Below are 72,089 nucleotides of genomic sequence, written 5' to 3'. Positions count from 1 at the left end.
TCATATGCCTCATAACTCAGCCATGTATCCCTAAGTGATTTTTCAATCACCCTCTTAACGGGGGAATATAAAAAATATCATTAATTTTTACATTTAAATTTAAATTCCTTTTGTTTAAATTCCTTTTGAGAAGAATTTTAGGTAAAGAAGATGCTACTTCCCTGAATCCAGAAACTGAACTGTTGGAGAAGCCTCCAGACCACAAGCTGCACAAAAATGAACTTTGGGTGTGGTTGATTGAACATTTATTTGTATGTATACTTTCATGCCAAAGGGGACTGCCCCCTAACTGGCTTTTTGTCAATGCGTCCAGCAGTTATTGGTTTTGTTCTTTTTTTTTTCTCTTATCCTCAAATTGTTGTAATGTTTAAATTGATTATGTTTTTATTATCCTTTGGGGAAGTCCTCCCCATATGATCACATGGCAGAATGTAAAAATGGATTTGAACTCTGGACTTCAATCCCCAGAAGCCCTTGCTCCACTTCCCCAAAATGCTTTGTAATCTCACTGAATTCTCACGTGGGCCGAGATCGAGAAGGTATTTAACCTGATTACAATGGCTTTTGGGTCTCTTTACTTCCTGCCTCCACTGGCAAACAGAGACGTCTCATGATATGAGTAAAATTTTGGGTGGGTCTCATGGCCCACCTGGCATGTGCCTTTTCTTACTTGTATATTCTTACATCCTTAACCTTTAATAAACCTCTAAAATATAATACTCCTTGCAGAGAGAAACTAATTTCTACCTGCCTCAGTTTCCCTAAATTTTAATCTTTACAGGAGTTGCTCTTTTGCCTTGTGGCTTTCTACTTTTATTTTACTTAAGCATTCTTTATCTGAAACCCAATTGCTGTTGGCTTTCGTTTTAGTTCTTTCAAGCTTCCAGTTATTCTTAGGAAGTTAATTTTCCCATGGTCAAATGTATCCCATGTTGGCCAACAATGTTGGGGATTTTCTTCAGTTAGATTATGCCAATTTTTGAGAAATTTGCCATAATCCTATCCATAGACTAAGCATACATGCCTTAGCAGCTTGGCCTTAGATATTATGTTTTTCATTTTTCAATTAAAAAGGAAAACAACTAAAAGATATCTGAAGGCAAGAGGCCTCATGCCCAAAATATGGGACAAAATCTTTCTTTTAGAAGGGACAGGGTCCAAAGGTCCTCCCTTCTGTTGGGACAACCAGAATCTTGAAACCTTCAATAGGAACAGGGGATCTCAGCTGAAAGAGACAGGAACTCAGGAATTGAAGAGAGGGGGAAAACATTCAACAGGTAATAGGCACACAATTCAAGAGGGGCACAATGGTTCTCTGTAGGTACTTGTACCTTGAGTTGAACTCTGAATGGTGGGTTTTCTTACCTAGCCTTGTAATCCCTCTTCTGATACCAAATGCTGAAGATCACCTACTCAAATGATACCTGAGAAGAATCCAAAGTACTCAAAGCAAGTGTCTAAAAGAAATCAAAATTTATTCTGTTGAAGGGAAGAAGATAATCCACAGCCAAGCCCAAAGCAATGAGTTGAAGTTTTGATATGTAGTTGTGACAAGATGAACAACAAGTCAGAACAGTAGTAAAGTTTCCTTAGTGTCAAGACAGTTCGCTTACAATCAAAGAGTCTATTCTTATCAGGGCTTCATGACTTGGGTTTGGTTCCTACAGGTGGAAATTTGAGTTAGCCCAACCTCAAGGACCATGTGGCCTGGCTGGTTTGAGCTGGTTCAGTGGTTTTGACATTCAAAGATCAACAGGAGCAGAACTCAAGTGAATGAGTACAAAGGACTGCCAAGTTTACAGTACATCTTGATTAGGTGAGATATGCTTAGCTGCTTAGCCTTGAACTGGGGATGCTAAGTTTGGACCTGGAGAGCATGACAACAGAGAAAAATGAGAGGCATTAACAAGATGTTAATTTAGGGCCTTTTAGTCCTGTTTTTAAAGTGACTATTGTTAAGGGTAAAATTAGGGGTTACTGACTAAATATATCATACTAGTGGTCACCAGGGATTAATTCAATCCCAATAAAATATTCAAGTCAGTTTGGGATTTTTATGGTGGTTTTAATTACAATAGAATGAAGAAATTAAGAAGAAGAGAGAGAGAAAAGGGAATTGGACTGTTCCAGCATGGGCTGAGCCAGGCAGGAGTTCAGAGGCCTTGGCCAAGGGGTCTTCTCAATCTAGATTAGCTACCAGCGATGAGACCTCCTCTGAGATGAGGGGTTTCCTAGAAGGATAGAATTTTAGGAGGTAAAGGAAAAAGAAATCAGACTAAACCACTCACCAAGCATGCTAAGAACTTCTCACAGTCATCTCACCAGCAAGCCACAAATGCCAAACCCCAACAAGAGCTGCAAGCATGCCAAACACTACCCATCACTCCCCACACTGCCTACAGAGCCCAATGTCTCCATGAGTGAGAGGGAGAGCAAGAGAGGAACATCTCAGCAAGAGAGACTGGAGAGAGGAAGCGATGTGAAATATATAGACCATTATTTACATCACTTCCTGCCTCTCACATGTACCAATGATAGATTAAGCTTGATTTAGGACAGCCCAGGGGGTCTGTCAGTTATTTCTTATTTGTCACTTGCTATCATATGCCTATTATAGGTCATCTTCCTCAAAACTTAATCCTTAAGTAGGGGTGTTTACATTCCTGGTTGCTAGAATTTTAAAGACTAATCAAGGTAGAAAAATCTAAAATTCACATTATCCTATGGAATTTGCAAATGGGTCATGATTAAAGACATAGCAACCTTGTGAATTTGGTGAAAGAAAATCAGACAAGGAGAGTGTCCCCATCTAACCACTTGGAATCACTGGCTTTCCTCAATACTCAGACCAAATGCTGTCTTCTGCAGGAGGAGTTTCTCCATCTTCTTTTTTTAAGGTTAATTTCCATCCATCCTGTATGTATCTTTGAATTATCTATTTAGAGGTTGGGTTTCTCATTAAAGTCAGCTCCGTAAGGGTATCAGCTCTTTGGGTCATGCTTTTCATGTTATCTGGCATATATTAAGAATTGATAAATTAATAAATAAATAAGAAATAATAATGATAAAAATATAAAAATAATAATAAAACTAAATAAAAATAAAATTAATTTATTGATTGACAAACTATCATTTGTTAAGACTTTACTGTGTAAAGCATGGAGGATACCAATATTAGGTCAATTTCAGTCCTACTTCTCACTGAATTGACAATATGGGTGCAGAGAAGAAAGAGCTAAATAAATAAAAATAATGCTTTGCAGAATAAAAGAATAGTATAGATAAAATAGTATCCCTATGTGAAGACAGAAAGAAAAACAGATGATCTCTTTCCCAAGAAGATCTGTAAACCTCAAAATTTCTCAGACTTATGAATGTTAGGGGTTTCCCCCATTGGGGAATCTTCTACTTAAAAAATTCCCTAGCAGATGGTGAGAACTCTACTTTAGTGTGGGGGCTCCTTGCCTTGGGAATATCCCTACTCCACCCTACTTAGGACTGCTTTAGGACAGAGAGCTCCTTGAGAACAATGAAAAGTACTTTTATCCATGCTTATGGAAGGGACAGGAAGTTCTTTGAGTCATGACTGTTTTAGAATTGATACCATGGGATACTAAGTACCTATAAAGGTGGGGCAACTTGTAAACTACTTAAACCTAAAAGGGTGATAACTTATTCAGAGCGTTTTTCTAATGAAATTACAGCAGCATTGTTTTCCTGACTTACTGAAGAGATTAATACTACTCAGCTGTGAATTCAAAATGGGTGGTCCTTTAGAAACATCTACAGTGATTGGTAGATGTAAGGACTTAGGGGAGGTGACAGAGAAGATTTTGCCCTTAAAAATAAGAGCTCAGGGAAGAGCTGGGAAGTCATTCTGAAACATTCAGATTGGAGAGACTCATTCTGAGGAGACTGATTCTGAAACATTCAGATGGAGGAGGGAGCTGGTGAAAGCAGCTGAGATGCTGCTGGCCTGGTGTCATTAGAAATCCTTACTTAGACAGATCTTATGGTGAGTTATAAAAAACTGACTGATTTGTCTCTTAAGACTCAGGTCTAGGCCATATTGGCTTGAGGCCCTTCATACTTATTCCTTTCTTACTCTCTCTATCTCTTTCTTTGATTACTCATTGTATTGTTAATTAAAATCTCTATAAAACCCAATTGACTTGGGTATTTGAATAATTGGGAATATTTCCCTGGCGACCACCTTATATTTGATTTTAAACCCAAGACACTGTAGTGAAACATATTTCTGCGGTCAAACTTACTCACCCTCTCTTATATCTATCACAATTTATATCTTCCACTATCTTAACCACTACAGTTTAAGACCTCAACCATTTTAAATCTCACAGATCTCTCCCTAGTGATCTAAAGCTTACATGCCATATTTTCTCTGCTCACTGATAACTATTTGAAGGGATGGATATATTTTTTTTAAAAACTGATTTCCTTGGGATGAGGGAACAGTCAAAAATGTCTTCACAGGCTAAGAAAAAAGCAGAAAATAAGTCTCAATTTTTTGTAGTGAAAGGAAGGTATAAAGCCCCTGAACTCCACATTTCAGAGTGCTGTCTAAGGCTTGGCAAGAAAAAATGATGATAATGATTATTATTTCTAAACCTTCTTAGATTTTTGGTGTAAGCTTTGGATGGGTAAATAATAAACTAACAAGAAAATTGAAGATGAAACACTATTCCCATCAGCCCAGAGTTCAATTAAAGAGGGATGGCACAAACATTTTGTTAAAAATCAATATGTCAGGTATTGTGCCAAACACATTAGAAATATCATCTCATTTGATCCTGAAAACAGCTTTGAAAAGTAGGTGGTATTATTCTCCATATTTTATAGTTAAGGAAACTGAGGCAGAAATAAATTAAGTCAATTTGGCTAGGGCCACATAGCTAATAAGTTTCTGAGGCCCAAATTGAACTCAGGTTTTCTCATTCTAGATCTAGTGTGCCATCCATTGTGCCACCAATGTGCAAGTCATGGATGTTGTACTGTAGGGATATAAAGGGAATAAGGAGGATGGAGGGAGAGAGGGAAGGGGATGAGATTGTTCTTCCCCCTCTTCATTTTTTTGGGGAAGATAGCCAAGTCCTGTTTCCTTGACAAAGGGAGTATGTCTCCTCAGAGAATGATTCTGGGAGATGGAGGACAAGAACTAGAAGGGGAATTCCTAGTAAGATGACACAATGACTCCCTTAAGGTTCAATCTCTTCTTGAGAGGCAATATGAATTCTTCTGCCTCTGGAATCTTCAGTTTTTTCTTCTTGCTCTTCCCCTACTCTCTCTGCAGCTGTCTGTCAGAGACTGCTCTCTGCTCAAAGTGGACTATCTCTCTTCCTATCTTATATGTATATATCTTATATTTAAATTGTTTTTAAGGCTTCAAAATGGTTCTACCTTTGAAATAAAAAAGAATACTAAGCAAGAAAGTAAACACTACTTTCAGTCAAGGACTCAAAAGAGGGATTTTGGTATTCGATCAGGCTAAAGTGAGAACACCAATGGGATAGGGATAGCTAGAAGAGAGAGCCATGAGTTAAGTTTGGTCAGTAAAAGTAGGATGATGTTAAAAATTGGGACAGATAAGGACTTGAGGCTAATACACTGGGTACTATATAAAGATGCCAATGAAAATAAAAATAGTATTATAATTTCAGGTTTGCAAAGCACTAACATATATTTTACCTCATTAAATGTTCCCAACTCCATGAGGCAGATGCCATTTTTATTTTTATTTTGCAGCTGAGGAAAGTAAGGCTGAGAAACTTGAAGTGACTCCCTCAGGTTCATATCTTATATGTATATATATATATATGTATATGTATATGTATACGATATGATATGATATGCTATCCTATGCTAGCCTATCCTGTCATGTCATGCCATGTCATGTCATGTCATATCATTATATTATATTATATTATATTATATTATATTATATTATATTATATTATATTATATTATATTATATTATATTATATTATATTATATTATATTATATTATATTATATTATATTATATTATATTATATTATATTATATTATATTATATTATATTATATTATATTATATTATATTATATTATATTATATTATATTATATTATATTATATTATATTATATTATATTATATTATATTATTATATTATATTATATTATATCATATCATATCATATCATATCATATCATATCACATCACATCATATCATATCATATCACATCACATCACATCACATCACATCACATCACATCACATCATATCATATTATTACATTACGTTACGTTACGTTACGTTATGTTACGTTACATTATATTATATACACTTATAAGTATCAGAGGTACAATTTGAACTCAGATCTTCCTGATTGCATATCCATTACCCTTTTTACTATATCTCTGCTAAATTCCAATTTAGGAGCAGAGGCTATAGAATTGGAGAGATCTAGATGTCAATAGAAACACATAGCTTTATTTAATCCAAATAATAAGGTACAGAAGTGACAAACACTCAGCAAGCAAAACACTCTGGAGTGATTTAAATCATATTAACATGGAGATGGAGATCATAAAGTGGATATCTGATATTCTGTCAAAAAAAGGGCAAGAAGGAGGAGCCATGGGAAACAAGAACTGAAAGTGGAAACAAGAAAATATTCAGGGGGGACCTTCATGTCATCCAACACAGTAATCATTACAAGGTCTCACTAAGGAGAAGAGGATGTGATGTTTCCTAGTACAGTGGCACCTTGACACATGACTAATTTGTTCCATGGCCAACCAAGCTCATAACTCAATTTGCTCATGTGTCAAATCAAATTTCCCCATTTAAATGAATGGAAATGTAATTAATCCATTCCAGTCCCAAAACACCACAATTTTTTTGTTTCATATGCTTTTAAAACTGAAAATGTACTTTATAAATAACAAATAAACATATTCATAGATAATAAGAAAGAATGTAAGGAAATAAACTTGCTCATGAAATGTTATTTACCTTCAAGATCAGGCATAGGTGCTGGCAGAGGTTTTCATTTTGTGCCCTATCTCTTAACATAACTTACTCTCTACACAGGTAAAGCTACATTTAAATATAAAATTGACTTTACACATTACTTATGATATGTAACGTTATTGCTAGACTCAATTGTTATTTTTTCCTTTAATTAATTTTCATTATTTTCTTCATTAGATTTTGGCTTTTTGGTCACATGTTCCTCAATTTCACTTAGAGGCTGTTTGAACAAAATCCTTTCCATGGAAGTTTGTTTCTTCATCCCCTTCAGAAAGTTTTGATAGTGTCTGAAACAAGTGTTGTCCCACGGCTCCAACACACAACCTGTTAAACGTTTTCTGGGTGTGTCGTTTCAATAAACTGTTTAATTTTTCATGAAATCCTCTACATTTCCTTAATCTTGCATGTAATGTAGCTCATCCTCCTTCCCACTAATCCCCTGCAGAATCTCGGTATGCTGCTGCTGCTGCTGCTGTAACTCCTTCAATTTCTCTGTGGTCTGGTCCCAGGATTAAAAATTAAGAAATTTGCCCCCAAAGCTGATAATAAATACAAAAATAAAGAAAGCAAAAGCAATTCATTACAGATGTTTGTATGGCCAGATAAAAACGGAACTAAAAGGGACAGCCTAGTGCAAATTGTGAAACCAAACATTCAGCAGACTATCTAGTGGCGGGTGGTGGAAGCTCAGGATTCAAATATCTGCTTGTGACTTAAAGCAAAAAATCCCAATCAGGGCTGCTTGTTTCTCAAATTTCTTGTAAACAAAGGTTTGCATGTATCAAGGCCCTCTAGGAGATGAAATTATATATCATTTTCTAGTGTAATAATTAAAATTAGATAACATTTCTTGCTACCCAGAGGTATATATTTTATAGAGTTTATTGTGAAGGGTAGACAATCATTCCTAAGTAACTTGGCTGCATGGAGCCTAGCCTGCCAGTTCCTTTCTCATTTCCCCTCACACCTCCTTCACTGTCTCTTCTCCTCATGCTTCTCCCACCATCTTCTTGGTCTTCTCTTTGGTCTCTCCCTTTCTCTCGTCGGTCTCCCTCTTTCTGCCCCCAACTTGAAATTTTATTGACATACAGAACGTATGCCAATGCAAGCTGATGCAAACCTGGCACAACTGTGGTATGTTGGGAATGTTTGATGGACGGGTAAAGTTACTCAGGAAGGGGGAGGGGACGAGTTTCCTTGAAACGCTAGGAAAGATTTTGAGAAGAGGGCCATGTGGGAAGCTCAGTGGATGGAGAGCCAGGCACAAAAACAGGAGGTCCTGGGTTCAAATCTGGCCTCAGATCCTTCCTATCTGGGTGACCCTGAGCAAGTCACTTAACTCCCATTACCTCACTTTTACTACTCTTCTGCCTTGGAACCAATACACAGTATTGATTCTAAGAGGGAAGGGAAGGATAAAAAAGATTTAGGTGAGAGAGGTAACTACACAATTAATAAGGCAGAGCAACTCATCTATGAAACTGAAATGTTGGGGCTCGTGCTCATAATATAGGTGGCATGGAATGGCTTCTTCAGCCCTCCCAGGCCTGCTCGATTGTTCCTCTAGGTCTGTACTTTGGGGGAAAAATATCATCCCTCATACGATGTACACCGGGGATGACCATCTGATTCCTACCTAAGACTTCATGACTTTGGAGTTACGTGAGGTTGTTGTTGTTTTTAAAGCTGACACTAAAAGAGTGTACTTTGCAATTGTATTACATAGGAATACAAATGTCAAGGAAGCATGAATGGAAAACAGTAAGCAAGTTGAAGCTTTGTTTGCTGGTTATTTCAGTATATTATTGAGAGAGGAAGCACATGTAGTATTTGAAAAATAATAATATTCTCATTGTCCCAAAATGTATTTCAGGTAACCTGAAATCAAGCACTTTGAACTGCTATGCCTTTTCCCAAATTCATTGGCTAAACATGAAAACACAAAACACAAACGAAAAGAGAACTGAAGGTAAACTTTGAGGCTTCCTTTTTCAGTCCTATCTTCAATATTTTCTAGCTGTGTGCAAGGATTCTTCTTCCTAAGTTAGAATATGGCCTCCCCTAAAGGGAAAATGTATTTGTATTGGTCCTTGGAATGTGTGAGTATCTAGGTGGTGAAGTCAATAGAGTGTCAGGACCATTCATCTTCCTGAATTAAAATCCAGCCTCAGACAATCACTAGCTATGTGACTCTGAGCGAGTCACTTTACTCTATTTGTATTCATTTCTGCCTCAGAGACATGAGCTAGAGAAGGAAAAAGCAAACCACAGCACTATATTGGCCCAATAAAATCCCAAATGGGAGCATGAAGAGTTGGACAGAACTGAAAAACAAAAAGTAACTATCCACATATTAGCCCTTTCTGTCAGCAGATTCAGTGGATTCCCACTACAGAATGCATTGGGGTATCATGACTTCACCTTACCATTTGATTTTCTCCCTCTCCCATTAGATTGTAAGCCCCTTGCAGGTAGGGAGTGTCTCTTCTCATTTTTTTCTACCTCAGTACAGTGCTTGGCATATTTTTCAATCATGTCTGACTCTTTGTAGACATGCTAAACCAGAGCATGGCCATATTGATCATGAGGTTTTCTTGGCAAAGATACTGCCATGCTTTACCATGTCTTCTCCTGTGCCTGGAATGTAGTAGCTGCTGAATAAATATTGATTACATTGACTTGAAGGATAGGATAGCTCAGTAGAATCCTCAGGGCACATGTAAAGGGGGCCCTTACCTATTGCCTCTCTAGAATTCCCAGTGTCACCTCTCTAAGACACTTATTCATGCTTATTTTATCCTCCCCTCTCATGAGGTACAGGAAAAGTTTCTGTTCCTGTTGCTCAGTGGTACATCTATGAAAATTACAATTAATTGACTGTTATTGTTGATGAGGATTTGCACCTGAGACCAGAGTTTGCTGATTTTTCAGAAGCATCCCGGATTCCCCATGCAGAAAGTGTCACTGCTCGTATAATGAAGATGACATGAAAATAAGAGGTCTTGGAGGAGATGAATTCAGACATATCCTTCCCTATATAAGGAGTCTCCTTCCTGCCCCCTCTCCTATGACACATATTAATTTTTACAGCTCTATCCATTCTCCTTATAGCAGAAGCAAACTAGGTGAGTAACTACTGCTGAGCCTCAGAAATTGAGATTGATAAGAAGAGAGCCTTTTTTAGGAGAAGATGATATCCCTGAGTGATTGCTCAAGAGAAGGCAGGGATCTTGTGGAAGATGTCAGTGTAGGTATAATATTATCCTTGGGTTTAAGAAGGAACATACTGTCTGCCCTATGCTGTGGTAATTGAATTAACTCTGTCTTTTGTCTCTGTCTCTGTCTTTCTTACCCTCTCCATCCCTCCCCCCCCTCCCACTCTCTCTCCTCTTTCTCTCCTCCTGCCTCCTCCCCCTTTAGGCTTAAACACTGTGCCAGGTAAGAAGGTATAGGCTTAAATGCTCAGCTCCCATTGGAATATGTAATGTAGTGTATGTGTTCTTTATATGGCTGGACTTAATCCTGTTCTCACCCCAAGAGCTCTATGAATAGAACCAAAGGGGCTACCATTTTGCTCAAGGCCCTTAGATTACAGTTAAGTATACTGATCTTAAGGGAAAAGATATATTCACGGATAAAGAGATAATAAATGGCATCCAGGACTTAGAACTCAAGTACTTTGATGTCAACTTTAGCTTCATTTCTTTTGTACTAGGCTTTCTGCCTCCTCCCCTGGCTCAACATTTCATAATGTGGTTGCTTGTTGTCAATGTAACATTGATATGCCAACTACCAGGTGGCCGTTACAGTAGTACCTCTTAGCTATCATTCCAATCTCCATTCCTTCTTCTTTTTGCTCAGTCCCTGCCCAGGATCCATTCTGCTCCCATTTATTTGATGCCTGTTATCCAGTATGATTTATTGACTTCTTGCATTACAAATTGTACTTTGTACAAAGGGATTCCTAGCCCAATTGTCAGACTTGGTGTGTAGAGGCTATTCATGAAGCATCATGTAACATTTCAAAATAGCATTTAAGTTGGAGACTGAAGCTTAAAGACTTGCTCAACTACCTACTAATCATGTATTTCTGGGAACATTTCCCTTTTGCAGCATGTTCCACCTGATTAGAAAAGAGAAGAGTTGGGCAAGAGAATCTCCAAGGTCATTCCTGCTCCTCATCTTATGACTTTGCATCTTCCTCAGAGAGAAGGTACTTTAGTATTTTGCCTTCTTTTTCCATTGCCAACAGACACATTAAGACCAATTCTTGCCACCATCTTCCTTGCTCCCCACTCTTTTATTGAGACCAGTTTTATTATGGCAAATCAACACTGATAGTCCTGGGGGGGGAAGTAAGGTGATCAACATATATATATTATATATATATATTGTAAATGTATATTATGTATATAAATATGTGTGTGTGTGTGTGTGTGTGTGTGCATCCAAATATATGTTTGAAAATATCAACATGTTCTCCATTATGTATTTTAAAATTTGGCTAGAGCCTGCTTAGGTATCATCTCCCTAACTTTTCATGCTATTTCTTAAATTATCATTCTATGGATTTTACATTTGCAAACGAACAATGAGTAAGTTCTAGAGATCTTTCATCCTTGGGGAAATGAATAATACATTGAAACTTACCTAAGATCCTGGATAGCACTTTAATCAATCAATCAGTCAATCAATCAGTCAATCAATATTCATTAAGTACCTGCTAAGTTTCAGGCACTGTTCTAAGCATTGAAGACACACATATGAAAAAAGAAAGACATTTTCTGACCCCAAGTTGCTTAAAATCATGTGGAGGAAGACAAAACACAAATGGAATCTGAAATTAAGTTGGAGAAGGAGAGGGATAAAATACCTCATGCCAAGCCATAATGGAGAAGTTAGATAGAAATTTCACTGGAGTGCACCTAAGTGAAAAATGGGGACATTTCTGAGCTATGTTCTCTCTTTAAATGATGATCTGATGTTCATAGCCCTACCCTCCAATCAGTGAGGCAAAGGGTAGTGATGATGTAGGTTGCAAGACTGATAAGACCATTAACCATGCACACCTTTTGGAATCTCTGGTAAAAGCCACCTGCTATAGGAAGCCTTCCCTCATTGCTCCAACTGTTGACATCTTACTTTTAAAATTACCTTCCATTTAAATCTAAATATATCTTTTATCTGTTTGTTTACATGATATACTTCATGTTGGAATGGACATGGATAGTTTTTTGCTTCTCTTTTGTGACCTACTTAGCACACTGCTTGGTATATATTAGAGAGATATTTATAGATATAAAACATTTGGGGGAATATATATGTGTGTATATGGATACATACATACATATATACATGTGTGTGTTCAGTGGCAACTTGGAGCTCATCATTAATTCATTCCAAATGACAGGTTGAGTACCAAAAGGGTTGACTTAACTTGACCTGCATTGAGAGTAGTTCATTGCCTTAAGTTATGGTGGGGAGGAGAAATGTTATCATTTGGAAGAGGAATCCCCTTCTGTAATATCTAAGGGGAAACTTTAGTTCTTTCACTGTTCTGTCCCTTTTCACCACTGAACCCTGGTTGACATTCACTAGTTGTAAACTTAATGAGAACTGTATCTAATGTTGTTATTGTCTGTGTTTCAAAATTCCTCTAAAGTGGAAAATTATCCAGTCATTAACGGATTTCCAATTCTGCTTGTTAAAGCTTTCTCAGGGTGATATTTTTCAAGAAATTTTTCAGTTACACCCATTTTTCACACATTTCCTTCACTGATTAAATGGGGACATCCTCATTTGCCCCCTTCTTCCCTTAGGAAAACTCCCCCACCATGAGATTTTCCTCCTTCCTTTGAAGTAATCTTGATTGGATGAAGGAGATGAAGGGCATAATTAGAATGGCAAGTTGGAATTCTCTCAAAAAAGAGCAAGTAGGAAGAGCCATGAGAAACAATTACTGGAGATGGAAATGATGAGATATTCCATAGTTGCTTTTATGTTATACAGAACAGAAATCATGATAGGACATTGAAAGGATACTGATTGTTCAGATCTTTTGACTATTTATTAATAGGGGAATTTTTTGTATTTTTATAAATTTGATTCATTCATATATTTGGCAAATGATATCTTCATTAGAGAAACTTGAAATTTTTTTGACATTATGATTACTGCATATTACCCTTCATTCACCTGTTTTTCCTTGAACTGGAAGTTCTGGAATTTGGCTACGATATTTCTGTGAATTTTTCATCTTAACATCTCTTTTAGGAGGTGACTGGTGAATTTTTTCAAATTATATTTTACCTTCTGTTTCTAGGATATCAAGACACTTTCATTTGAGTATTTCTTGAAAGGAGATATTTAGGCTTTATAGCACCATGACTTTCAGGTAATACAAATACTTTACAAATTATCTCTCATAGATATATTTTCCAGGTCAGTTATTTTTCCAAACAGATATTTCTTTTTATTTTGTCATTCTTTTGTCTTGATTTGTTTTTTCATGTCCCATGAAGTCATTAGATTTCACTTAAAAAATTCTAATTTTCAAGACATTTTTCTTCAGTGAGCTTCTGGGTTTCCTTTTCTATTTGGCTAATTCTACTTTTTGAGGAGTTCTTTTCCTCAGATAATATTTGTAAATCTTTTTCTATGTGTCTAATCCTGTTTTATTGTTTTCTTTAATGAATTTTTATACTTCTGTTACCATTAACCCATCGTACTTTTAAGGTATTAATTTTACAATGTTTGTGTGCTTCTTTTACCAAACTATCAATAGATTCTCCCTCTCCCTTTTTTGTTTAATGATGAAACCATTTTCTTCTACCTCTCTTACTTGATTTTAAAAATTCTTTTTGAGCTACTTTGATAATTCTTTTTGGATTTGAGACCCATTCATATTTTATTTGAGGCTGGATGTAGTGATATTGAGTTTCTGATCTTTTTATAAGTTTGTGTTTTAGTCATTTCCATAACCAAATTTTTTATATTTATTTTGGTTTGTTTTCTTATTTAATAATTTTTCAGACTTCTTTACTTTTAACTTTTTAAAAGTTAATATTGGGCCATGATCTTCTGTTGGAAAAGGTACTGAGCCAAGTTTTAAAATGGCTTTGTGAACCTGCTTTCAGAGCTAGCTCAAGAGATCTATAATTTTTTAGTTCTTCCAGGGTGTTATGATTAACACTTTCTAAATCTGTGCTCTGATTCTGTGAGTAAACAAAAGCACTATTTTCTGCCATGGAATTGTGACCAGGACTCCTTGCTCTCTCATAGCCAAAAATGCTTTCTTGTCAGTACTTCTCTTCACCCTGGTATTATTCTCCATGACTGTTGACTGAATCTTTATGAGTATTGAAAGTGAATCCTTCAATTAAAGTCAGATAAGGAGCCCCTGTAATCTCCATCTGACCAGTTATCAATCCCATTAGTGTTTGAGGGCTGGGAGTTCTGGAAAGCCTTTGCTGTTGATTCAGATGCCCCCTGGACTGTGCTGATTTGCCAAGGTGAGGCCTGCCTTGGTTTATTGTTCTGTACTCCACTCACACTCTTTTTTATTTGTACAAATCAACACTGATAGTCCTGGGGAAAGGTGAGGTGATACATATATGTATATGTATGTGTGTGTGTATGTGTGTGTGTTTGCAAATATCGACAATGCAATGGACATTTTGTGCCAATCTTCTAAGTTGTAATGGGTAAAAGATTATTTCATCCCATATTTTTGTCAGTTCTTTGACTCCAGAATTTGTTGTTAGGTATTATGTCAATGTTATTCAGATGTAACTTGTTAGGAGTCAGATCACTGTTTCTTCTCAGCTCTCTTAGCTTCACCTCAAGGAAAACGATTTTAAGGGAACTTTTGTACAGCTTGCCTGGGAAGAATCTTTGCTTCTTATTGGGAAGGTGAGGGAATTATGAATTCCCATCAGGAAACTGAGGCTGAGATATTTAGAATCCCATTGTTTTTCTCCTTAGGTCACTTTGGATTGAAGGGAAGTTCTATTAACCAAATCATCTAAGAAATGTTTTCTATTGGTGAAATCCTGGGGATTGCCTACCTGTTGCAGACTATAATTGGAGTTCTAGGAAACTTTTATCTCATTTATCATTACTGTTTTCATTTTGAAATTCAGAAAAGTCCCAGACGCATACACCTAATATTCATACAACTCTCTTTTGCCAATGCCATGTTTCTTCTCTGTAGGGGGATACCCATGACAATATTTTCTTGGGGATGGAAATTTTTTCTAAATGATGTTGTGTGTAAAATCATAACTTATCTGCAGAGAGTATTCCGTGGCCTTTCCATTTGCAGTACCTCCCTATTAAGTGTCTTCCAGGCTGTGGTCATAAGCCCAAGCAGCACCAAGTGGGCAATTCTGAAAGTCAAATTGCATAAGAGCATGGCTCCCTGCTGTATTCTCTGCTGGATCCTAAATCTCTTAATAGATGCTGCTCTTCCTATTTATGTCAGTGGTCCTAGGAATATCACAAAGAGCAAATGGAAGAACAAAATAAGATATTGTTTTATGGACACATATAACATGGATCGATTAAAACTTCAGTACTTGAATGCTTTTTATGATTTTATTATTGTGGCTGCCATGACTGTTAGTAGTGCATACATGGTGTTTGTCCTGTACCAACATCGGCAGCAAGTCCAACATATTCATAGCACCAAAGTCTACTCCAAAGCCTCCCCTGAGATCAGGGCCATAAAAGTCATCTTGTTGCTGGTAAGCATTTTCTTCTTCTTTAACTCAGCATGTGCTATCATTGCTATTTATACAGATTATTTTAAGGCATATGCACCTTGGCAATTCTATGTTCCTATGTTTCTGTCTATGTCTTTTCAAGCAATCTGTCCTTTTGTGCTGATAGGAAGTGAAACCTGGTCCCTTTGGAAATTCTGTTGCTCAATCCAAAGAATAAAATGTTCATGTGTTATACCACTATCCATAGTATCACGTCAAATACATATGGAGCCCCCAAAATGAAGATTTTAGAAGTAGGGAGGAAAATGGAAGACCACCTAGCCCAATCCCTTGGGGTTGATGGAGCCCGGGATCAATATTATTTCACATAACAAGAATTTATTTTTCAACAACTTCAATACACAAAACATATTAGGCTAGCATGTGTGTTAACCTTAGAAAATCAATAATATTGTATACACATTAAGAAGTGTCTACTCTTTAATGTTAACAATAGATGTTATTATATATTATGTTACATTACATTATATTATATTATGTATATAATATATTATATATGTTCAAAGTCATACATTTATTCTATTTCTTCTAAAGTATCTTTTTAGCCAGAATGCACACAGTTGCCCATCAAGAGTGAGTATTCCATTAAGATAATTAGTATTAATTATCATGCTACATGAAGCCCCCATTTTACATTTTTAAATTTAGTCTCCTACATGATATTTATCCCTTATGAATCACATGGTAAAGGGACTTGTATAGTTCAGTGAAACTCTGAGCTATGCCAGGCATGTTTATTTAGAACAGATAGGCCAACATTTGCTAGATTAAGGGTAAATCAATGGAGTTCCAGGATGTAAAACAAAACATCTATTTATGCTTCTTTGACTACACTAAAGCCTTTGACTGTGTCAATCACAACAAAATGTGACAAGTCATCAAAGAGATGGGAGAATCAGATCATCTTACTTGTCCCCTGAGGATCTTTTATGAGTTCAAGAAGCATCAGAATGAAACATAAAACAACTAACTGGTTGAACTGTTCTCCACTCTCATTCTTTTTTATTAGTACAAATCAATACTGATAGTCCTGGGGTAAGGTGGGGTGATCTATAAATGTATATGTATGTATATGTGTGTGTGTGTGTGTGTTTGAAAATATTGACAATGCAATGACCATTTTGTGCCAATCTTCTAAGTTGTAATGGGTAAAAAAAATATATTTTATCCCATCTTTTTGTCAGTTCTCTGACTCCAGAATTTGTTGTTAGGTATTATGTCAATGTTTTTCAGATGTGACTTGTGAGAAATCAGATCACTCTTTCTTCTCAACTCTTTTAGATTCACCTCAACGAAAGCAATTTTTAAGGTAACTTTTGTACATCTTGCCTAGGAAGAATCTTTGCTTCTTATTGGGAAGGTGAGGGAATTATGAATTCCCATCAGGAAACTGAGGCTGAGATATTTAGAATCCCATTGTTTTTCTCCTTAGGTCACTTTGGATTGAAGGGAAGTTCTATTAACCAAATCATCTAAGAAATGTTTTCTATTGGTGAAATCCTGGGGATTGCCTACCTGTTGCAGACTATAATTGGAGTTCTAGGAAACTTTTACCTCATTTATCATTACTGTTTTCATTTTGAAATTCAGAAAAGTCCCAGACGCATACACCTAATTTTCATACAACTCTCTTTTGCCAATGCCATGTTTCTTCTCTGTAGGGGGATACCCATGACAATATTTTCTTGGGGATGGAAATTTTTTCTAAATGATGTTGTATGCAAAATCATAACTTATCTGCAGAGAGTATTCCGTGGCCTTTCCATTTGCAGTACCTCCCTATTAAGTGTCTTCCAGGCTGTGGTCATAAGCCCAAGCAGCACCAAGTGGGCAATTCTGAAAGTCAAATTGCATAAGAGCATGGCTCCCTGCTGTATTCTCTGCTGGATCCTAAATCTCTTAATAGATGCTGCTCTTCCTATTTATGTCAGTGGTCCTGGGAATATCACAAAGAACAAATGGAAGAACAAAGTTAGATATTGCTTTATGGACACATATAACATGGATCGATTAAAATTTCAATACTTGATTGCTTTTTATGATTTTATTATTGTGGCTGTCATGACTGTTAGTAGTGCATACATGGTGTTTGTCCTGTACCAACATCGGCAGCAAGTCCAGCATATTCATAGCACCAAAGTCAACCTCAGAGCCTCCCCTGAGATCAGGGCCACTAAAGACATTCTTTTGCTGGTAAGCATCTTCTTCTTCTTCTTCAACTCAGCATGTGCTATCATTGCTATTTATATAGATTATTTTAAGATATCTGCATCTTGGCAACTCTATGTTCCTATGTTTCTGTCTATGTCTTTTCAAGCAATCAGTCCTTTTGTACTGATAAGAAGTGAAACCTGGTCCCTTTGGAAATTCTGTTGCTCAATCCAAGGAATAAAACATTCATGTGCTATACCCTTATCCATGGTATCATGCCAAAGACATGCAGAGCCCCCAAAATGAAGATTTTAGAAATAGGGAGGAAAATGGAAGACCACCTAGCCCAATCCCTTGGGGTTGATGGAGCCCGGGATCAATATTATTTCACATAACAAGAATTTATTTTTCAACAACTTCAATACACAAAACCCATTCAGACTAGCATCTGTGTTAAACTTCAAAAATAAATATTATTGAGTACAGGCTAAGAGGTGTTTACTCTTTAATATTGATAATTTGGAACCCTTATATATGTTCAAAGTCATAAATTTATTCTTTTTCTCCTAGAGTATCCTTTTAACCAGAATGCACATAGCTGCCCACCAAGAGTGAGTATTCTCTTAAGATAATTAGTAATGGTTATCATTCTGCATAAAGTCCCTATTTTAAACTTTTAAATTTAGTCTCCTAGATGATATTTACCACTTCTGAGTCTCATGGCAAAGGGACTTGCATAGTTCAGAGAAACTCTGAGCTATGCCAGGCATGTTTATTTAGGACAGATAGGTCAACATTTGCTAGATTAAGGGTAAATCAATGGAGTTCCAGGATGAAAAACACCCCATCTACTTCTGCTTCTTTGACTACGCTAAAGTTTTGACTGTGTAGATCACAATGAAATGTGAGAAGTCATCAAAGAGATGGGAGAATCAGATCATCTTACTTGTCCCCTAAGGGCCTTTTATGCAGTTCAAGAAGCAACAGAACCAAACATAAAACAGCTAACTGGTTTAAGATTTGAAAAGGAATGCTACAAGGGTATATACTATCACCTTCTTGACAACTTATATTTAGAGAATATCATGTGAAATATAATACTGAAAAAATAAAAAAATGGAATTAAGGTCATCATGAAAATATCAACAATTTCAGATATGCAGATAATACCACTCTGATGGTAGAATGTGGAGAGAAATTTAGAAGCCTCCAGCTAAGTAAAAAAAAAAAAGAGTGTAAATGCTGGCTGGAAGTTTAACATTAAGAACAGTCCCTAAGATAGTGACTATTTTTCAGTCATTTCCTAAAAAGAAGAGGAAGAAGAAAAGGAAATAATGTGAGATTTTACTTTCTTGGGATCAAATATTAATGGAGATGGTCACTGCAGCCACGGAACTAAAAGACACTTGCTCTTTGAAAGGAAAGATATGGCCAACTTTGATAGTGCTTTAAAAATATCAGAGACATCACCTGGCAAAGAAAGATTAATACAGTAAAATTTATTTTTCCCAGTAGTAAAGTATGACTGTGAGAGCTGGACTATGAGAAAAGCTGAGTGCTGCAGAATCAACACTTTCAAAGTGTTGGTAATGGAGAAGAGTGAAGAAAGTACTGTGGACAGCAAGAAAATTAAATCAATCAACATTTCAATTAATTCAGTCTGTTCGTTGGAAGGACAAATAACCAAACAGATGATTAAATACTTGAACCACATAATGAGAAGAGAGGACCCCTTGAAAAAGACCCTAACGTTGCAAAAGATTAAAGGCAGAAGGAGAGGGGGACAGCAGAGGATAAGATGGATAGACAGTGTCATGGAATCAATGAACATAAGCTTAGACTTTAGGAGATGGTGGAGAAGGAAAGGGCCTGGTGTCCTATGATCCACGGGGTCACAAACACTTGGACACAACTGAATGACTGAATATTAACAAAAAGGTGAACTTAGACACTGAGAAATTCAACTCTGTACCTGTGATGAGATGATTCTCTTGAGAGTACCCCAAAATGTTAAATAAATGATATTCAAATTTAGTAGTGTCTTCTTGAGTTTCCTGTGAATGTGTTGGTTGGAAGCTGATTCTATTGGGAAAGATAAAACTGAGCTCTTCATTATAAAAATCTTAAATGCATAAAAGACCAGATGGTTCTTCCACATGATACCATTATGAGAGTCACAGTCTAAATAGACTTCTTTATTAATCTTTATGTAGAGATATTTTTAAAGATTTATTTTTCTATGAATAAAATCCTCACATATTAAAATATAATAATATGTAGAATTACTCATACCTTAGAGAAACGGGATATATTGCATCTAAAATTATTTTCTTCAGATTAGTCCTATAGTAAATCAAAATCCTAAACCAGGAAGGAGAAACTTTTATTTCTAGGCTTTTATCTAATGCCTAATTTGAGACTGTGTCAAGAAATCTTACCATTCAAAAATTAATTTCACTTATCTTTATAATCTGAAAATAATACCTCCTTTATCTTCTTCTTAAGTTCTAACAATAATTACAAAATCTCAGAGAAAGCAGGCTCCTAGAAGCCCCTAAGTTCTAAATCATAACAGGTTTGGAATCCCTCCTACACCAACCTAGAATGACCATTTTTTTCTGGAGAAAAAGCCATAACTTGGCAAAAAGCAGAATGGCAATCTCATATGTAAGAGGAATGAGTGAAGCAATTGCCATAGAGAAAAATAAGAAGGGGTGGAGGGCTGAGGGTTGTAGAATACAGTTAGAAGAGTAAAAATATTCTTAACATACAGAAAAAGAGGTGGGAAGGAGATTGGGATAAGGGAACATCTCAGAATCCCTTTGGGGGACTGAGGGGGTCAGATTAGAAGGTGGGTTAAAAGAAAGGTGGATGAGAGGTTCATTAAAAGAAGGAAAGGGAAGAATACCTGGAGGGGAGTATATATCAAGAAGTATGTGGGGGTAAGCTTAGGGGATAAAGAAATAAAGAAAAGTGAGGGAACAATTTGGAACTAGGTGGGAAAAGGGAAATGATACGAGAGGATTTGGGGGAAAGTATGTGAATAAGAGAGGATTTGGGGGAAAGTATGTGAATAGGATAGTGACTGCTCAAAGGAAATTGGACATCTGAGTATGGATGCAGCACACAGAATTGAAAAGGGGAATAAACAGTGAGGAGGAACAGAGTTGGAAATAAACAAATAGTAAATATGACATTGAGTGTGAATAGGATGAATTCACACATGAGATGAAAAGGATAAAAAATAAAAAAGAGGACCCGGCAATTTGTTGTTTACAAAAAGCATTCTGACAATGAGAGACAAACATAAAGTTAAGATGAGGGCCTAGATCAGCCTTCACTGATAAAAAGAAGTCATAATCTCTGACAGAACTGGGGTTAACATGTATATAATTGGAAGTGATGAACAGGGTAATTATGCTATTGTTGGGGGGGGTTGGTTACTATCAGTAATGAAACATTATCATATCATATTAGCATTTAGTGCATATTATATATACACCAAGCTTTATACCACCTAGGTTTTTAAGGAAAGCCAGATCTTCCTTGTTATGGGGTGAAGATGTGTACCCCTGGGGTTGGGGAAGGGTACCTTCTGCAAGAATGCAAGACTCCAAAACTTAGCTTAAAAACAAAAAGAGAGATTTATTCATTTAGAGAGTAATGTTGAGAATGGCCAGGAGGATAGCAAGGTGGGGAGCAGTTCCTGGGAGGACAGCATGGATGGAAAGGCTGTCCTCCAGACGATATCAGTTCTGGGGATTTTATACTCTTTACAACAGATGCTATGTCAAGGTGTGGACATGACTCTAGAGTGGTAAACCCTCAGGCATTTGGTGTGGTGGGGTGGTCATCTGACTGGGGTCTTCCTGAAGGCATAAAGATTCCTTGGTTTTAGGGAACAAACAGATGTCTGAGATGTAGCCTGATAGGATCAAGGTGTAGCCTGGAGATGCCTCTCTCTGTCCATCTTAAAATCTAGAGGATGATCAAAGGAGGACAATCATCTCAGATTCCTAGAGGGATCATTGGATGTTTTTAGGCTCAGAGTCCTGAGGATGTAAGGGAGCAAGTGTTAAGTTAAAATTTTAGGGGTTGAGACTGAATATAATAATTATAGTTCTCCAAGGATTTTACTTATAAAATCCTAAAATGAAACACTCAAGTCAGAATGGAGTTTTATGGTGATTTAATTACAAGAGGAGGAAGAAATTAAAAGAAGGAGAGAGAGAGAGGGAGAGAAGGAAAGGGAGTTAGCTTAACTGCTCTGGCTCAGGCTGAACTGGAGGCAGGAGCTCAAGGGTTTGGCCTGGGATCCAATGGGAAAAGTGGAGTCAGTCCTTATCAGTCACCCACGTGACTGATTGAAGGAAAGCTGTCTGAAGGGCTCCTCCAAGCTCAAGTTCCAGGAACGAACTGGCGTCTAGCAGTCTCCTCAGGAAGTGACAAGAACTCCAGTGGCTGTTCTGTACCTCACTTCCTGCTCACATGTGCCAATGGTGGCTCAAGCTTGGCTTAGGACAGCCCGGGGGGGGGGGCAGTTAGTTGTTTCTGATTTGTCATTAGCTAGCACATGCCCATGTAGTGTAGATGTGCACATTTCTGGGTGCTAGACCAAGCAAGACGGAGAAAATTTAAAAATCACACAAGGGAATTTCCCTGATAATAATTTGCCTGAGTTTCTGGGGGTACAATGCCCATGTCATTCCTGATTCCAGATTTGCTGCTCTATTTACTCACTGCACAACTAGCTCTTTTTAAAAAGAAATATATCTTTTTGAATTTATTTATTTATTTAGAACATTTTTTCATGGTTCCATGATTTTCCCCACCCTTCTTCCCTCCTCCCTCTGGGAGCTGACAAGCAAATCCACTGGGTTATACACATATCATTGTTCAAAACCTACATCTGTATTATTCATATTTTCAGTAGATTGATCTGTTAAAACTCAAAACCCCAATCATATCCCTATTAAACTAGGTGATCCGTTATATGTTTTTCTTCTGCATTTCTACTCCTACAGTTCTTTCTCTTAATGTGAAGAGCTTGCTTTTTCAAAGTTCCTCTGGATTGCTCTGTATCATTGAATTGCTACTAAGAAGAAAAAGTCTGTTACATTTGATTGTGCCACAATGTTTCAATTTCTGTGTACAATATTCTCCTGGTTCTGCTTATTTCTCTTTGTATTAATTCCTGGAGATATTTCCAGTTCATATACAAATCCTCCAGTTTATTGTTCCTTTCAGTACAAATGTATTCCATCACTATCAGATACCAAAATTTTTAGTCATTCCCCAATTGAGGAACACCAACTCATTTTCCAGTTTTTGCCACTATAAAAAGTACAGCTGTAAATATTTTATACAAATATTTTTATTATTATCTCTTTGGGGTAAAAACCCAGCAGTGGTATATGTAGATCAAAGGGGAATCATTTTGTAAAAGCCTTTAGGGCATAATTCCAAAATGTCTTCTAGAATGGTTGGGCCAATTCACAATTCCACCAGCAGTACATTAAGGTCCCAATTTTGCCACATCCCCTACATTTGCTAATAAGAAGAGATTTAGAACATTTTTTCCATGTACTTATTGATAGTTTTAATTTCTTCATCTGAAAATTGCCTATTCATATTCTTGACCATTTGTCAATTGGGGAATGACTGGATTTTTTGGATATTTTATTTAGTTCCTTATATATTTGGGAAATTAAACCTTTGTCAGAGAATTTTGTTATAAAAATATTTTCCCAGTTTGTTGCTTCCCTTCTAATTTTGGTTGCATTGGTTTTGTTTGTACAAACCATTTTAAATTTAACATAATCACTCATTTTATATTTTGTTAAAGTCCTCTGTCTCTTCCTTGGTGTTAAATTCCTTCCCTTCCCATAGATCTGACAGGTGTACTATTTAATATTCATCTAATTTATTAATGATTTGACTCTTTAAGTTATTTACCCAATTTGAGGTGTGAGATGTTGATCTAGATCTGATTTTTCCCATACTTTTTTCCAATTTCCTCAACAATTTTTTTTCAAATAGTGATTTCTTTTTCAAAAAGCTGTGTTCTTTGTGTTTATTGAATACTAACTTGCTGAGCTCATTTACCCCTAGTTTATTCCATTGATCTACCTCAGTCTCTTAGTTGGTAATATATTATTTTTATGACCACTGCTTTAAAGTACAGTTTAAGATCTGGTACTGCTAGGCCGCCTTACTTCATATTTTCCCCCTTAATTTCTCTTCATATTTTTGATCTTTTGTTCTTCCAGATGAACTTTGTTATAGTTTTTTCTAACTCTATAAGAAAAGTTTTGTGGGAGTATGTTAGGTATGACACTGAATGCATAAATTAATTTAATTTGGGTAGGATTGTCCTTTTTATTTTATTACCTCATCATACCCATGAGGAATTAATGTTTTTTTCCAATTATTTATATCTAGTTTTAGTTGTATAAAAAGTGTTTTGTAGTTGTGTTCATATAGTTCCTGTGTTTCTCTTGGCAAATAGATTCCTAAATATTTTGCATTGTCTAGAGTGATTTTAAGTGGAGTTTCTCTTTCTAAGTCTTGCTGTTGAGTTTTGTTAGAAATTTAGATTAATGCTGATGATTTATGTGGGTTTATTTTGTACCCTGCAACTTTGTTAAAGTTGTTAATTATTTCTACTAGCCTTTCAGTTGATTTTTTAGGATTCTTTAAGTAGACCATTATATCTGTTAACAGTGATAGTTTAGTTTTCTCATTGCCTACTTTAATCCCTTTAATATCTTTTCCTTCTCTTATTGCTACTGCTAACATTTCTAGTATAATGTTCAATAATAGAGGGGATAATGGGCATCCTTACTTCACTCCAAATCGCACAGGGAAGGCTTCAAACTTGTCCCCACTGAAGATGATGCTTGCTGATAATTTTAAATATATAATGCTTATTATTTTTAGGAAATGTCCTTCTCTTCCTAAACTTTCTTGTATTTTCAAAAGGAATGGGCTATTTTGTTAAAGGCTTTTTCTGCATCTATTGAGATAATCATGTGATTGCTGTTGATTTGATTATTGATGTAATCAATTATGTGGATGGTTTTCCTAATATTAAACCATCCTTTCATTACTGGTATAAATCCCACCTGTTAATAGTGAATAATCCTTGTGATAATTTGCTGTCCTCTTTTTGCTAGTATTTTATTTAAGATTTTTGCATCTATGTTCATTAAGGAAAGTGGTGTGTAGTTTTCTTTCTCTGTTTTTGGTCTGCCTGGATTTGGAATCAATACCATATTTGTGTAATAAAAGGAATTTGGTAGAACTCATTTTGTACTTATTTTTTTTTGTTTTTTTTCACTTGTTTTTTTTTAATTTTAATATTATTTTATTTGGTCGTTTTCATACATTATTCACTGGAAACAAAGATCGTTTTCTTTTCCTCCCCTCCCCTCCCCCCTTCCCCCCCCCCCCCCCGCCTTTCTCTCTCCCATAGCCGACGCATGATTCCACTGGTTATCACATGTGTTCTTGACTCGAACCCATTTCCCTGTTGTTGGAGTTTGCATTATAGTGTTCATTTAGAGTCTCTCCTCAGTCTTATCTCCTCCAACCCTGTAGTCAAGCAGTTGCTTTTCAGCGGTGTTTATACTCCAACAGTTTATCCTCTGCTTGTGGGTAGTATTTTTTTTTAGATCCCTGCAGATTGTTCAGGGATTGCATTGATACTAATGGAGAAGTCCATCACCTTCGATTGTACCACAATGTATCAGTCTCTGTGTATAATGTTTTCCTGGTTCTGCTCCTCTCGCTCTGCATTACTTCCTGGAGGTTGTTCCAGTCTCCATGGAACTTCTCCACTTTATTATTCCTTTTAGCACAATAGTATTCCATCACCAACATATACCACAATTTGTTCAGCCATTCCCCAATTGAAGGGCATCCCCTCATTTTCCAATTTTTGGCCACCACAAAGAGCGCAGCTATGAATATTTTTGTACAAGTCTTTTTGTCCATTATCTCTTTGGGGTACAAGCCCAGCAGTGCTATGGCTGGATCAAAGGGCAGACAGTCTTTTATCGCCCTTTGGACATAGTTCCAAATTGCCCTCCAGAATGGTTGGATCAATTCACAACTCCACCAGCAATGAATTAATGTCCCCACTTTGCCACATCCCCTCCAGCATTCATTACTTTGCATAGCTGTCATGTTAGCCAATCTGCTAGGTGTGAGATGATACCTCAGAGTTGTTTTGATTTGCATCTCTCTGATTATAAGAGATGTAGAGCACTTTTTCATGTGCTTATTAATAGTTTTGATTTCTTTGGCTGAGAATTGCCTGTTCATGTCCCTTGCCCATTTGTCAATTGGAGAATGGCTTGATTTTTTGTACAATTGATTTAGTTCTTTATAAATTTTAGTAATTAAACCTTTGTCAGAGGTTTTTATGAAGATTGTTTCCCAATTTGTTGCTACCCTTCTGATTTTGGTTACATTGGTTTTGTTTGTACAAAAACTTTTTAATTTGATGTAATCCAGATTATTTATTTTGCATTTTGTAATTCTTTCTAATTCTTGCTTGGTTTTGAAGTATTTCCCTTCCCAAAGGTCTGACATGTATACTATTCTGTGTTCGCCTAATTTTCTTATAGTTTCCTTCTTTATGTTCAAGTCATTCATCCATTTTGAATTTATCTTGGTGTAGGGTGTGAGGTGTTGATCTAAGCCTAATTTTTCCCACACTGTCCTCCAATTTTCCCAACAGTTTTTATGAAATAGTGGATTTTTGTCCCAAAAGCTGGGATCTTTGGGTTTGTCATATACTGTCTTGCTGAGGTTGCTTGCCCCCAGTCTATTCCACTGATCCTCCTTTCTGTCTCTTAGCCAGTACCAAATTGTTTTGATGACTGCTGCTTTATAATATAGTCTGAGATCTGGGACTGCAAGACCCCCTTCCTTTGTATTTTTTTTCATTAATTCCCTGGATATCCTTGATCTTTTGTTCTTCCAAATGAACTTTGTTATGTTTTTTTCTAAATCAGTAAAAAAAAATTTTGGAAGTTCCATGGGTATGGCACTAAATAGATAGATGAGTTTGGGTAGGATGGTCATTTTTATTATATTGGCTCGTCCTACCCATGAGCAGTTAATGTTCTTCCAATTGTTCAAGTCTAGTTTTAGTTGTGTGGAAAGTGTTTTGTAGTTGTGTTCATATAGATCCTGTGTTTGTCTCAGGAGATAGATTCCTAAGTATTTTATTTTGCTTTGGGTAATTTTGAATGGGATTTCTCTTTCTAGTTCTTGCTGCTGAGCTGTGTTGGAATTATATAGAAATGCTGATGACTTATGTGGGTTTATTTTGTATCCTGCAACTTTGCTAAAGTTGTTGATTATTTCAATTAGCTTTTTGGTTGAGTCTCTAGGATTCTTTAAGTAGACCATCATGTCATCTGCAAAGAGTGATAATTTGGTCTCCTCCTTGCCTATTTTGATGCCTTCAATTTCTTTTTCTTCTCTAATTGCTACTGCTAGTGTTTCTAATACAATGTCAAATAATAGAGGTGATAATGGGCATCCTTGTTTCACTCCTGATCTTAATGGGAATGGATTTAGTTTATCCCCATTGCAGATGATATTAGCTGATGGTTTTAGATATATACTGTTTATTATTTTTAGGAATGACCCTTCTATTCCTATGCTTTCTAGTGTTTTTAGTAGGAATGGGTGTTGTATTTTATCAAAGGCTTTTTCTGCATCTATTGAGATAATCATGTGGTTCTTGTTGGTTTGCTTGTTGATGTGGTCAATTATGTGGATAGTTTTCCTAATGTTGAACCAGCCCTGCATCCCTGGTATGAATCCTACTTGATCATGGTGGATGACCCTTCTAATCACTTGCTGGAGTCTTTTTGCTAGTATCCTATTTAAGATTTTTGCATCTATATTCATTAGGGAGATTGGCCTATAGTTTTCTTTCTCTGTTTTTGGCCTGCCTGGCTTTGGAATTAGTACCATGCTTGTGTCATAAAAGGAGTTTGGTAGGACTCCCTCTTTGCTTATTATGTCAAATAGTTTGTATAGTATTGGGGTTAACTGTTCTCTGAATGTTTGATAGAATTCACTGGTGAATCCATCAGGCCCTGGGGATTTTTTCTTAGGCAGTTCTTTGATGGCTTGATGGATTTCAATTTCTGATATGGGATTATTTAAGAAAACTATTTCTTCTTCTGTTAGTCTAGACAATTTATATTTTTGTAAATATTCATCCATATCACCTAGGTTGGTATATTTATTGCCATATAGTTGGGCAAAGTAGTTTTTAATGATTGCCTTAATTTCCTCTTCATTGGAGGTGAGATCCCCCTTTTCATCCTTAATGCTATTAATTTGACTTTCTTCTTTCCTTTTTTTAATTAAATTAACCAGTACTTTGTCTATTTTGTCTGTTTTTTCAAAGTACCAGCTTCTAGTCTTGTTTATTAGCTCAATAGTTCTGTCACTTTCTATTTTATTAATTTCTCCCTTAATTTTTAGGATCTCTAGTATGGTTTTCTTCTGGGGGTTTTTAATTTGTTCATTCTCGAGTTTTTTTATTTGCATTTCCAATTCCTTGGTCTCTGTCCTCCCTAATTTGTTAATATATGCACTCAGGGATATGAATTTTCCTCTAAGTACTGCCTTGGCTGCATCCCATAAGGTTTGAAAGGATGTTTCGCCGTTGTCATTTTCTTCAACGAAATTGTTAATTGTTTCTATGATTTCTTCTCTAACTATCCGATTTTGGAGTATCATGTTATTTAATTTCCAATTAATTTTTGATTTGGGTCTCCATGTACCCTTTCCGATCAATATTTTAATTGCCTTGTGATCTGAAAAGGCTGCAGTTAATATTTCTGCTTTTCTGCATTTAAGTGCCATGTTTCTATGACCTAGTGTATGATCTATTTTTGTGAATGTGCCATGTGGTGCTGAAAAGAAGGTGTATTCTTTTTTGTCCCTATTTATTTTTCTCCATATGTCTATTAATTCTAATTTTTCTAAGATTTCATTCACCTCTTTTACCTCTTTCTTATTTATTTTTTGATTTGATTTATCTAAATTTGATAGTGGTTGGTTCAAGTCTCCCACTAATATGGTTTTACTGTCTATTTCCTCCTTCAATTCTCCTAGTTTCTCTATTAAAAATTTGGATGCTATACCATTTGGTGCATACATGTTGATTAGTGATATTTCCTCATTGTCTATACTTCCTTTTAGCAGAATATATTTACCTTCCCTGTCCCTTTTGATCAGGTCTATTTGTACTTTGGCTTTGTCAGATATCATGATTGCAACTCCTGCCTTCTTTCTATCGGTTGAGGCCCAAAAGGTCTTACTCCAACCTTTAATTCTAACCTTGTGAGTGTCAACCCGTCTCATATGTGTTTCTTGAAGACAACATATGGTAGGGTTTTGGGTTCTAATCCAATCTGCTATTTGTCTGCGTTTTATGGGTGAGTTCATCCCATTCACGTTCAAAGTTATGATTGTTATTTGTGGATTCGCTGGCATTTTGATATCTTCCCCTAGTTCTGACCTTTCTTCTTTAGCTTTCTCCTTTTGAACCAGTGATTTACTTTAGGTCAGTCCCCCTAGTCCCCTCCCTTGAGATGCTTCCCTTTCTAGCCCCTCCCTTTTTATGCTCCCTTCCCCTCCCCCCTCTCCTTCCCTCCCTTTTTGTACTCCCTCCCCCCTCCCCCTCCTCAATTTTCCTTTCTTTCTTGCCCTAATGGATAAGATAGAATTCAGGATCCCACTGGATCTAGATGTTCTTCCCTCTCAGATTTGATTTCACTGAGAGTAAGGTTTAAGTAATTCCACTTCACGCTCTCTTCCTCTCCTTCTCATATGAGAGTTCTTCCCCTCCCCTTCCCATGTGTATCTTTATATGGGAAAGTTTATTCTATTGATTCCCCCCCTATTTCTTGAAGTTAATCTTAGTATTATCACGGTTCCCCCCTCCCTTTTCCTTTTTTTGCCCCAACTTTCCCCAAATCTTCTTAATTCCCCAATCTTTCCCTATGCATGTTTCTTCTAACTACTCTTATGATGATACAATTTATGAGAGTTACACAAAACATTTTCCCCACATATTAATATATATATAATTTGATGTAAATGTAGTCCTTATAGAAGAGAGTTTGACTTAAAGAGAAAGATAAGAATTATCTCCTTTTCCCTTTCTTTCATATTTACCTTTTCATGTTTCTCTTGCTTTCTGTGCTTGGATATCGAACTTTCCACAGAGCTCTGGTCTTTTCTTAGCAAATGCTTGGAAATCTTCTATTTTGTTGAATGCCCCTACTTTCCCCTGGATGTATATAGTCAGTTTTGCTGGGTAGTTGATTCTTGGTTGGAGACCCAGCTCTCTTGCCTTTCTAAATATCGTGTTCCATGCTTTGCGGTCTCTTAGTGTATTAGCCGCTAAGTCGTGTGTGATCCTTATGGGAGCCCCCTTATATCTGAAGCTCTTCTTCTTGGCTTCTTGTAGGATTTTCTCCTTTACTTGGAAGCTCTTGAATTTGGCAATTACATTCCTAGGCGTTGTCTTTTGGGGATTTAGTATAGAAGGTGTTCTATGAATCCTTTCTATTTCTATTTTGCCCCCTTGCTCCAGAACGTGGGGGCAATTTTCTTTTATAATCTCCTGTAGAATAATATCCAATTTGTTGTTTACCTCTGGTTTTTCTGGGAGACCGATGATACGGAGATTTTCTCGTCTTCCTCTGTTCTCCAGGTCCGTGACCTTCTCAGTGAGATATTTTATGTTTTCTTCCAATTCATTAATTATTTGGGTTTGCTTTATTGATTCTTGCTGTTTTATCATCTCACTTTCTTCGAGGTGCTTAATTCTGGTCATTAGGGACTGGTTTTGCTTTTCAGCCTTGTCTGCCCTTCTATTGGATGCTTCGAGTTCTTTTTCCAATTGAGCAGTCTTATCTGTCAGACAGCTGATCTCTTTCTCCCATTTTTCTTTCCAGAAGGTTTCCATCTTTTGGATAAGTTCCAGTTTGAGATCTTCCAGAGCTTGTTGATAGTTTCCATTTTGGGAGGCGTGTTCTGAATTTTTTTGGATTTCCTCCTCATTCTCCTCTTTTCCTTGGGTACTTCCACCATAAAAGTTTTCAATAGTCACTTTTTTCCCTTTCTTCCTGGAGGCTTGATTTTGGGCCATGTGAGCCATCCCTTTGGTGGTTTTATTCCCCTTTCCTTTTTGGTCTGGGGTCTGGGTTATAAGAGCGGTTTTTCTGTGAATTTAGGTTGCTTCAGACTAGTTCTTCCCAGCCTCCGAGCCCAGGTATTCAGCTCCGCCCAGATAATCAGCGTGCGTTGTTCAGCGCAGCCCACCCCAAGTCCAGGTCCACTGGATTCTCCAGTGAAAGCGCCCTGAGACGTTTTTTTCCTGGCAGTCCCCAGATCCCAAGGACCCTGGAGTGCCCCCCCCCCCCCAGACAGAGACGCTCCCCACTCACTCGCTGTCCCGGTGAGCGCTCAGGTAGCTCACTCTGGTTTAGTGGGGGAGGTGGGGTGGGGGAAGGGCGGCTCAGTTCACTTTTCTGTGCAAGCTTTTCCTTCTTATTTTAGTGTGGAAATGTTCAAGCCCCACGTACCTTTGCCTCTGTGGGGTACTGGGGAGTTCTTCTGTTCCTCCAAAGGTGATTTTATGCTCCTTTGATGTAGTCTATTTCGTTCGGTGCCGGGGAGAGGAAGTGTGTGGAGTCTAGATTGCAGCCATGATTACCCGGAAGTCCCTTTATGAACTTATTTTATCAAAGAGTTCATACAGTACTTGAAATGGTTGTTCTTTAAATGTTTGATAGAATTCACTTGTGAATCCATCTGATCCTGGGGATTTTTTTTCAGGAGTTCTTTAATAATAATTTATTCGATTTGTTTTTCTGATATGGGATTATTTAAGTATTCTATTTCCTCTTTTGTTAATCTAGGCAATTTTTATTTTTGTAAATATTCATCCATTTCATGTAGATTGTCATATTAATTGCCATATAATTGGATAAAAGAACTCTTAATACTTACCTTAATTTCCTCTTCATTAGAGGCGTGAAGATTGGATTTAGCTATCTACTGTTTGTAACAATGAAGATAATTAGTCTAACAAAATCAGAATGTCTTGAGAACTTTAAATTACTCCACCCTACTTAGTTTAACAAAATCAGGGATGTCTTATAAACTTTAAATTACTCCGCCTGGCTTAGATCTTACTTTATGGGAAGGTAAAGTTGCAATCTCCTGATTGAACAACGAAGGTACTTAGTTCTTACTTTTTAGTGAAGCTAGAACTTTAAGTTAAGTCTATTTTTAGATCTTAATACAAAAAGGTGTTAAGTAACTATAAAAGGTAAATTAATCACAAAATGGTTAAGTAACTCACAAAAGGTGAACTTAACAAAGAATGTTAAGTAACTTTAAAGATATAATCTAATCAAAGAAGATGAGAACTAAAGAATGGGCATTTAGAGGAGGGGACACAATAGTAATAGATCTGTATATTTGTCTCACTTCCTCTCTCCGGGAACTTTTGGTGACAGAGATTTGGTTGGTGGCAGCTTGCTGGGCCTTTTGGCATCTTAACATGGCTACAAGCTTTTGTCCGGTTCGGTGCTGAGTTTCTGGTAGAGTTTTTTCTCCTTTACTTTCCAAACTTATCCTCTTAGAAGCCTCTAATCTCCTTCAGAGACCTAGTGGCAGAAATCTTGAACTCCCCCTGGCACAGGCCAGGTGGGAGAAAAATCTATACCCTCTTCTCTCTTTCTCCTTAAATCCTTTCCACTATATTAATTAAAATTACCATAAATTTTCAGAATGATTTGAGTATTTTATTTGGGATTTTTTCCTTGGTGACCAATTAATTTATATTTTATGTCACAACCCTAAAATTATGTTTACAGTCATGAGATCACCCTTTTCATCTTTGATACAGTTACTTTGATACTCTTCTTTCTTTTTTTAATTAAATTAACCAGTAATTTATCTATTTTATTTTTTAAAAGAACCAGCTCCTAGTCTTATTTATTAGTTTGTTTCTTTTAATTTCAAAGTTATTATTTTTTCCTTTAAATTTGATGATTTCCAATTTAGTTTTTACCTGAGATTTAAAAATTTGTTCTTTTCTTATTTTTTATGTTGCATATCCAATTCATTTTTTAAAAATGATTTTTTTATTTAGAATATTTTCCATGGCTACATGATTTATTATTTTTCCCACTCCTTTTCCCTCCCCCTTCCCAGATCTGACATAAAATTCTACTGGGTTATACAGATATGATTGTTCCAAATGTATTTACACTTCACTCATATTTGTAATAGAGTGATCCTTTAACACCAAAGCCCCAATCATATCGCCATCAAACCATGTGATCAATCATATATTTTTCCTTTGAGATTCTACTCCCACAGTTCTTTCTCCAGATGTCGATAGCATTGTTCCTCATAAGTTCCTAGGTTTTATCCTGAATCATTGAGAAAGTCTATTATATTTGATTATGCCACAATGTATCAGTATCTGTGTATAATGTTCTTGTGGTTCTGCTCCTTTTACTCTACATCAATTCCTGGAGTTCTTTCCAGTTCACATAGAAATCCTCCAGTTAATTGTTCCTTTCAGCACAATAGTATTCCATCACCAGCAGATACCACAATTTTTTTTTCATTTATTCCCCAGTCAATGGACAACCCTTCATTTTCTAATTATTTACCACTACAAAGAGCAAGGCTATAAATATTTTTGTACAAACCTTTTTTCCTTATTATCTCATTGGGGCATCAACCCAGCAGTGGTATACCTGCTCAATTCATTAATCTCCTCCCTTTCTTTTTTGTTGATATAGGCATTCAAAGATATAAATTTTCCCCAGTACTGCTTTGGCTGTATCCTGTATATTTTGATATGTTGTCTCCTCATTTTCATTCTCTTTGATGAAATCAATACTTATTTCTTTGATTCATCAGTTTTGAAGGATTTAATTATTTAATTTCCAATTGCTTTTAAATTTGCCTCTTCATGAACCCTTATTAATTATGATTTTCATCACATTATATTCTGAGAAATTTGTGTTTATTATTTCTGGTTTTCTGCATTTGTTTCCTATGTTTTTATGCCCTAGTACACTGTCAGTCTTTGTATATGTAACATATACTACAGAACAGGTATATTCCTTTTTATACTTATTTAGTTTTCTCCAGACATCTTTTAGCGCTAAAGTTTCTAAAATTTCATTCACTTTCCTTAGTCCTTTTAAACTTATTTTTTGGTTCAATTTATCTAGTTCTGATAGGAGAAGTTTGAGGTCCCCCAGTAGTATTATTTTTATATTTCCTCCTTGAACTCCTTCAATTTCTGCTTTAAAAATCTGGATGTTGTACAATTTGGTGCATATATGTTGAGTACTGATACTTCTTCATTATTTATGCAATCTTTTATCAATAAATAGTTTCCTTCCTTGTCTCTTTTGTCAATATGTAGTTTCCTTCCTTGTCTCTTTTAATCAAATCAATTTTTTTACTTTATTTTTGTCTGAATTCATGATTGCTACTTCTGCCTTCTTTGTCTCAGTTGCATCCCAATAGATTCTGCTCCAGCCTTTTACTATGTGTGTCTATCTCATGCATGTTTCTTATAGACAACATATACTAGAATTCTTGTGTTTAATTCACTCTACAATCTCTTGCATTTTAAGGGTGAGTTAATTCCATTCTCATTTTGAGTTATGATTACCACCTGTGCATTCCCCTTCATTTTAACTGCTTTCTTTAATTCTAACTTTACTCCTCCTATTCTTCCCTTACCTCTACTATTTTGTTTTTAATCACTCTCTTCCATTTCCCCTCCCATTATATAGTTCCCCTTATTCCTTCCTTCCTTCTTAATTCCCTATAACTATAGGACTTTTTGGATGCCCCCAAACTTCTCCTTCCCTTGTATATCTCCCCTCCACATCATCCTGTTTCTTATTCTCCTTCTACTTTTCTATAGGGTAAAATACAATTCTATACCCAAATGAGCCTGGCTGTTCTCTCTCTGAGCCAATTCCAGTGAGAAAACAGTTAAATCACCAACTTCTTCCTCCCTTCCATTGTATTGTTTTCTCCAATCCAACTATCCTTGGTGCTTCTTTATGTTATATATTTCCCCCATTTTGACTACTATGACAATGATATCAATTTTTTAGAATTAAATATATCATTATTACATATAGGAATATATGCCCTTTAATCTTATTGAAGTCATTAAATTTTCCTCCTTTTTTGTTTATTTTTTCATGCTTCTCTTGGATTTTATATTTGGGCCTCAAATTTTCTCTTCAAGGTTAGTCTTTTCTTTAGGAATGCTTGGAAGTGTTCTATTTTATTAAATGACCATACTTGCCTCTAAAAGAGTATAGTAAGCTTTGTTGGATAATTGATTCTTGGTTGTAGATCCAGTTCCCTTGCCCTATGGAATATTATATTCCAAGCCTTCTAGTCCTTTAGTATGGAGGCTGCTATGTCCTGTGTGATTCTAACTGGGGCTCCCTGATATCTGAATTGTTTCTCTTTATTTACTTATAATATTTTCTCCCTGGTCTGGGAACTCTTGAAACTGGCTATAATGTTCCTAGGAATTGTCAATTGGGGATTTAATTCAAGAGGTGATCTGTGAATTCTTTCAGTTTCTATTTTACCCTCTTGTTCAAGGATATTGGGGCATTTCTCTTCAATAATTTCCTGTAGGATGATATCAAGGCTTTTTTCTGGTCATGGCCTTCAGGTACTCAAATAGTTCTTATATTATCTCTCTTTGATCTATTTTCCTGATCTGCCATTTTTTCATTCTTTTGAGTTTATTTTATAAAACCTTGGTGCTCTGAGAAATCATTAGCTTCTAGTTGTTCAATTCTAATTTTTTTAAAAATACTGGATTTTTGTCCATGGCTTTGTGATCCTCCTTTTCCTTTTGAACTATTTTCTTTGTATCTCATTCTCTTTGTCTTTTAATTTTTTTAATCTAATTTTCTAGCTGGTCAGTTCTGGCATTCAAGACACTATTTTCTTTTATTTTTTTATTAATTCATGCTCTTCTGTTTCCAGATGACTATTTTGCTTTTTTAAGTTCTTTTTCCAATTTTCTTCAACCTGTGTTATTTTTTAAATTCTTTTTTGAGCTCTTCCAAAAACTGAATCCAATTTTCTGGAGCTTCTGAGGTTTTACTTAATGTTCCTTGGTTCACCTCTGTTCAATCTGTTCTTTGTTGTTTTTCTGGATAGTAGTTTTCAAATGTAGTTTCTTTTTACTTCTGCTGTTTACTCATAATTTTGTTTTTTTCCCTCTTTGTGAGCTATACATTTGTTCCTCTGATTGTTTGCTGGGTCTGTGACATTGAGCTTTTCTGTCCTCTAGAACCTTCTTCTCTGAGCTGCTGATATACTTAATTAAGCCAGTTGAACTGATCTACAGAGCTGAATGTACCCTGAGGTTAAAACTTCCCACAGCAGAGGCCCAAGATGAAAGATGCTGACTGAAGGCTATGACCAGCCTGCCCTCTCCTCTATTCCTCTCCACCAGCTTCCTCCTTGCCATCTGTGGTCAGAGTGTTGAGGTTTGAATAGTTGTGGTAGCAAGGTACTCTGTCCTGTTTGGAGCCCTCCCCCTGAGATCCCACCAATGGCTGAGGCTCAGCAGAGTAAGTGGGGGGCAGGACCATTGGAACATTCCTTCTTTCTTTTCTTTATCCCAAAGAATTCAATATTCTCTGCATACCTTTTAAGTTGAATTGAGCAGGAGGATCCTGAAGCTCTGTCTTGTTGGATTTAGTTTTCTGTCCCCCTTGAGGCATTTTGTTTTTGTTTGGTGTGGAAGGATATTCACAGAGGAATCAATTTTTGCTGTTTCTAAGACACCATCTTGACACTTCCCTCCAAAACTAGCTTCTGGAAAACTTATAAGAAATCAACTTTTTTCCCAAGAAGTATTCAATATTAATACTCAATAAGCGGAGAGGCATGCCTCTAAAATTGATGCCCAAAACTTGCCTGTTAATTCTAATTCATTCCATATTTAAACAATTTTAGAATTGTGATTTACCATTAAATATGTGAGACAGATTCTCAGAATTGTGGGCTTGGATTACTACCATAATATAGATTATAGAATATTAAATATTATTCTTTAGATTTTATATATTCCAGTCATGTCATTTTAGAAGCATACCAAGAAAGTAGTGATTATCTTATAAATATTTTATTGTTTGGTCATTTTGAATCATTTACAGGTTTTGGGGACAGTGTTTGGAGTTTTACTGGAAAAGATATTGGAAGGGTTTGTCATTTCCTTCTTCAGTTTGTTTTGTAGATGAGGAAACATAGGACAACAGAGTTAAATGGCTTGTCCAGGGTCACACAATTACTCAGTATCTGAGGCTAGATTTGAACCTAGGAGGATGAGTCTTCCTCATGTGTGAATGGAACCCACTCCCAGGATCCCATGCTGGGGTCCTAACCTGTGTCCTGGTACTGCTAGTGTTACATGATGTCAGTGCACTCCAGTGTGGGTCATGGGGCAATGACCTAGGTAGCTGAACTGGAAACAATCATGTTATTGATCCAGGGTAAAATAGGAGGGATAAAAGAAGGAGTTCCAGGATGTGGGAGCTCTCTCTTCTCTTGGGAATGATAAAATAAAGGTGGTTGAGAGAGCCATGTGGAGAGTAATCACATAGCTAATTTAGAATAGATTTTTTTTCTATCTGTCTGCTTCTCTTATTCAAGTAAATATTAATAAACTCTATGAAAATTAAGGGCCAGAGTTTAATTTAGCTACAACACTGACTTCAGGCCTGCCACTATCTACTATGCCACTTAGCTTCATCTCTTACAGAAATATGGCATGACTTTGTAAAAATAGTATCCAGTAGGCTAAATACTTAGAGGGAACTGAAATGGGAGGGAAAATGGACACGTATCATGGTCAAAATCAGGATGTAACCTTTGCTTGTCATAGATGGGATCATGCTAAACGAAAAGAGAGGAGAGTCCCTCTGCTCTCATTGGGCTGCTTTGGATTACTTGGCTCATTATGGCATAGCACAATTTAAGTGGCCCTTGATAAGCTGGGAAGTGTCTAGAGGAGGGTAAGTAGATTATTGAAGGGCTTTGAGTCAATTCCATGTGAAAAAAATGGGGTCTTTTAACATGGGAAGACTAGAGGTTGATGGCTGTCTTTAAGTATTTAAGTGGATTTTATGTAGAAGGAAAAAGTTTGTTCAACTGCTTTCTAGAGCCAGAACAAGGAGCCACACATGACAGGTGTGAAGAGGTAAATTTAAACTTGATGTCAAGAAAAAAAACCTACTAAGACTTAAAGTTGTACAAAGTGGGATGATGTCTCTGGGCATTGAGTCAATTTCTCTCCTTGATGGCCTTGAATGCAATGCAATGGACACAATCAGATCTAGCGATCTGAGTATCACTGTTGAGCAATATGAGGGAGCAGACTGTTGCAAAGCATCGGGAAAGAAAAAACTGAAATATGATGCAACATGCATTGCAGTGAGGATTTCTTTGGGATATATGTTCACTTAGATGGTCCATCAGGGTCCCTTTTGACTCGCATATTCCATTTATATGAGTTGAAATGAACACTCATAGAACACATTTACTTATAGATATTTTTAATGGTTTATTTTTGTTAACATAAACCCTTAAATTAGGAAAGCTACAGATGGAGTTTTAACACAATTGTGACTAAGACAAAGAAACTCCTTTTGGTGAACAAGTTTCCCTAGGAGATTCAGTTACAAAATGTGCATTAAAGACTGTATTTCGTAAGAGACACAGAACTCTTATATCTACCCAGGTCATTCCCTTATCACAGACAGTTGTGAGAAAACTGTAGAACTGACTGGTGAAAAAAGGAAGTGAACAGTGTTAAAAGGAAAAAAAAAAGAAATGAATTGACAACAATTAAAGACGTTTCTAGGAGTCTACCATTAGAATGGATCTATCCTTCACTGTATTGTGTACACCCGTTGTCACACTGTACTGCTATTGTCCCCTTTCTAAGGTTATGGTTTTCTTCGCATGAATGGACAAAATAGAAAAGAACTTAATTAATAATTGAAATATTTTAGGAAAGAAGTTTTACCTTGCCCTCATTCCCCCATTAACAGAATAAGAACTTTCAAGTTTACTTTGCCCTGTATTTCTTCCACTGCTAAATGTTCTCCTTCTATTATTCTCTAGGTTCCTGGCTTTAAAATTTAAGTCAGTGGAAGATGGCCTTTTCCTGCAATGGCTCAGTAAAATCTAGTGATCTGAGTGTCACTGTTGAGAAATATGAAGGGCCTTACTGTTGTAAAGCACAGGGAAAGAAAAACTGAGACATGAAGCAACACAGGACTAGCAACTTTTTAAAAAGTCATAGACATCAGGAAGTTAAAGCTAACAAAGGTGATCACAAATAGCAAGATGGCTTTGGCAGCATGGGTCTCTGAAGAGCCTCTTTGAGACAGACTTTGTAGTTATACAAATATGTTGAATTCTTTGGTGATGTCTATAAGAAGGAAGCACAATCAGCCACTGGTAATGGCCATGACACTCACAAAGAATCCATTATAAGCAAACTTCCAGAAAAGGAATATTGTAGTCTTCATTTCATGGAGATCTAAGGCACTAAGTCTAATGTTATGTTCCTCTTTATTATGCATTCTTTTCCTGAGATCAATGACATACCTAGGCAGAACTACTGCTATCAGCAGATTCAGGACCCAACAGAGAAGATAGTAGGGAAAGATGCCCTTCAGGGCTCTGGTTTTCAGTTCTGCTATTCTGAATCTGCTTGTACTGATGGCAATGGCCTGGAAGACACTCAGGAGGGTGGAGCTGCAGAGGGAAAAGCTATGAGTCACTTTCTGCATCTAAGTTAGAAATAGTCTCTTAATACAATCCACAAAATATGTTAATCCCCAGACTACAATTGCCTTGGGAATTCCCTTGAAAAGAAGCAAATTAATATTGGTAAAGAGAAAATGTATGAGAATCAGAAATATGGACCATGTTTTATGACCACAGTTGAACTTAAAACTGTATAGGAATATGAGGAAGGACAATCTAATTCAGGTAGATGATGCTGAGAATTTTATCATGAATAATCATCAGATATCTTGATTATTTAATTAGATTCATTATTAATTATTTCTATGTCTTAATCAGAAACATTTTCACAAGATAAAAATTAACCTGGAGAAAATAAAGAGTAATAAGGTAATGACTTAAAATTTCCCAGAAGAATTTGCCTTCCTCTTTTGAGTTATATCGTGAGAAACAGAAAATGGAAATCTATGAGGAAAGGATGATATTTCCAAAGAAATTCTCCTAGTACATAAATCCACTAATCCTTCCTTCAGTGAAATAGTTTTTAATTGCTTATATTGACTTATGTAAATAACAACACATTTTTCTTTTACAATGGACCTGACAAGCTCAAATCCTTTCTAGAATGTGTAGCATGTGCAGTGTAGAGTTTAAATCCTTGCATGTATTTTGGAAAATGCACAGGTATTTTGTAACTGATTTTGATTTGATAAATATATATTAAAAAGGCAGAATTTTGGTTTGCTGCTGATTAAGAAATGGGGTTCATTCAGAAGGCAAGGAACAATCCAAAATGTCCCACTCCATTTTTTTCCCTATTTGACTGGAACAGAAGAGAGACATGCTTTAAGCCTCTGAATAGGGAAATATCCTGGTACTTCCTCATCTTTGGTGAGTATATAGTCTAGCATCCAAGTCTTCTGTTTTTTTGTGTGTGTGTGTGTGTGAGAGAGAGAAGGAATTAAGGAGGAGAGAGAGAGAGAGAGAGAGAGAGAGAGAGAGAGAGAGAGAGAGAGAGAGAGAGAGAGAGAGAGAGAGAGAGAGAGGAAAGAGCTAATTCAAACTGCTCTGGCTCAGGCTGAGCCAGGAAAGAGTTAAAGGCCTTGGCCAAAGGGGCCTCCCCTGAGCCCAAGGGAAAAGGAAGTCAGTCTTATCACTCACCCTGAGACCTTCTCAAGGAAGCTGTCTGAGGGAGCTCCTCCAGGCTTGAGTTCCAGGATCTAACTGGCGGCCAATCTGCTCATAGGAAGTGATCAGCCAGATCCACCTCTCCAGGGAAAGAGAGTGAAGAGAGGAAGTGAAGTGCCCTATATGGACAGTTTTTATGTCAATTTCCTGTGTCTTATCTGTACCAATGGTAGCTTAGCTTGACTTAGCTTGACTTAGGACAGCCTAGGGGTCTGTCAGCTGTTTTTGCACATGTCTATCAAAGACCATCCTCCTAAATACTTAATCCTTAAGTATGGGTGCAGACATTTCTGACCTTGTTAGACTAAGTAGAGTAGAGCAATGTAGAGTTCACAAGACATTCCTGATTTTGTTAGAACAAGTATCTCCATTGTTACAATCCGGAGATTACAACTTTATCTTCCCCTAAAGTATGGTCTGAGTAGGGTGGAGTAGTTTTAAAGTTCACTCTTAGAAAATAAGGGGCCTCAGAAGTCTCTTGTCCTGATATAGTGCTCAGAGCTCAGATACAAGATGAAGCACAAGGATAAGCACTGGCTAAAATAATATATTGAAGGAGGAAGTTACATTGTTTTTTTCTCATGAAGTTATTTTCCTCCTGAATAAATCAGCTTACATGTAAGGATATTCTTAAAGAAAAACTACTTAAGATTAAGAAGATATGAGGGACAATACAAGATGGTAGAATTGGAAAGATCAATACAACCTAGATCATATTTCTTCCTCTTTTCCAAAATTAATCCAAAAAGACAAAGAAAAGGCAAAAGATCAAGTTCTTCCTTGTTTATGAAAAATTATAGTGAGTCATTTTCCTAGGCCAGATTCATATGAGTATATAGAAAGAGGCCTTTAGTTGCTTTAGACAATGTCTTGCTAGAAGATTGAAAGGTAATGTGTGGGGACATTTAGGATAGGGTCATACTGGGATCTGGACCTATGCAATTGGTAAAGAAAAGGTTCCAGAAGCAAGATAAAGAGTCCTAACAGTAAAAAGAGTGGACGTATCAAGTCACAGTTTTATTGATTGTACCTCAAAACTGGGTAAAATATTCAATGTATATTGAGGAAGATCTATAGGGCTAGTTAACCAGAGTAATGAATGGTACAAGTCTGTGGATTGCAAGTACCAGGGATAGACTTTAACTCTGCAAAGGGAATTTGGATCCGTCCCTTAACTTAGTCTCAAGCTTAGGAATGTGTAACCAGAGCAATGTGCTATGACAAAGGTTAGTCCACAGCTCTGCCATTTTCTGCTTGAACAACTTTCTAATTAGGTTACAGGGGCTAGGTCCAACTTCTGTCCACTGGAGGTCTAACCAGAAGGAACCTCAGATTTATGTTGCTCAGATTCAAACTTGGGTCAGGAATTGAGATTACATAATCTAACTCTATTGAAGGCCTGTGATTCATTCTAATATATTTCAGTGATCTGAAAGGAAAGGGAAAGACAGAAGGCCAATGGAACTGGATCTCTCCATATTGAATCTCTTTCCAGAAGTCTTATTTCCACCTCAATCAGGATGACATTCCTCAGAGAAATATACTTGTTTTATTATTAATTTATGAGATATAATTTCCCAAATATCCTAATAAATTTATTCATTAAAATTTTTTTTATGAAAATGAAAAGATGCTCTCAAAAGCCCAATCGGCAGTGTCTTGAAGCCAAGGGTCATTTTCTGCCTAGGTGGGGCAGTTTAGATGAATAATGAATGAGAGACAGCTTGAGTGCTCAGACCTGGAGCTCAGGAGTCACAAAGCTATTCTGCCTGGCTCAGGGTTCATGTTTATTATATAGTTCAGTGGGTATATGCTTTTCTGGCACACAATCATTTTTCAATCATACATGATTTTCTACAGATAATTGGATATGTCACACATTAACAAATTGCTTAATAAACATTCTGTGATCATATACCATGTTGCTACAACAGAAAAATACATGATAGAGATAAATGACATAGGCAGGGTAGCCAGTAGGTCAGTTCACCCTGACCCACTAAGATGACCAGCTAAGAGAATCATTGTTGCTTTTGTTAAATTAAATTGTATGGTTGGATTGATAATATATTATTAATTAGGTGGTTGCCTGGGATTTAATTTCTAAATCCCAAAACAAATTACTAAAGCAAATAGAATTTATGGTAGTTTATTTACTATTTACAATAGAAGGAAGATATTAAGGAATGAGAGAGGGGAAAAAAAAACAAGCAAACCTCTGGTTTCTTCTGATATCAGTTAGCATTTATAAGCCCCACGCAGGGGAAGAGACTCTCAAGAAGATGGGCCTTACCTGGAGGCTTCACACCTCCTGAAAAGCGGGGTCATTAAGTCAGCTTCTCACTCACCAATGGTAACAGTCCAAAAGAAGTCTGGGTGTCTGTATTCCAGTCACTCCTCCATCCTTCACTCCAAGTCGACTCCTGTGTCTCCTTTAATCTTTTTTTCCTCTATTTAAAGACCTTTTTGTCTTGTGGGAACTCCCCTAAGTTTTCACATCTACCAATCACTGCAGATGTTTTTTTCTGCAGGACTGCCCATTCTTTAGTTCTCACCTTCTTTGGTTAGAGTATTCTTTTTGGCTTACTTAACACATCTTTCGTTAAGTTCACCTTTTGGAATTACTTAACACCTTTTTGTAGTTAAAATCTAAAAATAGATTGGAGCTTACAATTCTAGCTTCACTATAAAGGAAGAGCTAAGTATCTTCATTGTTACAATCAGGAGAAAGTTAAATCCAATCTTCACACTTTTGGTCAGCTTTCACAATCACTCAGAATTACTTAGGAGATGGGTAACAAAACATTTTGCAGCTAGGTATGAGGTTAAAGGGCAATTTAAGACAGACCAAAATCAGGAATTTTCTCAAATTCCAAGTCTTTTTCTCTGTGTTTCATTAAGGTGCCTTGGCGATGTTGCCTACTTATTGTACAGTACCAAATTCAATGAAGTGTGTCAGTAGCTTGAACTTTAGAGGAGTGATTGATTTACTTGTGTGTTTGGCTAGCAATGGGTGTGGGGCATCTAAGTGTAACTATTAAGAGGTAAAGGAGGGGGTACTGGGCGCATGGAACTCTTTAGGTTTTAATTCTATGAACAAGATCCTTGGAATGAATTCTTAGGGTGGTATTCTGGGGGGGTGTTAAACTGGGGCATATGTGTATTAGTTCTGTTAGTATTTGCTCTCATATCATTTCTCCTGTAACTTGGTAGAAAACAATAATCATAAGAATTTCATTAGTAAGAGAAGTTAGTGGGAGAGAGAAGTCACATAGATGGGGGTTCAGTGGGTGTCTCATTTTTTCAGAAGGTCACCTTGCAACTCTGGAACCCACACGCAACGATGTCAAACAGTGAGAGTTTGACAGCTTCCCACAAGATGCTTCTTTTATATTCAAAAATAGACTAAATATGTATCTATATGTGTGTGCTTTTGTTTGTACAACTGGGGCATGAAGCAGGATTTGCCTCGATCAACTAAATCTGAGCTTTAGCCTCCAAGCAAAACTTCTCTCAATTTTAGTCTTGAGAGGAAGGTATGGCCATTGTCTATAGAATTCACTCTTTCTCCTTCCCATTGGCAATCATCTTCATCTTTAATTTTTATTACTTTTAGCACAAGATCAGGTAATGTGGATAAAAAGACTAGAAATGTTGAAATGGGTTAGAAAATATAGATATAATCAATGAGAATGAAGTATCTCCTTTTCTTTTATCCAACCTCTGATCTGTTCTGTCTCCTTAAGAATATCAATTATTGGTTCTTGAATGGTTCAACAGACACTAATGACCTACATCATTAGGGCATTCCACATTGTAAACATAGGCTGTAGTGAACCTGGTACCACAATATATTGAGGATGGGCAATGAAGGTCCTTTATGTGGGCCTATGTTAGATAAGAGAAGACTGAGGTTTTAGCATGATGTGGGTCTTCAAATATTTTCTGAGCTGACATGTAGTAATGAGATTAACACTTTTCCATCTCAAGTCATCAGAATGAAACCTGGAATAAATCATTGGACATCACAGGAAGACAGATTTTCCTTGATGTGAGGAAAATATATTATAGTTCAGGAAATCTACTATTTTCCCTTCTTTGTCTTTTTTTAAAAAATATATCAGTGCATCTATTCCCTTAGTTTCTTTCTCTTTTCTTCTTGCTATTCCCTTCTGCCGTCTCTTCTTACCCTCTACACACACACACACACACACACACACACACACACACACACACACACACACACCCCAATATGCAACGTTCTCCACAGGATATTTCAAAAGTTTTTTAGTGTAACTCAAACCTGAGCTTAAAAAATGCACCAATATTTTGGCACATGGTGCATTTCAAATTTACAAATCTAGGAATCTAAGTTTTCAAATTCCATGCCTTGTAAACTTAAAGTTAGGGGTTAATCAGACTCATCTGAATGGATGTCATTTTCCATCCTCTCCTTACTTCCCATCCAAAAATATTCCCACCAATAATATCACAGAATCTAGAATGAGAACGTGTGAAGACAAATGATAGATATAACAAGTCACCAAGTCCTTGGAATGACATTTACTAGGTGGGAGTGGTATGAAAGCATGCCCTCCCTGCTTACAAGGAAGGAGGCTAATGAAATTATAAAGAGACTATTAGGAGAACTGGGAATTAATGAATAAATGAAACATGACTAGAGCTTTTTCTGGAATAACAGTATGGAAGAAGAAGTAATCTTTCAGGTGAATGGGAATTTCTCCTGGAAAAAAAGAAGCTAACTATACCATTGAGGAAATGGCTTGAAAATCTAGGAGTGAAGTTTTGCGAATTTATTTGAGGCTTTCATTTAAAGGTGTCTTTCTGAGGTTTGTGTGTGCCTACTTATAGACTTGTCTTTGGAAGTAATGGTGGGCAGAATTGATTTTAAATCTTTATTTATAAAGTTTGATGGGAGTGGATGATTATGTATTGGTATTTTATTTATCTTTTATTTTTACTTGGAGGTTCTCTGATTTTTTAGAATCTGAACTCTCTCCACATTCATAGATGGATGGCAAATTCATGTTTTTCTCTAACTTTACAGATATTTAAACCTCAGCATTTCACTTCCCTGCTTGCTTCTTATTTTTTACAATAATTTGTTCTGACAATCTTTTCTACTTATATTTTCAGCAACTGCAAGATCTTGCTTGATTAATTCTACTTGTAGACTTTTGCTGGTCTTTCCTGTTCTATTTTATCTAGAATTCACCCTAACAATGCCCTAAAAGTCACTTTTGAATATTATTTTGAACATCATGCATTTGCCCAGATTATGTCTAAGAACTAATAATAAAGAATTATTGGAGGGCATCTAGATGGCTCAGTTGCCTGAGAGCCAAGCTTAGAGATGATAACCAGTCATGGGTTCAAATCTGACCTCAAACATGTCCTAGCTGTGTGATTATGGGCAAGTCCCTTAACCCCCATTCCCTAGCCCTTATCACTTTTCTGTCTTGGAAACTATAAACAGTATTGATTCTAATATGGGAGATAAAGGGTTTAAAAATATTGATAGAAAATTTCCCTCAAAGTCAGGAGGATCTGGGTTCAACTTCCTCTACTAATCCTCAACTAATTCCTCCACTCTCTGAAGAGCTGTGATTTGGTTTTTGTGACCATGAAGAGTAGAAATACTAGCAATTGTGAAGATGCAAATTTAGACTGAGAAGATTAGTGTCAAATATCTTCTATGTAATTAGAATTTGCATAGTTAAATCCTTAACAAATATGTGTTAACTAATTGGAGCACCAAAATTTTCAGTTATAGATTCAGGATCATGTTTAAGATATTTATCAAACATGTGAATTTAAAAACCATATTACTGATGCTAAGGACAGCTCTATAGCTACTCTGTCAATTTCAAATTGTCCATCTTGATATTTACTAATTTTCTTTAGTGATTTTTACTTAAAACCACTTTTTAGTTATGGATTCTTCTAGACTCAACATGGCATTACTATCTAAAATAATTTATTCAGTGATATACTAAGCCATGATTGAAGATCTCACTATCCTAGGAACTCCCTCACTGATATAATGAGAGCTTTACAATCGATATATTCCATTATTCCTCCAATTGCTAAAATTCCCTGCTTCTATTGTTTGCTAGGCTTCTAGTTCATATTTTGGATTCAAAGAAAGGTGGCTTTTTCATCCCTCAATGAATACAGGAGAATCTAGTAATCTGGAAGTCACTGTTAAGCAGAATAAAGGGGCTAAGTGTTGGGAAGCACAAAGAAAGTAAACCAGAAACATGAATCATCACAGGACTAGCTACTTTAGTAAAAGTCATATAAATCATAAACATGGAACTCATCAAGTTAAAGCTAAGAGAGGTGGTTGCCAGCAGCAGGATGGTTTTGGTGGCTCGGACCTCTGGGGAGCTCTTGTGGGATACACTGCTGATTTGAATATTTTGTACTTGCTGGTGGTGTCTATAGAGGACAAATATCATGTAACCACTAGAAATGGCCATAAGAACCACAAATGCACTATCATAAACAAATTTCCAGACAAGAAACATGACAGTCTTGGTGGGGTAGAGGTCTAAAGCTTTAAAACCAATTTGCCATCTTTCTTTACTGTGCGTTCTGTTCCTCAGACCAGTGCCATACACTGGCACTACTATGTCTACCAAAAGATTGAAAATCCAGCAGAGAAGACAGCAGGGTAAAACATACTTTGGAACTCTTGCTTTGACCTCTACCCATATGGGGCTTCTTGGACTGATGGTGATAGCCTGGAAGACACTCAGGAGGCAAGAACTGCAGAGAGAAAGGCCTCGTGACACTCTCTGCAAGTAAGATATGATTTTACTTGTAGTGAAATCCACAAAATAGTTAAATTCCCAAACATCAATTATTTTTGGGATGCCCCTGAAAAGAAGGAAAATGATGTTGGTGAAGAGGAAATGAATAAGAAAAATGATTATAGGTTTTGTCTTGTGGCCAGTGCTGAGCTTGAAACTGTATAGAAGGATGACAAAAGAGTTCCCCAGAACCCCAGTGATAATCTGGACCAGATACATGATTCTAAGAACTTCATGAAAAACCATTCTTCAGATGTCTTCAGAAGAGGAATTGTCATCATATCCAAAGTAACCTGGGAGAAACAAGGTCATTATGATAGTAAATGATTCAAGGTTTACCAAGTGGAAATCCATACTCACGTCTATGAAGAAGGGTAAGGGAATGAGGTGAATACAGTGGTGGCATTGGAGATTTGTTTTCAAGTTCCTCCTCTGACACATATCAACTATGTAATCCTGGGAAGGTCACAGCTTCTTAGTGTCCTAGGGAACCGAGACTACAATTTATTAAGTACATGCTGATCTGCCTTGACATAGGGATTGTCTACTTCCCAGAATTGTGTATATTATTAAAATTATGAGCCTATCACTTCCAGAGACCTGCAAATCTTCAGTGCCACTTTCTGCCAAGAAATTCTTAAGCTATCACAAGGACGAATCTCCTCAGAGACACACATTTTATTTTAAAGTGATGGGTGAAAGCATTTTCTGAGACAGTACCAATTCCTTGATATATTATTTTTGATGTTAAAAATATATTAATTCTATTTTAAACAGAAAATAAATTTTAAATGATGTGTGTGCATGTGTGTGTATGTACACATGTGTACATTTGTATGTATGAGTTTCCATTTGACTCCAGGATAAATCAAGGGCTTGTCCTAATTCAGTCAACTTTGGTCTATGGTCCCCCAGATTATATATTCTCTCCAGTAGAATCATTACTTTATCTGTTGCCATTCTCTGCAGATTCTTTACTCTGTCATCAGTGACCATCTTTACCTTTATTGTAGTTTATTTATAGCATATACAGATTAAATAATAGAAGTCACCACACTGGCAAACAATTGAGTTTATATGGATGTGCTCAATGATACTGACATTTCCAGTTGTCTTTCTTGGTCAAGTCTTTGGGCAATCCTTCTTAAGTATATCCACTATATTTCATTATTTCATTGACTCAATTCATAAACATGTCTGAGCTACATGGTCAGGCATTTTGTATTTGAAACAGAGCTTGTGTTAATTCTGGTATCTCCTCATCTTGAAGAGGGTCTGGGTATGAGGAGGCCTTGATATGAGCCTATGTGGTCATCTGTGCTGTGTGCCTGATCTATGTAAGCCCAGAACAGGACCAGGAGTCCCAACACAAATTTATAGTAAGGATCTGAATTCCATGTTGAGGACATCTGTACAGTACTCTAGGTGAGTGTAAATTCAAAGTTAAGACCCTGGAACCCCAGCAGAACACAGTCCTCAGGATGCTGGTCTGTGGGAGGCCAAACCTAGCTAGACCTTACCAAAGCTCAAGATGAAGCTCCAGGGTAAGGTAGCTCATCTTGTGCCTAAGATGATCATGCCTAGAGTGAGGCCAAAAGCCCCCAGCAAAACCTGAGGCTAGACTTTGAGACATCAGCAGTTTCAGGGGATGATTGAATCAGCAATGGCTTCCAGAGCTCCCAGGCCACAGATCATCATACAAACTTGGAAGAACTGAAACTTGTAGAAACCCAGAAGTAAGGCTAAAAGTAACATCAAGGAAGAACTGAAGTTTAAAAGAGTGTCCTAACCTCCCTAGGAACAAAGACTACCTTCAAAATAAAAATACAAGTCAAGAAAAAGGCTGGGGAAATGAGCAAACATAAAACAACAACAACAACAAAAGAATACCTAACAGAAAATTTCATGGAGACAAAGAGCAGGGCACAGGGACAGAAGGTGACAACGAAAGAAAAGCAAACAAATACAAAGAAAAATATGAATTGTTCTTAGTTTCTGGAAGAGCTTAAAAAGGATTTCAAAAATCAATTAAGAGAGGCAGAGGAAAAATAGGGAAGGAAAATGAAAGCAATGCAAGGATAAATTGATCAAATGAAAAAAGAGGCTTAAAAGCTCATGGAAAAAATGAATTTTTAAAAATTAGAATTGGGCAACTAGACTTCATAAGACATCAAGAAATAATTTTAAAATGTCAAAAGAATGAAAAAACAGAACAAAATGTTAAATATCTTATTAAAAAAAAACAACTGATCTGGAAAATATAGCCATGAGAGACCACTTAAGAATTACTGGACTACCTGATGTTCATGATAAAAAGCAAGAATACACAGAATATTGTATAAAAAAACCTCTTAATCACACATTAATCTTATTTTGTGTAACACACATGTTATTTTAAAGCATAGAAAGTTGGAGATCTCTAATAGGAATTATTACTTTTATTAATAGGGCTAGAGGACACCAAAGTACATAAAGACCATCTATAGGCACACAGCTTTGGAAATGATGTCTGAGAGAATTTATTTTATTTTTTTATTTTTTTTATTTTTAAAACCCTTACCTTCCGTCTTGGAGTCAATACTGTGTATTGGCTCCAAGGCAGAAGAGTGGTAAGGGCTAGGCAATGGGGGTCAAATGACTTGCCCAGGGTCACACAGCTGGGAAGTGGCTGAGGCCAGATTTGAACCTAGGACCTCCTGTCTCTAGGGCTGACTCTTAATCCACTGAGCTACCCAGCTGCCCCCGAGAGAATTTATTTTTGATATATACTGAATTGTTACTATAATCTGCATTTTAAATTAGTGGCTCCAATCAGTCTGTTGATTTTAAAATTTCTTTTGTTCTTAGGAAAAGCATAGAATGTTCCTGACCCAATCAAATTTGATTAATAGATAAGAGAGATAATGAAGTTCCTCCTTTTAAGGACCTGATTACTCACCATCATCTATGACATGATGTGGCATGGGTGAGGATTGAGCATTTAGATAGACCACCTCTCAATTAGTCATCTACTAATTAAAGGATCCAAAGGAGAGGCTGAATAATCAGCTTCCAAAATTGTATTTATGGACTTGTTCCAGAGGACTTTGAGGTCTTTTGATTATTGAGAGAATCATTTGACCAGATTAATTTATCTTGCCTGGTCAATTAAGAAATTAGTTTTAAACCCCAAATTATTGCCTTTTGAAATGTCACTCATCACATATCCCTGAAAATTTTCCTTTCATCTCTATCACTTAGCACAGTGCCTTTTTATTAAACAAGTTCTTAGATGCATTTGATTTAATCTATTAATCAATGGAAGACTCTTCCTACCCAAAAGAAACAAAGATTGCTTTTAGTTTGTTTAGTTTAAAAATCAGAGATTCTTAAGGTAGAAACTACAGATTCTTGAAAAGGTATGTGAATAGAATTCTGGGGATATATAAATTTTAATGGCAAAAATATTTTATCATGTAAATTTAGTTCGTTTCTTTACTAATCCCAAATATTTCTATGCATTTCTAGAGTATATATGAAAAATGGGTCAACAGCATCCTCAAAACTGCATGTATGGTCCATTACTCAAAAAAGTAAGGAACCCTTTTATAAATATTGGTAAATAAGTTTACTTTCTCAAAATGTTGGAAATTTTTGACCCATAATGTGACTTTTATGCTTAGACACCAAATAGAAGAAAGAAAGAGGAAAATATCTGGCACATACAAAAATAGTTTTGACACTTATTTTTTGTGTTGCTGCCAAAAAAGCAAACAAACACATTATGTTATGCTCTATTTATGAAGCCTTCACTTCTCATCTAGTACACAATAATATATCACTAGGTACCTATTAGATATTTTCAACTAGATATTCCACTGATATTTCAAGTTTACCAGGTCCAAAAAGAACTCTATATCTTGCCTCCCAAACTTTCATCACTTATAAACTGCCCTATTAATGTTGAGTAGCACTATCTTCCCAGCCATTCAGACTCATCACATTGGTATCAGTCCTTGACTATTTTCTAAAATTCACTGAACATATGCACTTTGTTGCTAAATTATGTTGATTTGGATTTGAAAAGACAAATGTAAAAAAAAAAGAAATTCATACTATCTTTAGTAATATGAAAACCATTTCAAAGCACTATTAATTAAAGAAATGCAGATGCAAATAACTCTGAAGTACTACCTCACACCAATCAGATTGACTAAAATTACCAAAAAGGAAAATGATAAATGTTTGAAAGGAAATTGAACAATTTGTATCCTAATACATTGCTTGTGAATCTATAACTTGATATGACCATTCTGGAGAACAATTTTGAGCTATGCCCCCAAACTATGCATTTCCTTTGACCCAGAAATACCACTGCTAGGTCTGTATCCCAAAGAGATCAAAGAAGAGGAAAATATATTCTGGTATGAAATTATTTGTAGCAGCTCTTTTTTTTTGTAGGGGACAAGGCCTAGAAACTGAATGGATATCCATCAATTGGAGAGTGACTGAACATTTCGTGCGATATTACTGTAATGTCTCATAAGAAATGACAAAAAAATGATCACAAAAAATCCTGGAAAGACTTATATAAAGTGAAGCAAAATGAATTGAGCACAATGAGGAAAACATCACACTCAGAAAAAAACAATAGTGTATGATGATCAATGATGAATGACAACTATTTTTAACAATGCAAAGATTTAGAAGAACTCAAAGGGACTCATGATGAAAAAGAGTATCCACCACATAGAAGAAACTAATGGGGTCTGGATGAAGAAGGAAGCACTCCATTCTGATTTCTCTCTCTCTTATAAGTGCTTTGTGTCTGGTTTTCCATATTTACTCGTAAATATGCATTACATGAAAACACATTTACAACCTATATAATATTACCTATTATTTGGAGGATGGAAGGAAGGGTGGGAGAAAGAATTGCAAAATGTCAGAAAAAGATTGTTAAAAATTGTATCAACATGTAATCTGGAAAAAGTAATGTAAAATGCATTGATATTTTGAAATTCATAACACCACTCATATAAACTCATATACATAACCTATCCTCTAATCACATAGTCATTACCTTTGTATTGGTGTTTATTCTCTCTTCTCTGGATCATGTCAATAGCCTACTTGTGCTTTTCCAGCCTTATGACTCTTCTCACTCATATTTATGATCTGTTCACATGCCCAAATGATCTCTGAAATCCAATGGTAAATATGTCATTGAATTCACTACTTAGTGAACCCTAATGATTTCCTATTACTTCTAGGCCAAATATAACATATTCTGTTTGATTTTAAGGCTTCAAAATCAGGCAACATCCTAAATTTCCTGAAACATTACTCTTTTTAATATAGTCCATCATTCTTTATGTTCCTCTCATATGACACTCCATTAGTTTTTCACTATCAATCATTCATGTTTGAATATTCTCCTTTTTCAAATCTACTTCCTGTGACTCGTAACTTGCTTCAAGCCTCAGCTCAAATCCCATCTTCTTCAAGAACCCTTAACAAATGACCCTACTTGCCACTGCTAATATCTTCCCTCTTAGATTATTGCTCCTATGTGTCAGAAGTGTGACATAAAACCAGATATTCCTAACCATAATTCTGTCACTACAGGCTATCTTATTATAATGTCTCTTAAGAGCATTCCATTTCCTCAATTTCTCCTTTATTTATGTTTTCTTAAAATGCTTTTATTTTGGTGATTTCTTTTATTCTTTTTATCTAATTTATGACCTATTATTTTCCTTTTCCAGATCAAAATCTCTTCTGAAATGTCACATAATCTCATAGTCTCAAAAATGAGAGGATCACCTCATCCATACCATAGTCCAAGCCAGGACTGGAAAAAAATTCTCTATAACATCCCTATTCATGAAAAAAATTGTTGGATAACCTTAATTTGAAGACCTCCAAGGAAGTAAATGCAACATTTCATTAGACAGCCCCATTCTCATTTGGATGTATGTAATTGTTAGGGAGCGAGTTTTTGTCTTTTTTTATGACTCTTTCATCCACAGAAAATAAAGTATACATTTTCTTTTTTTCAATTTCTACCCCATTATTCTGACTTCAGCCCCACAGGGTCAACAGAACAAATCTTATCCCTTTTCTATATAGTAGACCTTCAAATAATTTCCTAGTGAAGATCCAGTCTTATCTTATCCTAGCTAAATGAACCCAATTCCTCTAACTTATCCTTATATAATATGATCCCAAGAATCTATTTTTATATACTATCCAGCTCATCAATGTGCTTTTTATGCTGTGTGGCCCAGAATTGCCACTATACCCAACATGATATCTCATAGATAGTTTAGTGGCATAATTAAAGATTTCTCCCTGGAAGATAATTTTTTCTCTTACCCTGAAATCCTATTAACATTTTTTTGTAACATACGACACTTTTCATGAAAAATAAGAGATATTTCTGCCTTTTGAAAAAAATATATACATATATCTTAGAATTTTTAATTACATTTTCAGTTATTTCTGTTTTATCTACATAAACTGATTATGGGTTATTAGGGATAATAATTGTCTATTTATTTCTCTTTATTTTCCACTTTGCTTTTCATGTGCAAGTTTCCAATTAACATTTTTTTTTCCAATCCAGATAACTTTATCACAAACTATTAACCATTAAGAACATAAAATCCTGGAAAAATATCCTAAATAAATAAAATGAATATAAAATCTTTTCCCTACTTTTATATAAAGAATCAAATGATCTTATTGAAATTTTGAGTAAAAAATATCTCAGGATTTCTCTTCTGTTGTGGATAAGCTGATGCATTTTCTTCTATAGAACTCAAAGGGGGAATAGCTATTTAATCTATTATATTCAAAGAAATCAGTTGTAGGCATCTCTTCCCTGATTCAGTTAGTGGTAGAAAGAAGGTGGTTATTAGGAAATTGTTTTGTATACATTTAAATACTAAATAAAATTCTGCTCTTATGAAAGAACTTGCCAGTTTCCTCCATGGAAACATAAAGCCTAAGAATTCTACAATTCTTATTTTCTCATTAGGTTCAATTTGGCATTTGAAAAAAATTTTTTTGTACTTTTCTATTTTCAGCCCTTCATTAATTGGAAATTGCCATTGCTATGAAAACAATCATGTAATTTATCAGAATTTTGATTTTTTTCTAGGCCCTTTGCAAAAAGAAGAGACTTAATGGAAATTGGAGATAAATAGTGTGTATGGCATTTCTGTCAACTGATATCACTCAGATTATGATTTTCTAAAAATATATCTTAACAATCATTTTCTTCAGTTTTCTTTATGTATCTTTTAGAAATAAGTGCAATTTTTAAGGATACCTGAGGAATAGTTAGCTACTCTGACTCTTGGAATTCGTATATCTTTTCAAGGCAAGACTCATATCCTTTTCTACAATTTACCTTTTCTCTTCTGAGTTTTTGTGCTTTCTTCTACATTCCAATACTTTTATTCACTTTGTAGAAATTTTCATTGGTTGCTGACATAATATTCCCCTCTCCACTTCCCCCACCATTTTGTTTCTGTATCTTCAGCAGCTATCATAGTTCCTGGCATACATCAAACTGAGAACTTCACTTTAAACATATTTATGGCAAAATCAAATAATATTTCCAGATATATAATGTCTTCTTTATGGATATATTCAACTCTTACTTACATTAACTTACCTAGTCTAAGGAATAGAAGTCCCTCATAAGTATTGACTTAGATGGTTTCAGTAATACTGAAGAAAAATCAATATGTATTTTATGAGAGGATTTCAACCACTCTGACTTAACAACTTGGTAGGGAGTTATGAAATATAGTCTTAAATTGGTCAGAATCACATTTTGTGTTTCTAAAGGATAGAGATTCAAAATCCCAGAGTCTTCTATTTCAAAGTGAAGGGAAAAGAGCAGTAGAATGAATGGTAGAGATGAATTGATTAATTACTTTCTTTCTGTCAATGAAGAGACTGAGGTTCCAAAATAGTAGCTTGATAGAGTTCATTTAATCAGTAAATGGTAGAAGCACAATTTGAACCCATACCACCTACCTTTTTCTATTATTATATGATTCCTAGATGGCATTATCTCTAGCTTATTTGCCTTCTCTGTAAAAACTCATTTATAAAGTAAGAGAAGATATTAAACATTACTTTGGGATAGCTTTTAAATGCCTCCTATCATAAAGGATGTTGTTCAAAGATAAAGAGGATAATAATAGAGAAAGAGAGATAAAAGAGTGAAAACTTAAGGAGAGATATAAGTAAGGATTACTGTGCTTTGGACAAAAGGGAAACTTTCTTCATTTAATGTCAAAGCAATGGCTCTGTATAGTAGGTGGTAGAGATTTGGGATAAGGAATATAGAAAAACCCTGTTCAGTCTACTCAGAGGTATCTAGGTACTTTAAAGGAGAGTGCACCAGACTTGCAGTAATAAAGGTCAGAGTTCAAATTCTAATCAGATACTATCTCTGTGATCTTGGGCAAGCCACTTAACTTCTGTCTAATTTTCCTTATTTTTACTGAGGATAATAGCAGCATCTACCTTAGAGACTTATAGTATGTGTTGATAGAGATTGTAGAGATGATGTATATATCACTCAATGCACTAAATAAATGCTACCAATTGATCTTTTTATTTTGTATTAACAGTATCGTATTTTAGCTAATTATTTCTGTTACTTTTTGCCCTAATTATGAACTTCAACTCTCTCCACACTATGCTGATCCAACCGAGAAGGCTCCAGAACAGAGAAGCAGCAAAGGGAGATCCCTCAGCCTTCTCCCAAGATTCATCCTACCGAACAATTGTTGAGTTAAAGATCATCTTTTAATCTTAATGAAGCAAAGATATTGGCCCCCATCCTCTACTCAAGACCTAGAGATCCAAGGCCATGCCTTCTTTTCTCTATAAGAAATTTCTCCCCTAATAAACATCAAATTCTTTCTTTAAGATCTCGAATCACTTACCTGGATACTGTATGTTGTTAGGAAAGTAGGTAAAGTTGCAGTAGGATGTGTGCTTGTGTGCTTATATAGATCCATATGGGTGGGACATCAATTTGTAGGTTTGACTGTATCTGACAGCATCTCCCTGAAGAGCCATTATCATGTCACTTGCAGGAAAAGTAATATTGTCTTCATAAGAAGCCTATCCAGTGTGTATAGAGGAACAACAATAAAATAAATAGCTTTCCCCTCATGTGTTAATTCTCTGAAACTTTGTTTATCAATTAACTGGAAACAGAGCAAAGTAGCACCAGGGAGAGCAACTTTTCTTCCCTTAAGTAGGAAAAGAAGGGGGAGGTAAGGATCATGGAGTGTCAGAGCAAGAAAAAGATGAGGATTCTTAAGGATTACTACTGAGGGCCTCCTGACTATAGAGTTCTGTTTATCTACCTTTTCGTTCCAATGTTATAAGTTTTTTTTTTAAATGAAATTGTTCTATAAATATAGGTCAAGATAAAATGTTTCTATCTGTATATTTTTGTGGAGTAGGGGAATTGTCATAAATGACTGCTAAGGGCAGAGGAGAAGGTTGAGAGAAATAATAATTATAGTTTGTAATTTTGCATATTCCATTTCATATATCACAAATAATATTTTCTAATTTAATCTTGATAAATTTTATGATATTGGTATTAAAGGAAGGCTCTCCCTGACGGTCAAAATATATAAAATATTAGACGTTGAGAAACAGATGTCTTCTTGATAATTGATATCTAAAAGGGATTATAGCTCACCCTTTCCCCTTGAATAAGGAAGAATAATAAATAATTTCTGTATTCAATAACCCACAATCTTATTGATAGTATTGATTAGACATGTTTTTGTTAATGAGAGGATATAGTTGCCTTCAATCCAAAGCTACCTCCTTTCTTAGAAAAGGTTACCCATGTCCACTATTCAAAACTGATAGAACATGACATTTTGAGGTAGAAATATCGTCTCTATCCAGTAGGAAGTAAAAACTGTCAAGAATACAGGATATAAACTTCTCTAGGAAGGTATGACTTAACTGCATATAGTAGGCGAACTTCTTTTTTTTTTTCACTCTTGGTTCTCTATTGGTACTACTTGAAGAATGGGAGAAGCTGGTTTTTTTTTGTTTTGGGATCTTTTTGCTTCTCTTTTCTTCTCCAGGATAGCTATATAAGAAATGTCAAGTTTCTTTATTTTTTTGGTGGGGAGGAAGCAGTGAGGATTTGAAAAGTCCCCAAATTCATGTAGGCCTTAATATAAAGCAAAGTTTTAATGAAAGGTAATTATTAAGTTATGAAGTATACCCAGATATTTATTTCTGTAAATATTCTGGTAAATAACTGAAAACTTATGGATAGTCCAAGCATTGTACACAAAAATGCCTAGTTCTAGCTTCTATGGTATAGTTGCATGGGAGAATAAGGAATAAGAAAGATAAAGATTTGGGCTACCTAAATAGGAAAATGATATTTTGTATGATTTGAGGATAGATTGAAATTGTGCAGAAGAAAATTTTAAAGTAGAAGATTCTCTAGGTCTAGATTTTATTTACAGATTCTGTGAAAGATATTAAATAAAAATAAACTGTTAAATAAGAAGGAACAGAATGAAAAGAGATTAAGGTGTAATGACCTAAAGAATAATCAGGAAAAAAAATTGAGATAACAAGAAAGAAAATTTCTTTCTCAGCAGACAACAGCTAATGATAGTTATTTAGCAACAATTGATATGTAGTAAGGCAAGGAAAGTAAGAAAAGGTAAGTGAAATATGTTTTCAGAAAAATAAATTGGTCAAGTGGATTGATGAATGGAGAACTGTGGTGGAAGAGTGTGAAAATTAATACAAGTGAAGAAAGCAGGTCAGTATGGCCCAGAACCCTTGAGACTCAGGGTTTGAAGGTAACCATGGTATTTGAGTTTACTATTGGATTATTAAATTTTAAAGCTTTACTTAGGTTTCAACAAAAAACAATAAAAAATAGGTAATAGTAAAGGTTGAAAATGTGAATTTTTGCAAAGAGGAATACTGATTTTCAATGATTTGCATTGAAAATTAAGTGTTTGAATTTCTGTTATCAGTGAGAGTCATTATATCCCACCTCAAAAGCAAATGGGAGCAGTTAGGTGGCTCAGTGGATGGAGATCCAGGCCCAGAGATGGGAGGTCTTGGGTTCTAATCTGGAATCAGACACTTCCAACCTGTGTGACCCTGGGCAAGTCACTTAACGCTCATTGCCAACCCTTATCACTCTTCTGCCTTGGAATCAATACATATTATTCCTTTTAAAATGGAAGGTAAGAATTTAAATAGAAAACAAAAAAAAACAATTGTAATGTAAGGGTGGGGCAAAGTACACATCTTCATGTCAATAATTTGGAACAGTAAAATAGATAAAAAGAACAAAAACCCAAATAAACAAATTATAAAATAACTAGAAGTCAGGTTTCAAAAGGAGAAAAATGATTTGAAGTGGAGTGGATGAAGTTATTCCTGACAGGGGCTTGTCAAGTGGAACCATGTTGCACAACAGAAGGGAAAAATACATTTGGGAACAAACTTTTTAATTTGATGTAATCAAAATGATTTATTTTATATTTTGTGATTTTTTCAAAGTCTTGCTTAGTTTTAAAATCTTTCCTTTCCCAAATGTCTGGCATGTATACTATTTTGTGTTCACCTAAATCACTTATGGTTTCCTTCTTTATGTTCAAGTCATTCACCAATTCTGAGTTTATCTTGGTTTAGGGTGTGAGATGTTGATCCAACCCTAATCTCTCCCATACTGTCTTCCAATTTTCCCAGAAGTTTTTATCAAAAAGTGTCTTTTGGTCACAAAAATTGGGATCTTTGGGCTTATCATAGACTGTCTTGCTGAGGTCATTTACCCCAAGTCTATTCCACTGATCCTCCTTTCTGTCTCTTAGCCAGTACCATATTGTTTTGATGACTGCTGCTTTGTAATATAGTTTGAGATATGGGACTGCAAGGCCACCTTCCTTTGCATTTTTTTACATTATTTTGCTGTATATCTTTGATCTTTTATTCTTCCAAATGAAGTGTGTTATGTTTTTTTTTTTTTCTAATTCAGTAAAAAAAGTTTTTTGGTTGTTCACTAGGTATGGCACAAAATAGGTAAATAAGTTTGGGTATGATGGTCATTTTTATTATGTTAGCTCTTCCTACAATCAATGTAGCAATGAACAATCAATGTTTTTTCCCAATTGTTTATATTAAGTTTTAATTGTGTGGAGAGTGTTTTGTAGTTGTGTTCATATAGTTACTGTGTTTGTCTCAGTAGATAGATTCCTAAGTATTTTATATTGTAGAGGGTGATTTTTAAATGGAATTTCTCTTTCTAAATCCTGCTTCTCTGATGTGTTGGAGATACATAGTAATGCTGGGTTTATTTTGTATTCTGAAACTTTGCTAAAGTTGTTGATTATTGTTGACTAGCTTTTTGGTTGATTCTCTAGGATTCTTTAAGTAGACCATAATATCATCCTCAGAGTGATAGCTTGGTATCCTCATTGCCAATTTTAATACCTTCAATTTATTTTTCTTCTTTAATTGCTACTGGTAGTGTTTCTAGTACAATGTTAAATAATAGTGGTGATGATGGGCATCCTTGTTTCACTCCTGAACTTATTGGGAATGCATCTAGTTTATCCCCATTGCAGATGATGTGGCTAACAGTTTTAGATAAATACTGTTAATTATTTTAGGAAAGACCTTTCTATTCCTATGCTTTCTATTGTTTTCAATAGGAATGGGTGTTGCATTTTGTCAAAGACTTTTTCTGCATCTATTGAGATAATCATGTTTTTTTTTGTCAGTTTGCTTGTTAATATGGCCAATTATGTGGATGGTTTTCCTAATATTAAACTATCTTTGCAATCCTGGTATAAATCCTGCCTGGTCATAGTGGATAACCCTTGTGATGACTTGCTGGAGTCTTTTTGCTAGTATCCTATTTAAGATGTTTGCATCTATATTCATTAGGGAGATTGGTCTATAATTTTCTTTCTCTGTTTTTGACCTGCCTGGCTTTGGAATCAGTACCATATTTGTGTCATAAAAGGAATTTGGTAGAACTCCCCTTTTGCTTATTATGTCAAATAGTTTGTATAGTATTTGGACTAGCTGTTCTTTGAATGTTTAATAGAATTCACTTGTGGATCCATCAGGCCCTGGGGATTTTTTCGTAGGGACTTATTTGATGACTCGTTCAATTTCATTTTCGGATATGGGGTCATTTAAGAATTCTATTTCTTCTTCTGTTAATCTAGGGAATTTATATTTTTGTAAGTATTCATCCATATCACCTAGATTGGCATATTTCTTGCCATATAATTGGACCAAATAGTTTTTAATGATTGCCTTAATTTTCTCTTCATTGGAAGTGAGGTCTTCCTTTTCATCTATGACACTGTTAATTTGGTTTCCTTCTTTCCTCTTTTTTATTAAATTGACCAGTACTTTATTTAGTCTTATTTATTATTTATTAATTCAATAGGTCTTTCAATTTTGATTTTATTAATTTCTCCCTTAATTATTAGGATCTCTAATTTAGTTTTCTTTAGATATTAGTTTTCTTCTGGGAATTAATTTAATTTGTTAGCTTTCAAGGTTTTTTATTTGTATGTCCAATTTTCATTGACCTCTGCCCTCCCTTAGTAGAATCAATAATTAGTATTCATTCTAAAACGGAAAGTAAGAGTTTAAAAAAAAATTAAAGTGTGGGTGGGGCAAGGTACACATATTTATGTCAATAATTTGGAACAGTAAAATAGATAAAAATAAACAAATTTTAAAATAAGTTGAAGTGGGGTTTCAAAAGGAGAAAAATGATTTGAAGTACAGTGGGTGAAGTGATTCCTAACAGGGATTTGTCAACAACAGAACAGAAGAACACAACAGAAAGGAAAAATACATTTGGGCACAAGAGAACTTTTACAAAGCCATCTACTCAGAATCTTCATTATGATGCTGATATAATCCTGAATATTCTTCATTTTTGAGATATCTTTGAAAACATTTTTTTTGCTTTTTTGGCATTAATATTATTTCCCCAAATACAGTTCTTTCTTTTCCTCTCTGAGGGACATCACACACACACACACACACACACACACACACACACACACACACACACACACACACACATATATATATACATGTAAATATATATGAGTATTTTGCTTCATCTTTAAAGATAATTTATGATAGTATAAATGTTAATGTAAATATTAAGCATACATATTAGGTAATTATGCCAGATACTGTATAACTTCTAATAAATCCTAAAATACAAAGTAAAATCTAAAAGAATAATAATAACTAGATATTACCCATTTTCCCTTGACATCTTCCTTCACTCTGCATCATTTCATGTTGGTGTCCTTTTACTTTTCTGTATTTATTTAATATATTATTTCATACAAAATAATGACAGTCTATGATATTTATGCAACACTTTTTGTTTAGTCATTTCCATTAAAAAAATCTACTTTGTTTCTAATGTATTTGAGGGGAGGTTAATTTGTATTTCAAGGGGTTCAGTTTTTCAGTATAGAGAGAAAGGAAAAGAGAGGAGAACTTTCCTTCTCAAAGTGGTGTTCAGGGGAGACAGCTGATGTTTAGGGTTGGCTCAGAAAGAGGAGAGGGGTTTTGAAGATTTTCCCCCTTGCGCCTTCTCTCCTTAGCTAAGGCTAGTCTCCCAGATTTGCTCTTGACCCTCCACTACTTGATACCAAATGGTCTCCCCTTGATTTATTCCTCACACTTCATTCACAGCTTGCAGAACAGATAACTATTTTAATGTCAACTCAATCAGGGGTTAACAAACAATAACTAGCAGGGAAAGAATGGGAAAGGAAAATAGAAAAAAGAGGGTCCTTGTCTCTATCTAAAACCCCTTTTCCTCCTAACTTGAGGTTTGGGGGGAACTCAGGCCTTGGCAGCCTGAGCCCTGAGAGAAAGTCAGATTGACTCACCCTTTGGCCACAATTCAGACTCAGGGAAATAGTAGCTGAAGTAAAGTAGGACAGAGATTTTAAATGTCTTTCTCAAGTTTCCCCTTCAATAGTCTTTTCAATTGGGAAATGTTGGGGGGGGGGAGATTTCCAATCACCAGCAGGAAAAGTGGGTAACCCTCAGGCTAAAGTCTTTTCCCACTCTCTCTCTTCAGCTTCTCACATCTGAGAGACCAAATCCTCTACCAGCCAGAGTCTTCTATTCCTCAAGATTCCAATCCCTTGCTTCCTCTCCCCAGTTGAGGTGATCAGTTTCACACACTCTTCAGCCTGGTACTTTTGTTATGTGCCAACCTCTGTCACACTAATTTTTTAATATTATTTTATTAGGTTATTTCCAAACATTATTCACTGGAAACAAAGATCATTTTCTTTTCCTCGCCCCCCTCCCACCACCTTTCCCTCTCCCATAGCCGACACACAATTCCACTGATCATTACATGTGTTCCTGTTTCTAACACATTTCCATGTTGTTGGTATTTGCATTAGAGTGTTCATTTAGAGTCTCTCCTCAGTCCTATCACCTCCACCCCTGTAGTCAGGCAGTTGCTTTTCCTCGTTTTTACTCCCACAGTTTATTCTCTGCTTGTGGATAGTACTTTTTAGATCCCTGCAGATTGTTCGGGGACATTGCATTAACACTAATGGAGAAGTCCATCACCTTCGATTGTACCACAGTGTATCAGTCTCTGTGTATAATGATTTCCTGGTTCTGCTCCTTTCGCTCTGCATCACTTCCTGGAGGTTTTTCCAGACTCCATGGAATTCCTCCACTTTATTATTCCTTTTAGCACAATAGTATTCCATCACCAACATATACCACAATTTGTTCAGCCATTCCCCAATTGAAGGGCATCCCCTAATTTTACAATTTTGGCCACCACAAAGAGCGCTTCTATGAATATTCCTGAACAAGTCTTTTTACTTATTGTCTCTTTGGGGTACAAACCCAGCAGTGCTATAGCTGGATCAAAGGGCAGGCAGTCTTTTATCACCCTTTGGGCATAGTTCCAAATTGCCCTCCAGAATGGCTGGATCAATTCACAACTCCACCAGCAATGAATTAGTGTCTCTACTTTGCCACATCCCCTCCAGCATTCATTACTTTCCTTTGCTGTCATGTTAGCTGATCTGCTAGGTGTGAGGTGATACCTCAGAGTTGTTTTGATTTGCATCTCTCTGATTATAAGAGATGTAGAGCACTTTTTCATATGCTTATTAATAGTTTTGATTTCTTTGGCTGAGAACTGCCTGTTCATGTCCCTTGCCCATTTATCAATTGGAGAATGGCTTGATTTTTTGTACAATTGATTTAGTTCTTTGTAAATTTGAGTAATTAAACCTTTGTCAGAGGTTTTTATGAAGATTGTTTCCCAATTTGTTGCTACCCTTCTGATTTTAGTTACATTGTTTTTTTTTGTACAAAAACTTTTTAATTAGATGTATTCCAGATTATTTATTTTGCATTTGTAAATCTTTCTAAGTCTTGCTTGGTTTTGAAGTCTTTCCCTTCCCAAAGGTCTGACATGCATACTATTCTGTGTTCACCTAATTTTCCTCTAGTTTCCTTCTTTATGTTCAAGTCATTCACCCATTTTGAATTTATCTTGGTGTAGGGTGTGAGGTGTTGATCTAAACATAATCTTTCCCACACTGTCCTCCAATTTTCCCAGCAGTTTTTATGAAATAGTGGATTTTTGTCCCAAAAGCTGGGATCTTTTGGTTTGTCATATACTGTCTTGCTGAGGTCACTTGCCCCAAGTCTATTCCACTGATCCTCCTTTCTGTCTCTTAGCCAGTACTAGATTGTTTTGGTGACCGCTGCTTTATAATATAGTCTGAGTTCTGGGACTGCAAGGCCCCCTTCCTTTGTATTTTTTTCATTATTTCCATGGATATCCTTGATCCTTTGTTCTTTCAAATGAAGTTTGTTATGGTTTTTTCTAAATCAGTAAAAAAGTTTTTTGGAAGTTCCATGGGTATGGCACTAAATAGATAGATGAGTTTGGGTAGGATGGTCATTTTTAATATATTGGCTCATCCTACCCATGAGCAGTTAATGTTTTTCCAATTGTTCAAGTCTAGTTTTAGTTGTGTGGAGAGTGTTTTGTAGTTGTGTTCATATAGTTCCTGTGTTTGTCTCGGGAGATAGATTCCTAAGTATTTTATTTTTTCCAAGGTAATTTTGAATGGGATTTCTCTTTCTAGTTCTTGCTGCTGAGCTGTGTTGGAATTATATAGAAATGCTGATGACTTATGTGGGTTTATTTTGTATCCTGCAACTTTGCTAATGTTGTTGATTATTTCGATTAGCTTTTTGGTTGAATCTCTATGATTCTTTATATAGACCATCATGTCATCTGCAAAGAGAGATAACTTGGTCTCCTCCTTGCCTATTTTGATGCCTTCAATTTCTTTTTCTTCTCTAATTGCTATTGCTAGTGTTTCCAGTACAAAGTCAAATAGTAGAGGTGATAATGAGCATCCGTGTTTCACTCCTGATCTTATTGGAAATGCATCTAGTTTATCCCCATTGCAGATGATATTAGCTGATGGTTTTAGATATATACTGTTTATTATTTTTAGGAATGACCCTTCTATTCCTATGCTTTCTTGTGTTTTTAATAGGAATGGATGTTGTATTTTATCAAATGCTTTTTCTGCGTCTATTGAGATAATCATGTGATTTTTATTGGTTTGCTTGTTGATGTGGTCAATTATGTGGATGGTTTTTCTAATATTAAACCAGCCCTGCATAACTGGTATTAATCCTACTTGATGATGGTGAATGATTCTTCTGATCACTTGCTGGAGTCTTTTTACTAGTATCCTATTTAAGATTTTTGCATCTATATTCATTAGGGATATTGGTCTATAATTTTCTTTCTCTGTTTTTGGCCTGCCTGGCTTTGGAATTAGTACCATGTTCGTGTCATAAAAGGAATTTGGTAGAACTCCCTCTTTGCTTATTATGTCAAATAGTTTGTATAGTAGTGGAGTTAGCTGTTCTTTGAATGTTTGGTAGAATTCACTGGTGAATCCATCAGGCCTTGGGCTAATTTTTTTTTAATTGCAAAAAGTTCTACTATAAATAGTTTATTGTATTTGGGAACTTTCCTCTTAACAATGGCTTCTTTGGGACAGAAATGTAATAATGAAACCAATATGCCAGAGTACTAACAATTTAGTAACGTTATTTGCATAATTCTAAATTGGTTTTTAAAATTGTGTATTAGTGAATTCTTTCACTAATTGCCATAAAGTATTCTTTGATAATTGTACCATATAAGAATTATAAATTAACATAGGTGGTATTACCATTTTAAACATTTAGAATAGTTCATTTAAGAGCATTTAATATTCCTCCAGGTATTTAGGCTTTTCTTTATTTCTTCAGGTAATATTTTATCATATGTTCTATATTTCTTGGCTTTGGAAGTTGATCCCCATATATTGGATGCATTTTGTACTCATTTGGAATGAGATTTCCCTTTATTTTGTTGCCTCTTATAATTTGCTATTATTGTATTAAAATACAACTGATTATAGAAGATTTATTTTGTAGCCTGAAATTTTATTGAATCTGTTCTCTTAATTACTATCTTTCGTATTTTATAGGATTTTCCAAGTAAGCCAAAATGTCATCACAAAATAGGAATAGTTTTATTTTATTTCTCTATTTGTATGCCTTTAATTTTTTTTCCCTTTGGTTGTTTTTGTTTTTAATTTTGTTGTTGCTAGCATTTACAGAAACAACAAATAAAATAGTAGTGGAAATGAGCAATTTTACTTTCAGAACCTGCCTGAATCACAATGTGGCTTCCTAGCACCATCGACATGGTCTTCATGGTGAGGCAAATTCAGGAAAAAATGCCTTGAGCAGAACCTGAGTCTCTACATTGTCTTTATAGACCTGACAAAAGCATTTGACACAGTGAACAGGGACGCATTATGGGTTATCCTTAGGAAGCTCGGTTGCCCAGCAAAATTCGTCAAACTGATCCAGCTCTTTCATGTTGACATGACAGGGGAAGTCCTATCTGGTGGAGAGACTTCCGATCGCTTCAACATCTCCAATGGCGTGAAACAAGGCTGTGTCCTCGCTCCAGTACTATTCAACCTATACTTCACCCAAGTATTACGACATGCTGTGATGGATCTAAATCTGGGTGTCTACATCAAATGCCGACTGGATGGCTCACTATTCGACCTTCACCGCCTGACTGCAAAAACAAAGACAACAGAGAGACTCATCATGGAAGTTCTCTTTGCAGATGACTGTGTTCTCATGGCCCACCAAGAAAATCATCTCCAAACCATTGTGGACAGGTTCTCTACAGCAACAAAACTGTTTGGCCTGACTATCAGCCTCAGCAAAACAGAGGTGCTGTTCCAACCTGCACCAGGGAGGCCAACTAATCAGCTGTGCATTACAATTGATGGCACGCAGCTTTCTAAAGTCAACACTTTCAAGTACCTGGGCAGCACCATCTCCAACGACGGGTCCCTAAACCACGAGATTAATGCCAGGATCCAAAAGGCCAGCCAGGCACTTGGGCAACTGCGCTGCAAAGTCCTCCAACACAGAGGTGTAAGCACTGCAACGAAGCTCAAAGTGTACAATGCAGTGGTCCTCAGCTCACTCCTGTGTGGTTGTGAGACGTGGACACTGTACGGGAAGCACATGAAACAGCTGGAGCAATTCCACCAACGCTCCCTCCGGTCAATGATGAGGATCCGATGGCTGGACCGAATCACCAATCAGGAAGTCCTCGACAGAGCCAACTCCACCAGCATTGAAGTAATGGTCCTCAAAACCCAGCTACGATGGTCTGGACACGTCATCCCCATGGACCCACAGCGAATACCAGGACAGGTATTCTACAGTGAACTGTCAGCTGGACTCAGGAAACAAGGTCGACTAAAGAAAAGGTTCAAGGATCAACTAAAGTCAAACTTGAAGTGGGCTGGCATTACACCAAAGCAACTAGAACTCGCTGCCTCTGACAGAAGCAGCTGGCAAACCCACATTCACCATGCCGCCACCATCTTTGAAGATGAGCAACGTCGACGTCTTGCCGCTGCACGTGAACTGCGACACCAGGCCACACCCACACCTCCCCTAACAATTGGAGTCCCATGCCCCATGTGCCACAAACTGTGTGCCTCAGCCTTTGGACTCCAAAGTCACATGAGGGTACATCAATAGATGATAATGCACAAAGACAATTGTCATTCTCGGTCACCGAGAAATTACCACTTCACTTTCATACTACATTTACCAGAAAATGTTTTCATACTTCTGCATTGCAAAAGATTCTTGATTTGGAAGTTAGATTGGTAATTGTAGTGACATTTTACATTTTTTCCTCCATTTTTTACTTTGTAGGATTTTTGACATAATTGAGGTTTATGCTTTGATAAAGGCTTTTCCTGTATCTTTTGAGATATTCATGAGTTTATTTAAACTTTTCATCTTTTAAGATGATTAATTATGTTGCTTTCTTAATGTTGTTCTTTCCTTTTATTTCTGGTATAGCTACAATTTGGTCTTACCAAATATTGTTTTTAAAAAGTAACTTTGGTCTGAAATAATTTTATTTAAATTTTATGAATTAATTTTTTAAAATGATATTGGTCTATATTTCTCTCTTTTATTTTTATCCTAGTTTATGTTTCAGGAAAACATTTGTCCTATAAATGATTTTAGTAGGGTCATTTTTCCCCTTTTGGAGAGTAATTTTGTTAGTATGCTTATTAATTGTTCATTGAAAGTTTAACAGAGCTCTGGATTCTTCAGGACAAGGATATTTTCTTTTCATATTTTACAGCTTCTACTTAATTTTATGAGAGTATTCTATCCAAAGTTTTATTGTATACTTTTGAAGAAATTTTAGTCCCTTCCCTCTCTCACCTCCATTCCAAAGCTTTGTAAGACTACTTTGTTTCAGTAAAGATATTCTCAAGACTGTTTAACAGTGCTGATTATCAAGCATGGGACAACATGATATAGGATAAAATCCCCTCTGACCCTATATTTTCCTCTTTTTGACAGGATCATCCCAAAACCATCTCCATTGCCAGGTATCATATCTGGAAATTAGACCTACACCTCATTGTTCTGGATCACTCTGTGTTTCATTAAATATTCCCTAATTATATGTAAAATTAATTTTTTTAATTAAATTTAATCATTAAAATAAAATTTATGTTAAATGTTGTGGTTCAATTTTTCATCCTCCTTCTTGTCCCTCAGCTTCCCTTGGAAGACAAATTAATATTGATTATATCACGAAGTCATACAAAGAATGTTTCTGTATTATCTGTGCTGTAACATAGACAAGATTAAAAATAAATGTTGAAATATGTATTTGACTCTGTGTCCAGAATTCTTTAGTTTTCTCTCTCAAGGTTTATATTTTTTATCATGAATCTTTAGGAATTGCCTTGGATCATTGTTTTGATCAGAGAATCTAAGTCTTTCACAGTTAATCATTCATAAAACACTGCTGCTATTGTATACACTATTTTCATGTTTCTGTTTACTTCATATATGAGTTCATATAAGTCTTCCCAAGGTTTTCTGAAACCATCCTGTAAATTATCTCTAAGACCACGGGAGAATGACTGGTCTAATTTCATTCAGGCCTTCAATAAAACAACTCTCAAGTATCCCTGACACTATGTCTTTTGAAATTTTGACACCCATTAACTTACTCTTCTCAATTTTGAGGATATAATAAAGTTCCTTTTCCAACTTAGCATTGGTGCCACTTTGAAGAATGTAGTGAATCAACAATTATTATTGATAGAATGTTTTACCTGAGGCAAAAGTTTACTTTTCATATAGACATGTACCAAATTCCCATTGCAAAAAGTATTTTTTCTCCATGTGACATAAAAATCACATTTCTAATGGGAGGAGAATGCAAGATGAACTAAGATGAATATAATTTCAGCCCTGGGTACTCCCAGCATATATAAAAATACTGATTTATGCAATTCTGCCTCTGCTCTACTTTCCAATTTTCCAAGCAATTTTTGCTAAATTTCAAGTACTTAACCCACAAAATTTGATCTATAATTCCTTCAAACTTTCTATTTTTTGCATATCCACCTCCCCCAGTATTTATTATTTGTTCCTTTCATGTTAACTTATTTTATAGTTATAATGTGCATTTCTGTAATTGAATATATGGAACATTTTTATGTGAATATTGGCTGCTTTAATTGTGTTTTTCTTAAAACTGCCTTTTTCCAAACTCTTACCATTTATCAATTGGCGAATGGCTCTTATTTTTATGATTTTAGCTTAGATCAAAATTTATACATTCATATTAAATGAGACTTTTATTATAGTAACAATGTAAATTATTTTCCCACTTTCATGCTTTCCTTCTAACTTTGGTCGCATTAGTTTTGTTTGTACAAAAGATTTTCAATTGCATATAATCAAAGTTATATATTTTACTTCCCGCAACTTTCTGTATCTCGTTTGGTCATAAATTCTTCCAACATCCTTCATTCTGATGGGTAAAATTTTCCATACTACACTAATTTGTTTATTATGTCATTTTTGTATATAAATTATGTGTTATTTTTTTTTACCTTATCTTGGTATACAGTGTGAAATGTTGGTCTAGGTCCAGTTTCTTATAAATGCTTTTCTTTTTCCCCCCAATAATTTTTGCCAAATGCTGAGTTCTTTCCTCCAAATCTTTTGGGGTTTATCAAACACTGGATTACTATGGTGATTTACTACTTCTCAATGTGTCTATTAAATCTATGTCACTAATCAATCAGTTTCTTAGTACAAGATTCATTTTATGGTTGAAATTTTGTAAGAGCCAAGATAACAGCATAGTTGCAGGAAAATCCTGAAACTGTCTGAATATCCTTCTAAATAAATCTTTAAAAAGCATCTCAATAGGACAAAAGTCAAATCAGGACAAGAGAGGAGTCCTCCCACTAAAAACAACATGAAGGGGACAGCTGGGTAGTTCAGTGAATTGAGAAGCAGGCCTAGAGATTGGGAGGTCCTAGGTTCAAATCTGGTCTCAGCCACTTCCTAGCTGTGTGACCTTGGGCAAGTCACTTGACCCCCATTGCCTAGCCCTTACCACTCTTCTTCCTTGGAGCCAATACACAGTATTGACTCCAAGACAGAAGGTAAGGGTTTAAAAAAAACATGAAAGGTAGGCAGAGAGAATGTACTCCACAATATAAGGTGGAAAAACTTCCCAAGGAAAAGTTCAGGGCAACTTTCCCTCCCTCTCCCCAACCTATCATACTAGACATAGAGCAAAGAGCTGGGAAAACTTGGGATTCTAGGATCTGGGTTACCCTAAGAGAAAAGCACCTTGGACCTATTACAGGAAGCTCCAGGTATTGGCAGTGCAATTCAAAGCTAAATAGCACTGGGCTAACTTGAGTCTTGTCTGCATCAGAAGAACAAAAGATCAAGAATATTAAGGGAAGTAATTAAAAATGGGGTATTTGAATGATTTTTTTGGCTACTTGAATTAATTCATTTTTAACTTAGGAGCTCTGGAATTTGGCAATAATATCATATCTTTGAAATTGGCATAACTATGAGGAAGTGATTGATGGATTCTTTTTATTTCTATTTCTTCTTTTCAATATCTTCCCTCTATATCTATAAATCTAAATTTATATCTAAGTGGCTATACATGGCTCTGTGGGGAAAGAACTTATTCTGGAGTCTGGAATATCTGAATTAAAATCTGGCTTCAGACACTTAATAGCTGTATGACCCTGGTTAGGTCATTATACCTATATTTGCCTTAATCTATTGGAGAATGAAATGACAAACCACTCTAGAGTGTTACCAAGAAAACTCCATGAACAGTATGATTCACAATCATAAAAAGTTGGATATAACTGAATAACTGTTAAGCACACAACAAATTATATCTATTTCTCTTCTACAAATTCTATTTGAACTTGTGCTAAACCTTTATTTTTCTTTTACACTAGGAATATGTATTGGGGTCATTCTCCTCTTCTGTGTTCATGCATTTTTACCCATCACCATAAGGTCTTTATGACATGATTCATTTGTTTGTTTACTCTTGACCTTTATGTTTGGGGTAGGTAATGTACTCTTCATGAGATGGTAGTGTTTAGACTAAGTTTTTGTTCTTTTGTATCCTGGTGCAACTTTTGAAGAACATTGACTGTTGTATTCCTCCAGGATCT

General features: G+C 35.8%; 3 protein-coding genes and 1 pseudogene across 3 annotated transcripts; 2 read left to right on the top strand and 2 right to left on the bottom strand.

Moving 5' to 3' along the window:
* Window positions 1-15,061: 15,061 nt before the first annotated feature.
* Window positions 15,062-16,036, top strand: monDomV1R1266 (vomeronasal 1 receptor monDomV1R1266). The gene is given in 1 exon segment (NM_001167513.1): window positions 15,062-16,036. A coding segment is annotated over 1 exon segment (975 nt).
* A 1,257-nt stretch (window positions 16,037-17,293) lies between these two features.
* monDomV1R1267 (vomeronasal 1 receptor monDomV1R1267) lies at window positions 17,294-18,271 on the top strand. The gene is given in 1 exon segment (NM_001166790.1): window positions 17,294-18,271. A coding segment is annotated over 1 exon segment (978 nt).
* monDomV1R-ps1226 (vomeronasal 1 receptor monDomV1R-ps1226 pseudogene) lies at window positions 39,274-40,020 on the bottom strand (annotated as a pseudogene).
* On the bottom strand, window positions 47,224-48,120 carry monDomV1R1268 (vomeronasal 1 receptor monDomV1R1268). The gene is given in 1 exon segment (NM_001166791.1): window positions 47,224-48,120. A coding segment is annotated over 1 exon segment (897 nt).
* Between the last annotated feature and the right edge of the window lie 23,969 nt (window positions 48,121-72,089).

The sequence above is a fragment of the Monodelphis domestica genome, chromosome 6 (genome assembly GCF_027887165.1).
Source record: "Monodelphis domestica isolate mMonDom1 chromosome 6, mMonDom1.pri, whole genome shotgun sequence".
Classification (NCBI taxonomy): Eukaryota; Metazoa; Chordata; class Mammalia; order Didelphimorphia; family Didelphidae; genus Monodelphis; species Monodelphis domestica.
This window is presented reverse-complemented; position numbering and strand designations above follow the sequence as displayed.